Below are 72,089 nucleotides of genomic sequence, written 5' to 3' on the forward strand. Positions count from 1 at the left end.
TTAGGTGAAATTCTTCATATTTCTACTATCCTATGTATTGAAAAAAAAATCCAGAAAGCATGAAATATTTACAAGCCCTCCCATTTAAAAATTCCTCAGGTCTACAAAGTGCACCAACCTGGAACAACAGCATTTTGGGAAGGATTTTTCCATGTGGATAAAAGATAAATGATGCAAGAATCCTCTCCTGACACTTCCCCTACTGTATCCATAAGACAGGGAGTATCTGGTAGCTCTCACCAGGCTGGGAGCCAGTGGAACTGAATACGGGGTAGGAAGAGGAGAGTCTGAAAGAGCCTACCAAGAGAGAGGGGCAAAAATCTCAGCATCATCCTGGAATTGTCCCTCAGTTTAAGCTCTGACTATGGTGTACAAAGCAGAGTGCAGATTGCAAGCATCCTTGTCACGACTTCGAAGGACTGCATGGAGTCCTTCATCCCAACTTTCACATTTTTGTGCTCCATTTGTTTGCTTTGTTTTCCTTAACAGCACATTCTAACAAGATTATTTTAATTAGAGTCGTATCTATATACAACTTTGACTGCATCTTAATGAAGGGCTTTTTTTTTTTTAGTCTGGTATTTTTAATTTATAGCTAAAATATCTAATTACCAAAGAAAATATAATGAAATCCGCTAAATGTGAAACAACAAACAGCAATTCCAATTAGCAGGGGGACTGATAAAAGAATTTACATTTCCAAAGCTAGAGCCAGATACTTTTTCTTATTATGTTACCTGCTATTCATTTCATGCTATCAAAGCTCCTTTGCACAACAGAGAAGCAGTTACAAATTCCACCCGTGATTCTTCCCCCAGATAACAGCACAGAGGGGGAAGAAGCAGTGGGCACCAAAGAAAGAAGAAACCAGGGAAGTTTCAGTGAGAGCTTGTGGAGAAAAAACTTGGAGATTTTTTGCCCATTCCTACATGCAGCTTTTATCCACAGGAGCACACATAAATCCATTAGGCGCTTTTGTAAATGTTGTCTGTAGAGCATTGTGACGCTAGCTTCAGCTCCTAAGACTCCCGTAAAACACTTTGCCTGCACATAGGCAAAATTATGCCAAGAGACACCTGACTACTGCTGCTTTCATTGATTTTTCTCCCAGGAAGACTCATCATCTACCGCAATGTCACTCTGTATCACTCTGTTGAGGAACTGCACCCCAGCATTTGTGTACAAGCTTTTAATTGCCGAGCGTGGCTCCCACGAGCGCGGGGACTGATTCACACAATAAGCAGCACTGTCACCTTCCCCGTATTCAGCCAGAAGCTGGAAATGATTAGCCCGATGTGATTTCTTACAAGATTGAATTGCAGGCTAGACATTGAAGAAAAACACCTCTTTTCAGCATAAAAATGGGAATTTAGCAGATTTTAGATGGGAAACTGCAGTTGTAATGACATTATTCTGATGCTTATCACATAAAACTCCAGTTTCAAAACTCGGTTCTACGGCATGTTTTAGCTTTGTCAGTCAAAATTTTCAGCTGACATAAAATCAGCCAGAGTGAGGCAGGATTTTTTTCATGTTTCATCTTTCCATCCTGAGGACCCCGAGGACAAATAACTACCCATTTCTAGCCTTGTATGAGAAACCCAAACCATTCTGTTTAAAGGAAAAAAATAAAGTTGTGGAGGGCTGTTCGTTTTAGTTGTTCTGCTTTGATGGGAAACTCTCCTCTTTGTGTTCACTGCCTTTCCTTGCTCCATCTGGCTCGGGAGGCATCAGTGACAGCCAGGAGAGCACACCTACAGGGTGAAGGTGGCACAGGAGCCAAACTCACCCCCCTTGCAGGCCTGCTGAGAGCATTCCTTGAAAGCATTGCATCTGGCCAGGGTGTAGCCTTGTGCCCAGTGCCTTCCTAACTCCAGCACACAGCAGGAATGGCTGCAGGGAGAACTGGTTTCTGATCCAAAAACCCAGAGTAGCGATGTTTCTTGCCCACATACCCTTGTTCCAGTCCTGGGAACTCTCCTGACAAATATTGTGAATGTCATCTATGGCTATAAATAACAATATGCACCACCAGCTCTGATGACACTGCCAAATAAAAGCATGGAGCTGATATTACCCTTCTCCTCAGTCCTCTTTGAATCTGAATTTTGATCTGTTTCATCTTTTCTTATCTTGTTCCCTTTGTATTTTCTGCTTCCTGTCCCAAAATGTTGGGTAATACTGCTGTACACTGGTAGAAAAACACTCTGCTCCCCAGAGTTGCTGGTAATTCAGTGGTGTGGGAACTGATTCATGTAGCCATATGTAATTTGTATAGCACTTTGGGACCCTTTTGGAAGAAAGACACTATAGAACAGCAAGATCATTTGCATTACAAAGGTTCTGGTGGCTGTTTCTTGGATTAGACACTTTAGATTTGTATTATGTTTCTATGTCAGAAGAAATGGGAGCTGAAATGAAGTAAAAAAGTCTTTTCCCCGAAGTCAGATATGCATTCTATATATTAAGTACTCATTAGGTGTCCGATTTTTCCTTTCCACTTCCAAAAAACACTTCTTTTCCATATTCTGTTTCACTGTTTAAAAGCAAACCCTTAGAACATTCAGATTAAGGTGTTGCATTTTGAGTTTAACATCAACATTGCTCTTTCACAGCAGAAACCCAGCCTTAGAGGCAATTCCAAGAATTCAGCTTTCTAGATCATTAGATGAAATAACAGTTGTGCTCTCTGATGGGAGTGTCCCTGTCTTGCAGGGGAAAGCATTCATCAGTGCCTTCTACCATCCAGTGTCCAGGAAGGGACAGTAAGGTTGTTCTCAGGCAAGATGCCAGATTGCCTCTTCCTGGGGAAAAGTACCTGGAGAAAAAGGGGGCAGGGATACATGTGAAGATTTCTGGGTTTTAAATGAAGAAAACAACACATTTTCTAGTGTATATATATATATATATATATATATGCATATATATACATATAATGTAAAGAAAGGGTTAATATGAAGAGAAGCATAAGGAAAATTGTTCCTGAATTCTCTGGCCCAGATGTATAACTGATATAAATAAGATTAGCTTCACTGACTTCAAACCACAATTTATGCCAGATAAAGACCTGGCTGACTTATTTTTCCCCCCTCAACTCATTAAAACAATTAAATGACACTGTCTATAGCCCTGCCTTCAGCAACAGGTAAGCAGACAGTATTCTCTAACAATGACAAGAATCCATCCTTTTCTAGATAGCTTTTAGTTTAAAAATGCCCCATTGAGTGTTCCCTTACACACACCATAGGAAAAACTTCTTCCTTTTACAACAGGGATATTCCAGACTGCTGGAATTACTCCAAATATATTCAACCGCAAATGACAGTGCAATCATTCAGTATCCCTCTGACCAAACTTATATATACATACCATACGCTCCTCTGCCAGCACAACGCTAACTGTCACATTTTCATGTCATTCCATATAAACAGACCCTTTTGCTATTTTAACTGATTTTTTTATAGTGAAGAAGTTGTTTAAAGTGATACTTTTGAGTGGGGGACATAGTCAGAGATTACATTTTACGTATACAAAGAGAGCATCCTATTTTAAGATATTTCAAAGAAGTCCTGTGGTTTATCTACTCACAACATGATGACTGACTCAGTCTGCCTCCTTACTGCATGACGGTCTAATTGTTCTGCACTTTCTCCCACTTGGAGAGGGACCAAAAGTCCACTGACTATACCACAGCACCAGCTTTGGGTCAGGACCCTATTTCATAAGAAATGGTCTGTCTGCTGTAGGATTTACTGCTGGTGCAAACTGCTATTCAGTGTGGCTATGGATGTCACAATCAGGTCTTGAGTATTTTTAAATGCATTCTTCCATAACTTATCATGCGTGTTCAAAAAAGTTTCAGTAAAACCTTCAAAAAAACGATGCTACAGCAAGCTACTGCAAAGAATACCACAGTAGAGAGTGTGTCAGTGTTATCAAATAAAAAAGATATACATCTGTTATTTAAATTATTACAAAGCATTTGGTGTCATACTCAATAAATAATACTCCAGGAAGTTTAAATGTTACCCTGATGGACAGTTAGCAAAGAATAATTTTAAAATTAATAGCATATGTGGAGAGTATCTGATGGTTTTCCACTCTGAAAACTGAAAGGGAGCTATTTGTGCCAGAAATTGACACTCTTCCAGTCATCACCGTGCTAGGGTAGATGTGCTCCAATACAGTATACAGTGTGCATAAAATATTCTCACAGTTAAATGTGGGCCAGAAGTGTAGGAGAGAAAGAAGGAAAAAAAAAAAAAAAAAAAAAAGCAATGTAGTTAGGAATTCCAGGCTGCTGGTTATTGGTTATTAAAGTGCCCTTCGTTCACCTGCTACATCCAAATCACAGCGCGGTGATTGGCGTTTGCTCTTGTAAGCGGGCATTGTGTAAGCAGTGGGCAGCTGGAACCCTCCGAGAATCTTCACTTGTCAGAGATGAATCAATCATCTCAAAAGATGTCAGCATCTGCCCAAACCATTTTATATTAGAATAAATGGCAGATGGTGGTGTTTTTATATTTAATCAGTTCCACCAAATGCAGTTTCATCTCTTATAAAACTAAACCATCTGCAGTGTGTAGGTGTACAAATCTAGCTAAATGCCCACTGCAGAGCCTTTTCTCTTAAAGGTAAACTGTACATGTTTAACATTCGTGGATGCTAAGTTCATAAATTTCAAAAGCTTTAACAAACTGCTCTGTTTTTATAAATACTTTTTTTATATTTTTATATTTTAAATATTTAGTATCAGCGGTCTGTGCCTACCTCTCACTTCTGAATCTTATTATGTAAACTGCTCATACTTGACAGTATTAAAATACTTTCTATGAAAGATCATGCCTCCTTTCTTTCTATATAAGTGCAAACCTCAGGTCCAGCCTTGTAAAGCACTGCACAGGAAGAAACTCAGTGACTTTTCCAGGACAAAAGACCCCAACAGTGGTATAACTCAAAAAAGAAAAGGTCACCCTTGTAGGATCAGATCTGAAAGTCTTGATCTTAGTAAGGTTTTATCTTAATTTTAGAAAGGCTTTCAACACTGTCTTCTAGAGTAGCCTCATAAACAAATGAAGTACAACTAGACAAATGGACAGCAAGGTGGACTGAAAACTGGCTGAGCTTTTGGGCTCAAAGGATTGTAATAAGCAGCACCAAGTCCAGATGGAGACCAGTCACCAGTATCACAGGGATCAATACTGGGGCCAGTGCTGCTTAACTTCTTCATTAAGGACCTGGATGACAAGACAGAGCACACCCTTAACAAGTCTGCAGGTGATACACCATTGGGAGGAGTGGTTGGTAGTGGTAGGAGTAGTGGTAGGAGTGGGCCCTTCCAACCTATTTAATTCATTCTGTGATCCTGTGGAAATTAGTGTTCTTTGACTTTCCCTTGATTTTTCTTTCCTAGTTTCTCCCTGTGTGGCAGGCTGTTGCTGTCAGCTCCATGATACCAATATAAATTTCCCCAGCACCACCTGGGTGAAGCCTGACCAACAGCAGGCTAGACAGATGATTTCTTACAGTCAGATGGGATTTGATGGGAGTGAGACGAGTAGCAATAAAGCAGCCACAGATCTTAGCACTGACTTCAGTCTTTGCACTTTTTCCATTTCATTCAGTCAGCACCAATGCTGGTGCACAAAAATTAGCACAAATCAGAACTACTGACATATACTGGACTCTGTTCAGATTTAAACTAACAGTGAAATCACTTGGAAGATCTCAAAGTTCCCAAAGTTTCATAAAGAAAAATAGCTATGTTCTCTATGAGAAAAAATTAACAATCCAACAATGGAAAATATTAAGCATCTATCTAGTTATCTAATATTTCAGCAGTTTTGGAAAGTGATCTAAAAATAAAAACTTGCCACAAGTTTAGAAAAAAAAAAAAATCCTTTGCTCCGTCATAAATCTACAGCACTAAAAGTAACATTTTCCTTAGCACAGTGTCAATAAATAGAGAGTCAGGCTTTTGTGTATCGTTAAATAACCCATACTTTTCAACCCAGCAGAACCTATACTTTGAGGAATGGCTACAGACTACAAAAAACTAGGGAAGACGGAGGAGGGGAACATTCTATATTTTTTCTACTTTTCTATACTAAAAAATGAAGATAATTAAATGAGACTGAAATGCCCTTGTAAAGCTGCCACCCAGACAGTCCCTGGAAAGGCAGGCACAGAATATGTGAGCAAGGGCTGAGGCCCAAGGTTTGCAGGGAAACAAGCTGCCCGCAGAGGCTGGACACCCCAACAGCATTGGCAGGACAAGAACAAGACTATGCCAAGAGCAGCTGGCAGGGAGAAGGGCTCAGCTCAGAGGGATTTACACCTCCCACCTTACACCCCACGCAGGAGAGGAGCAAAGTAGGGCTTGTAGTTGAACAACCATTCCTTCCTGGTATTGTATCTAGGACAGTGGGCTTTGCTCAAGGTCACCTCCTAGGGCTTTGTTCTGGTCCCCAGGGAGCAAGCAGAAGGAGGCATCTCAGCTGGGAAGTAGGGCACCCATCTAGGTTATCACAGTGGTTTCCGTTTGCAGCGATTCATGGAAAGCTTGTCTTCAGTTTCAGCCCAAGCGCATTCACAAACACTCCACTCGGGTTTCAGTCTGAGCTTGCCTGTCAAATACGGCTCATTTGAAACTGAGTTACTCCTGAAACTCCTGCTTGCTACATGAAAGTGAAAATTGTTCCTATGCTGCATTGTTTAAAAAGTTGTCTTTTTTTTTTTTTTTTTTTTTTTTTTTAATCTGGAGAGCTCAACACTTATTTTTGAGTTACTAATTAAGTTTTGGACCTTGCATTCCCCCTAGGTCAGTCTTTTTCCATAAATAAATAAATAAATTAGGAGTTATCCAACATGCCTATACACCTTACCAAATCCTATTTCCGGGTGGGGATCATTTGTACTTTCACATCAGGCTGTCTTCACCATAACTTGGTTCAATACAGTTTGTGTTAATAAGCAGGAAAAGTAGGCCAAAAATCCATCTTTGAGAATGTCTCTTCTGAGGGTTGATGTCTGGGCACCACAGCAGGGCAAAGAGAAGGCTAAAAGCTAGGAAAAGTCAGACTGTCTGCACTGAGTGCTAGAGCTGGAGCCTGGGAATTTTCCTAGAGGCAGAAGAATGAAACAGACCATTGATACAACCCTACAGAAGCACATACTTTGCCTCGATAAAATCACACATATTAAGAAGCTGGGGAGGGCAACTTAAGCAACAAAGAAATCAAGACAAAGAGATGGAGAAGGCAGTGGGCCAGGGAAGGAAGTAGGAACCAAATGAAACCAAGCCTGTGAATCAGAGAAGCTGTACACCACATGAGGACTGTGGGCTGCTGAGGAGGTTCTGATATAGAACCCCTGGGAGTGGGGAGACAAAAGGCAGAGAGTGTACATATGATTTCTTCTTTTGAGACAGAGAAAGATGCATATACACGCATACATATTTTTGTACATAAGCACACATTTAGTGTTCATAAATTTGCATGCATACATATATATGCATACATGCAAGTGCATGGATGTGTTACTTCTTGCGCTATTTCAGTAGCAAACTGACTGGTGTGCAAAGAGCATTTGCCTGTTTGCTATCAGCTGCCACATCCCCAAAGAACAAATTGTAAACTCACTTTTCCAGTAGGACTGACGTTCTCAGAAAAGATGAGATGACGTTAGTCAGGAGCTTGGTGGGGAGGCCAAAGGGGCTAATACAGCTGTGAAAGCATAACAGGCAGACAGGCTGTTTATTGGAAAACCACCAGAGAAGCCAAGGAAAGAGACCATGCCACAAACCACTCATTCAAAATGGAGCTTGGGAGTGCACCACAAGCGTGAAAGCACAGCTTAGCTCAGCCAGAGGTGCCCTACCAATGTTGTGGCACATTTGAAATAATAGCTTGACATTTGTATAAAATACTCACTTGGTTCATTCTAACTGGCAGGCAAATCATTGGTCCAAAGGGAAAGTCTCTGCATTATTAATTTAATAATCAAAAACATTATTCAGAATTTCCAAACAGATTTTTTTTCCTCCCAGAACTGCACAAGTGTATAAACACTTCGTCTACAAAATCTACATGTTTAGCTGCAAGGGACTGCTATAATTATTTTAGCTGTGGATAACATCATGAAGTACTGTATCCAGCCACTGTCCTCAGATCATCAAAATTAAGATATATTCAGAGATTTTATTATGGTCTACAGAGATTCTGTATATGCAGCTTTCAAAAAATGCAGCACCACAAGAATAGTACTGATCTTAGCCCACCCAACATACATAAATATACAGCATCTACGGCAAAACAAAACAAGCTATTCCATGACTTAAAGGCCTAATGTTGCTAAATGCAGAAGGCAAGACAAAAATGGTAGGCACGCAAAAAAAATATTGATATACTGATATATATAGGTTTGTTTTCCAGGGAAAAACCATGCCAGAAATAGGAAGTACATGACAGAAAACACAAAGCCCCACAGGCAGGGGATGGACATCAAAGTGATAAATTGGTACAGGAAGGTGCCACGGCAATGAAGGCAACTTCTGTAAGGCCCTGAAGTTGAGCTTGGGAAGCTTGTGTTTGATGTAGCTGAATGGGAAGCCAGTGAGTGGCATAAAGGGAAAGCAATGCTACTACTGTATTATTTCATCTACTGTCATGTCAAGTCTCTGTTCAATTCACAGCTTACAGATTTACCAGCTAGCACATTCCTGACTGCAGATTTCTAACTGAGCCAACTGTGCAGAAAGTTTTCAGTTTGGCTCTACCAAGAATGCTGTTATGTTCACAGAGCAGAGAAATGCAGGAGAGAGCTCTCGTTTTCTTTCACTGCCTTTGCATGACATTCAGCACGCTGAGGGTGGCATCCTTACCAAAATGCACCATGCTTTGTGCAGCCCTGTGAGGGACCCAGATGCAGAAACAAACCCAGGGTCCTGTTCTCCAGATAGCAGAGACCAGATTCATTGTGGTCATGACCAATTTTGCCATTGGGGACAGGAAAGAGGATGGAGCCAATTAATTTGCACCAACACTGTTGCTTCCCAGCCTATTTACAGTGTGACACTAACAGCCCTGGAGGACACAGTGTTTGACTGTCCAACTTGGAGAACATAGCTGGAAGGGAAGGAGGGAAAGGAACAACAGAGGTAATGGAAATCATAACAACACGTAGGTTACAGAGCCATGAGAAATCTCTTTTGTTACTCATGAAAATGCAGCAAATAGGAGTAGAGAAGGTGGCCATAGGGGTTTGGGGCATAATCTGCAGTTAGTCACACCCAATTAAGACAAATGAACTCCTCTGAGAGAAGCAGAGCTGTTCTGCATTTACACCAATATAAATGAGAGCAGAGTCTTACCAAACATGATAACTACTGCTGATGATTTCTTTTGGCTTGTTTCTTTCTCACCCCACAAAACGCTGCAAAATGGACAAATGAACATGGAGCTCTCTTACAATAAATTGGATGAGTGAACAGGGGAAATTCAATTTCTTTATGATGGCTCCTACTATGAACAAAACCAGAATGCCTAACGAGTGCTATAATGATAGATGGAGTTTGAGGGCAGAGTCTATTATTACATTATGTTAAACTAAAACAGCTTTGCTGACTTCAATACATTTATTCCAAATTTTGCACAGATAGAGATTGTGACTGGAATATATACAGTATACAAAGTTTTGGAGCAAGTTCTGGAAAGTAGGGGCTTCCTGCTTCCCTGACACTTAGAACTAAACTGGACCAATCAGCAGTTGCTCAACACACCATGAAAATCATCTAACATTACTATCAATGGATATGCCAGATGAATTAACAGAAAAAAAAAACTCTAATTTTTGAGGTTTAAAAAATAAATTCTTACCAGGGTTAGAACTATGGAGAAACTTTGCACGGACATTAAAAATAGTAAGTCATTTAAAAATAGTAAAACTTGCTCTTTTCCATTAAGTGCAATTGACCAGCAGAAGACATGTCTATAAGATGTTCTCTAGCTCACGGATTAATTGGAAATTAAAATGAATGCCATATGCAATAATTACAATGTGTTCTCAAATCTTTTTAATATATGCTCCTTTGAAGCAATAGTTTGCTTACCCTGCTTCATACCTTTTATATGTATTAAACAAAAAAAAAAAAAAAAAAGAGGTATACATGATTACAAACATATCCAGACTCCTGCTCCAAAGTCATGCTTCCAGGGATTTAGAAGGTTTCAGGTGGGCTGTCCAATAGGATCACAGAATCATCTAGGTTGAAAAAGACCTTTGAGGTCACCAGGTCCAACCATCAAGCTGACCTACTGAGTCCCATCACAAAACTATGCCCCATAGTGCCACAGGATCCTCCTCATTGCAACTGGACAGCCCACCTCAAACCTTATAAGTTATATAAGACTATGATAACAACGTATCAGAGATATATTAAAGGCAGCAAATATCACCTGTATTATGGCCTATAAAAGGCCTTCAAATAATCTTTCCCGTTGCCAGGCTATTACAGTATTCCCCCCTGGCAAATCTGAAGATAGGTACCAGACCAGAAAGCGTTCTTATCTGGAATACTAATTTCTACAATGCTGTGTAAGAGTGTAATGAACTTCTTTTGTAAAAGAATATGTTTCATACCAATGCTAAAAAAAAAAAAAAAAAAAAAAAAAAAAAGTTTACATTTCAGGAGCCATCCTCGTTGACATTACTATGGAGCATTGAGTCACATCAGGAAGTTACCATTTGTGGGACATTCCTCACAGTGCACATTTTGGAGAGTAGATAAGGATGATTGGGTTCTTCAGTTTGCAGTGGCTAGGAGATAGTGATGTTTCTGGTCTGCAGATGGCAGGGGAGGAAGAGAGATATCGCTGTTGTCAATGGCATGTTGAAGTGAAATGTGTCCCATGTTCAGACTGCAAACATCTTTGTGGAACAGACCTTGCACAATTCCAGTAACAGCTCAGCCAAAGATGGTATTTCTTATACGTAGTAGGGTTGACTAACAGGAAACCTCCACAGCCCTGATTTCTTACATCTTTTATCTTTTCCTGACAAGGAATCAAGGAATATTTTTTTTTTTTATCCCTGATCCCTTTATTCTGACTCCTTATGTCTTTATTGTATCCTACAGTACAATACCAGAGGAATAGTGGAGCACAGCACAAAATCTCAGTGTATTTATTTGTTCATTTTTTTACATATAAAAAAAAAAAAAATCTTTTTAAAAAATGACATAGACATTCCCTTTCTATCTGCAGGCATATAGGCATAAAACAGACCCTGAGGGCTACAAAGGACTGCAAACTTTTTCTGAATTGCAAATATTTCAATATTTTTCAATATTTTCAATGAAACATTTTCTATGTTTCAAAATTTCAATATTTTAACAGTGAAATATTAGTCTTTCAAAAAAAAGTCTTTTTATATATCCAAATGTTAAAAACTAATACTTTTGCTTAATTTATACCTACTTGTATCCCTAGTTATTTAAAAAAGGGTTCTAAAATCTCCTGCTAACAATTCACAAGGTTTCCAATGACACCTTTTGTGCCAGTCCCCTCCTCAGTAAAAATAGAGAAATTTTGCACTATGAACCAAGTGATCACGACTGATTTCCCCAAAGCTGAAACCTAGTTTTGATAAGCACATAAACCAACTTTTAATTTTAATCTCTATTCCTGGAGCATGTATTCAAAGTTAAAAGTTTTGCTGAATAGAGACTGCCTTAAGCACATTTCAGTGCTTTGCTGAATCAAGTCACAAATGCTGATTAAGATGGAAAGCTAATTCTTATCACAAGGAAGTTGAATACAATCTTAGAAGACATCTACTTTTTAAGGTCAGATTCTAAGCCCTGATATTCACTCTCTATCTGTAACATCTCAGAAAATGTATGAATACATCTGACAAACCAGGATGCACGTCTGTTGGCCACTCCCGGTTACTAGACAGGCTAACAGATTTGTATCAGACACGCATGTGCATTTCCTGGCTCCCCTCAGTAAGTGACCTACTTGAGCTGCCTGTGTGGAAGGTTATGGTTTAAGAAGCTAAGTTTGCGAATTCCCCTCCTCATGCAGTCTGCACACAGACAGCAGTGCCCATCAAGCTCCTATGGGTCATTTCAGCAGACGTCTTGAAAGGGTTTATGCATGCCAATATCTACCTGAAAGTAAAACCACACCATTAGAATAAATTTAGGACATTCCTTAGAATAAATTCAGGACATTCCCTGTCAGCTACAGAATACAAAAAGTTCTCCTGTAATTTTACCTCAGTGCAATTCCCATTGGCTTAATGAAATTATAGACAGCAAATCATGGCAAGGCTGAGTTCAAGATTTGCAGGGAGGCAGTCAAGATACCATCCCTGCAGTAGGAAACAAATATGCATCAGCTTTGCAGGAGACCTTTGTATGTAGTACAATGCCTCCTAGATCATTGAACAGCCTGTCCTATCACCTACCCCCAGTATTATAAAATACATGCTGCCTCCTGTCCTCTGAGCACAATTTGAGGAGCAAAATCACCTCTCTTTCTGTCAACTCCAACTAAGCAATGAAACTTGTTATTACCTCCCTCCTCACTCAGCCTCCGTGGAGAGCAGTGTTCAGATTTCTTTTCTCCATGGTACTACATCAGTCACTATTACCAGCCTTCAGCCTTTGCTGGATCTATTACACATCATTCTGTAAAAATGTTCACAAAGATTGCTTTCCATCCCAGGTCAGGATTCGATGCATATCAAGAAGGCCTATAAAAGGAATAGAGCCGTCAGACATCACGTCATGCTGAAACAACCCCAAAAAACAAGTCTGCTTTTTAGAGGAGACAATGGGCTTTGAACTTGGTAATTACCAGTTACTCCTGATGACTGTACATAGGGAAACCCACAACCTCTTCTGTTCATGGAGGCTGCAGATGTAAACCCTTCATTATTGTTGCTGCTATACAAATGTTCTTTTGCTTTTCCGTGTATTTAACCTTTATAATGGCAAAGAAATTCAATCTTTAAATCTGCTTTAATTATATTTCTTCTTGACTGTTGTAATAAGGTCTCTTGAGTGACATCTTTATTTGTGTAAAAGGCAAAAGAGTTTGCAAAAATGGGTTTTAAAACACTACCCTGGCCCACAAGAGTATTTCTCTCACAGGACACAATAGACAAAGAAACAATACAGTGTTTGCCTAGGAAAAAAAAAAAAAAAAAAAAAAAAAAAAAAAAAGCCTAAAAGGGAAAGAGTTTTCAGGGATCCAGTTAAAATTCAAAGTGTTATGAAAATTACAGATGGCACTGCAACCTGAGAGGGCTTCACAACATGGCAGACCCTTTTCAAGGCTGTCTAAATTGCCTCTAGTATCCAGGACAATATAAGATTCATAAGGCACAAAGGCATCTTTGCTCATCTCCTGTTAGATGTGGTTTTTTTGTGGTGCCATTTATAAAACCATAAGATTCCAATTGTAAAATGACCATATATTTAAAGATATTTAAGCACCCCAATATTCAGAAAATAGAAACTCAAATGCTTTTAAAAGTTTGGCCCATTATCAACTGGAAACATGGTCAGATTCAAGGAATAGGTAAATGCAATTTAATTCACTTTTTTTTTTTCTCTCTTTTCGTCATCAGTATCTTTTTCATATATTGCTTTAGACTGCAAGCTCTACTGAGCAGGAAAATGCTTTTACATTTATAGAATGCCCCATAAATTAATGGCACTATGTGAGTTTTTATAATAATAAGTAAGAAAAAAAAAAATAAATGATTCAGTGAAATGATATTTTCCTCACACTAGCAACTGATATTAATGCCTCCAGCAATAGCTGATGCTGGCTATCAATATCAGAGCCTCAGAAAGATCCTTGATACTGTGCTCGTGTGTTTCTACAGTGTTTGCATTTTGGGACACTTGGAAAGTAATTGAATTGTGATAAAGCATTGCAATACAAGATGTCTCTTGGCTCCTTGCTGACATGAAGGCACTGCTCATCAGTGAATTAAAGGCAACTTTTTACATTCACATGGATAAATCATTGCTGATATATTACCATTGCATAAAATGGTTAGGATATGTGCAACACGCTCAGCTTTTGTTTCATTATAAAATTCTGTGAACAGTGATAAAACTGCTGTACTTCCCTTTATACAGGCCTTTTGTCCTCTCCCAGCTTTTCTAAGTGCTCCTCTGGCCCACATTGCAGGACACACAGTGTGGTTTCAGGCATATAGTTTGCTCCAGTGGTATGTATGCAAAATGAATGCAAAACATGCAGCCAAGAGAAGCCCTGGCAGATCTGGAAAGCAGAGCAAAAGAGATCATTTTGCTGTTAGATCATTACCTTTAAAATCTCTTCTGTTTGGTAATTATACCACTAACAGAGGGAGAAAAAACTTTTTCTTTTTCTTTTTCTTTTTTTTTCCTAGAGATATTATCCTGTAACCATATAGAACTTTCCAGGATGACTGGTGCCTGTTTGAATGCTCAGGAATTAATTGTTTTATCCACCTATTTACACCGGACAAGGCTGCTAAATAATGAGACCCATAAACCTTCATAATTAAAGAAAAATACAGCTAGCATAGAAACAGGCACAGCCTTTGGTGGCATAAAAGGACACCTCTAGCTAGTTAACAATAGTCAATGCATTCCTGATCATAAGTGCAATGATTTTAACAGCTGGTCTCATAAAATAGATCTCCAAATTAATACATTTAAGGCAAACTTGAGTTGCTAGATTAGGGCACTCTGCTCAAGCAGTGAGAGCATTCGTTAAATTGTGCATCAGATACCTATTGTCTGAATGTGGTACTGATAGTCACATTGTAAATCTGATTCTCTAATATTCTTGGGATGCAATACAATGCATTTTTTTCATCATTTCCTCTACATGTAAACTGATCTCTTGCATTGAAGCAGTACTATTTAAAACAAAAGGATTTGATTTATAGCCAGTCCCCAGCCTCATAAATCACACCTGCAGTGTGGTGCTCTGAGCTCCCTGTGTTCTGCCAGCATTTACCTTTTATAAATGATTTGGGTTTACCTCCCATTGTGATGGAGTCTAATACAATTGCATTCTTTTCTCCCAGCATTCACTCTTTCTGTTGCTCATTATTCCCACTGGGAATTCAGTCCTAGTTTTTGCAAGCTTGTCAGGGGGGAGGGGATTCTTGGTGGTGCGTGTGTTCTTTTTTTTAATTAAGGAATGTTGAGTTATAAATTTATATTCACATTCTGTAGCTTTTTCTATCACTAGATATACTATGCAGTGACTTCTTTCCTCCCCATTGACTACGCTTATATTTAAGTTCCCAATTGCCAGGCTAATGATTTGGAACTTAAGCAGGACTGCAGCTTGAAATGTCCAACATACTGAGTATTTGACCTTCAGGGTAACCCAGGTACATACATCAGCCACTGCACAGACCGCATAAGGACCTTAAATTCTCACTTTAAAAAAAAAATATATATATACACATACATATATATATATATATATCCAAAATAATGTTTTGATCCCTCCCCAGGTGACTAAAATCCAAGGATTTTCTACTTAAATCTCAGAATCTATGAGTGCCCGAAGATGAAATGCCCAAAAGTTACTTATATAATATTTTGAAATTGTCTCTACTTGTCAATCATATTACAGTTCTAGTTGGTTAAGCACAGTTCAGAAACTGGAAGATACAAGACTTGCTCCTTCAAGCTGACAGTCTTAAGTCCTCATTCAGGGAATCATTTCTAAGTCATGGCATCATTTAACTGAGATTGATGGAATTTGTGCACTTGATTTCCCCTGTACCTAACCAATAAGAATTCCCCTGTACCAAAACAACAAATGATTTAATTTGTTCAATTAACGGCCATCATCACTGTCATTTTTACAGAAATACTTACAGAAGTTACAGAATACTGCTGCTACCATACCTATATCCAACAAAGAGTTAACTATAGCCTGAGACTGGTAAAAGCCACAAAATCAAAGTTATATTTCTGTCACAGATATTCTATACAGTTTTGGTTCCAGTTTGAGTCCAGTCTTACAAGCTTTTTGAATACTGTCTCTTATTTGATGAGATGGTTGCAAAATTTAGACTTAAGATTTGGAAGGCTGCAACGTGTGTGAACTGAGATCAGACTCAGACCTAAAGTAGCAGGAAAAACATTTCTGAAATGAATAGTCGTTATTCAGAAAAGCTACTCCTTTTCCAACATAACTCACAGGTGGACTGGAATAAGTGGACCTGTTCCAGTTCAATGAAGGATTAAGCTAAACACTTCTATTTTCAAAGTAGATTAAGTGAAACAAGACATTTTGATTCCCGAATTAGAAGAGTCCACACATGGACTTATGCAGGAAGAGCTTCTGCACTTGAAATGCAAGCCTTACTTTCATCCAAATTAACTTTCAAATGGAAGCAAAAAAGCCTTGAATTACTAAGTCCATTGTCTGTAAACTCATATAAAAGCATTTTTATGAAAAGTAGTCTTCTCAAGTTCATAGTGTGGGCATAAAGATAATCAGTTGTAATACTTCTTGCTAGGTAATGACTAGCCTAATTTTTAGAACCTATTTTGGACTTAGAGTATCTGATGTATTAAAACAAGTGATTCCAATAATTGCTTCCAAAAAAGAATTCAGCAAATTCAAATGTTCTGAACAACTGTTTTCATTTTCCAGTAGTTCAAAACCAGATTTTCTTCCAAGCAAAAAAAGGCATCTATAAATTGACTCATAGTTACTGAGAAGCAAATACCAATTTTTAATGCCAACATTTGTTACCTCAAGTTTCAGTTTTTTGGATTTGTAATCCAAATTTGAGAAAGCCACAAGAATAAACGGTAACTCTGCAAATACTGTCCATCTTATATTTCATCTTGTTCCAGGACAAAGTAGTAAAATCACTGCATGAACCTCCTCGCTCTTTGAAATTATTCTTTGATTCACAAGTTAGTTTTACTTTGGGATTTAACTGCAGCAAAGTGCAATTATGCAAATCCTTGTACACATGCATAAGGCTAAATTAAGTCTTGCTGTCTAGTCTTGTGCTGCCCCAAAAGCAACCCTGCAAAGTATGTAACTCCATGGACTGTTGCAAGTCCTCCATTCTGATTTGTTTTTTGTAAGTACCTTCATATATTTAGCCTCCCATAAAAAGAGGTCCAGGATTATGGGCTTCATTCTGAAGTAGCTTCACATGCACTACGTCCACTGAAGTATTAGCTTTAATGTGGGTTCAGTCCAGCTTCAAGTGCTTTTCATACAACTGCATGTTAGGCAGCATAGTCATGACATACAACGTATGTTTATACACTGGTTTCAAACAGCCCTAAAATTCCAATGTTTCTTCTTGAAGGCAGTGTCTTTATATAAGGTCTTCTCAAAAATAAACCTGCAACAAAAAAAGATGTTGTATGTTATGTAAAAAAAAATAAATAAAAAGAGAGATTTTTGGTTGAATACATGAAGTCTATGTTGTATGTCATGTAACAAAGAAAAAAGATTTTTAGTTCAATATGTAAAGTCTACTTGTCCATCAAAGGAGTCATTTGGGTTAACTTTGAAGCTTGATTTAAATATTAGCAAATGTGCAACATTCTTTTTTGTCTTTACACAAAGCAAAGACATTAAATGTGCCTCAGTGTCTACCATGAATGAAAATTATTTCAGTAAATGTAGATATGTTTTACTTAATGGTTTTGTTTATAGTGTGATGCAGCAACTATATGCTATATCTGAAACACTGATAAATTCATCCGATCACTTCTTGGATACTGGCACAACCAATTTAAAGAGGACTTCTAAATTTATGCACACTGAATTTACATTTGCTCACACAACTGTAACAGCTGGAAATGTGCAGTTTGATTTGCATACAAAGCTCCTTCATGGACTGCACTGAAGACTAGTATCTACAACTCTACTGGAAAGTTGGCCCCCTGTGATTCTTTACATGCTAGTATTTTGGACGTGGTCCAGCCAGCTGGTTTCTGAGTTCACATATCACAAAAAGTCTTGCAATCCATTATATTATTGGAATCCAAATGCCAGCACCAAATGCTTCTGTAATAGATCTGATACTCTGAAAATACATTGAAATATCCAGACCTAGCAAAAGAGGAGTGGCAATTTCCACTTCTCCTGCAGCCTGTTCACTCTTGGGAGAAATCTATTTAAAAAAAAAAAAAAAAAAAAATCAACCAAGAATCTTGCAAAATAAATACCTGATAGAGCCATTAATATGCAATAATAATCAATATGGATGGCTTTTCTGGCAGTAAACTACTAGCTGGAGGAACCATTAACTTCAAGAAATTTTAAAACATAGGATGCAATGTGATCCTGAAAACACTTATTCACATTATCAGTCCTTATTCTAACAATGTAATCCTGATTTGTGAGAGCCAGATTTACCTGTTAAATTAACATCCTGTGCAAGTACCATAACATACTTATTGTTTCTTAGGTACACTAATAAAGTACAATTTTGAGATCATTTGTTAAAGAGTTCTGCAAATACTATTTAGAAAACTATTTTTAAAACGGGAAAAAAAAAAAAAATCATTTTTCTTTCTTAAGAGGTTCAAATTTTAAAGCTGAGCTATACATTCACAGTAATGGTCTTGCTTCAGTACAGTAAGCAGGAGGGAAACAGGACTTACTCTCAACATAGGCTTAGTACCTTCGTTAACTAAGTGTTCCTCCACAGGTGCTCAGTTGGATACTTTTTTTTTTTTCATTCTGAGAAAAAAATAATTCTCGTTTGTGGCCCTACAATTGATCTCAGCACTTTGCAAAAATATGTACACAAGTTTACTATTTCTCCCCAGCCACCTTTACTATTTCTCTAGCCACCTTTCTCTGGATGGGTTGAGTGGCTGCAAACTACTTATCCTAGATCATTTATGCAACATTTATGCATCATCACTGACCTCCCTCTAGAAATGTGATTTTTTTGGTTTATACACAAAATCCAGTTTTCTAGAAGAATCCTTAGAATGATGGAAGTGATTGCCAATGCAAATAACAAACAAATGTTTCTGCTGCCAAATAAATTACTTATTCTCAGATGTAACATCAATCTCATCTTATCTAATTGCACATGGGGAATAATTCTCTCGATGCCACAGGTTATTCTGCTTTCTTGACCCTTGATAAAAATGATTGGTATGCTCCTCAGAACAGGTCTTGAGACATTTTTAAGGAAAGCACTTGACAAAGAGAGAGCAATCTTTGAAGAAAAAGAACTTATAGAGAAAAAGAATTTTCCTTAAATGCAAAGGAGGTAGAGAAGGGTAATATATTTCTCAAATGCTCAGTAATGGAATGCACAGCTTTTCACTGCTAGGTCGCTAGTTCAGATATAGCTGAGGTTGTCAGTCATCAGAAGTGGTAAGTCTAGGCTTAGATATTGGTAGGCTGCAAATATCCAAGAGGCAGAGTGATTATTTACAGCAGCACAGGAGACTGAATGGAAGGAAAATAAGGAGAAATTAATGTTAGCTTTCAAAATTACATGAAGACACATCTCTAGATAGAATACAGCTAAGAGAAATCCTTTCTTCAGGGTGAGGTGGACTAGTGACCTAACAGCTGTTTTCTACAAGATGCTTTCAGATCTAATAGGACTATTGATGTGCTCAGGTCAAATGAAAATTTTCCCTAGACTAACTTAGAAGACTGCTGCTGTCCTTCTTTCAAATATTCATCAAAGCTCCTCTGTCACCCAGTCCATAAAAAAATAATCATCTATGGTTGCTAGGTTCAGAATGGCTGGCAAGGTTCATTGCTAAGTCTTTTTTAATTAAAATATGACTATTAAATTCAATACTTAAAATATCATTACTATGTTCATTGTTTTGAAGTTATTCCAAGTGTCACTGAATCTCAATGATTATAGAGCTAAACTGTGTATTCTATATCACCATCAACACCATTACTTTCCCTTTTTATTGTCTTCTTTCAAGTTTCGTGTAGCCTCTTCAGGCCTGGGGTTATGTCATCCTATCAACTAAGTAGTACATTGGATTCTGATACTGCCTGGGCTTTCAGGACACTGCTGCAGAACAAATCACCATTGTGATCAATATCTGGAGAGCTACAATAATGCTAGATGAGAGCTTGGCTCAGTGACTCCATTAGCACCATCAATACACATCCAATGGCCATGTGAGCAGCTCTGTGATGTAGTAGAAGTCACTTCAGAAAAATAATTGACTGACTTAGGGCACAGATACAGAACTGACAATTAAATGAACTAACAGCTTCAATTTACTTTCTGTGATCAATTCAAGCTGCTATGTAGTCATGTGGGGTAAGGGTAGGAGCAGCATGACCATGCCTGAACCCCAGCTTCCATTTTGTGACACAGTCCCCCAATAGAGAATTTTTCTGTCAAGGGCAAATAAGACATCTTAAAAATTATTTTTCAAAGTTAATCTTAAAGTTGCTCTTTCAGACACAATAAAAAATATTTTGGCCAAAAAAAAAAAAAAAAAAAAAAGCGGAACAGTTACATGAAGCAGCTGTTGAGTGTGCAGCAGATCTTTTTTACAATGAGCAAGAAAACCTCCAGCATCTTGAACAGTCTACTGAGTATTTGCAGATAACCCATACCTGGGTCTGATTCATTGCTGTTTCACTTATTGGCTATTTAAGTCTGTGCAAAGACTGTGACACTTGGTCACTCTGTGCAGACTTTTACAGCTACTTTGCACCCCACCGAGCAGGTCCACAGTGCCAACGCAGCAGCTCTTGTGCCATTACTTGCAGTAAAACGTACAATTACAGTATGTTTTTCCACGTTCCTCCTCATCCACTGTTCTTCTTCATCCTGGATACAGGAATGGTTTATTTACTTTTCATATCCTATCCTGTCTGAAAAGGGTACAACACTCTTTAAAACTGATAAAACAATAAGTTGCACTGAAGTGTCTTTCTGAAACTCATCCAAGTTCTTCAGTACAATTGATGCTGTTTCCTTTTAACATAGATGTGGCAGAGTTGAATAGATTCCCTGGAGACTCCACAGATATTTTCGGTAGTGACAGGAGCCCATCCCAAACATAACTTTCAATCTGTTCATCCCTCCTTAAATACTAAGTAGAGCCTTTTCCTCTTACAATGTACTGAAACTGTGTCTGTATGACAAAAACACCTCCAGCACTTCAATACCACCTGAATTGCTTTCTAAGATATGCATATTAATGCCACAATTATTCCCATTGTTAGACGTAGATCAGTCTAAAAATACTGTGTACTGCCTTTTATCTGACCAGCATAGGAAGTTCCACTAGGAGGTGCACATTTATGTCAGGGGCAGCATAGAGCATCTTGATATTTAAAAGAAGCTCTAATGAAGAAAGGATTCACCCACAGGACAGCAGAGATTTTATGCAAGCCAGAAAGTGTTGGAGTCGTAAAAAAAATAATTATTAGGTTCTAAAATAAAGTGCCAACTTCATAGTAGATCTATATAACAGCATCAGTCAAAAGTAACTTCAGAGAACATTTACACTTTTTTCATCAGTGATTGATTGCCAACTATGTAAAAGAATTCCCTATCGTTGGGCTTGTAACTCATTTGTATAGACATAGGATCTCCGAGAATGCAGTGCAAATTCAGTCTTGGCAAAGCCATGGTTATTATGGAAGCAGGATCTTTGATTTTTCCAACAATTGTCTGCATATAATCTCATCTAGAATCTTACACTACAACAATAAAGTTTGGAGACTGTTTTCATGGAGTTTATATTATTTTTTCTTGGGCTGCAAGATAATTCTAAAGAAAAGAAAACAATTAAGATGCATTGTTTGAGCATGATCACTCATTCAAATAAATACATCATTTACAGAACACATTTCTCTCACATTTCACATGCTCCAAGTTTATGTGTGTGCCCCCTCTTTCCAACAATTTGCATGCAAAGTCTGAAAATTCCTCTCCTACTAGAAAAATAAAACCCTACCTACAGACATGCTAGACCCCCTTCTAATGTCTTTTCAAAGGGAGATGGGTCTCGGGATAAAATGCAAGACATGAAAGACCGGAAGATTGCACACAATTCTCTTGTGAAACAAGAGACATCTTGCTCTGACAGCGCAGCCAGCCTTTCAGCATTGCTATATGTCTGCAATCCAGCCTGTCTTCAGTCGTGGAGCACAGCTGCAGTCCCAGGGGGTTCCTTCCCTCAGGCCCCTAACACCAGGCTGGTTCCTGGCTCTGACATCCTCGGCGTCAGCCCTTCCACAGTTCCCCGAGTCTCAGCACCCCTTCCTTGCACACACATCCCTGTGCCCGGGGCTGATCACCCACAGCACCCAGCGTGGAGGCACTGTGACAACACCGTGTAGCAAGGATGCAAAAGGGGTCTGAAGAACAACTTACTCTGACAGATAACAGAGCCAATTAAAAGAGCCAATTAAAAGCAGTGACATGATGCATGTGCAGTTCTACAGAATTCTATAATGAAACAGAAGAGCAGTGTTATCCTGCATCTCAGCTCAGAAGAGAATTTCTACTGACTTCTTGGGGCATTGTATCAGTCAAAGAGTAGCAAAGGCACAGTATTTTGTGGTCTTATGAGATTTTGCAGTTGTGTAGCATATGCATTCAAAAGATAACGTCAGGTTCCTATTGCTATGAATGCATTCAGCTATGTTTAATAGCAAGCACAGCATCATAAATATTTCTGAAACCATTTTGTTTATCTTCTAGTATTTAATTTGATATGACTAGAAACACTTCAAAATTTGTTAAAATAGTTTATAAGCCAAGTATTGTAACCATGGAAGCTCATGCAAATGCTCATGCACATGTACTTGAAAAACATGCATGTCACATTATATTTGGCATGATTATCGAGTGGCATTTAAACAGTGTAAAACTGGTTACAAGAATATTTTAGAGTTGTACTGAACGGCTGTATTACTAAATATCATCATATTGTTTAAGACAGAAAGTACAGCACCTACTTCTATTTTTTTAATTATTGTTATTATTTATATGGACTTAGCTATCCTCTGTCAAATAATCTCATACAGCCCTTGACCCAAAAAGTAACTGATCATCTAAACAACATAGAATGGCGCACTACACAACACTATCCTTTTTGCAGTTTGTGGACCTACGATCAAGTGCTGTAGAACACTACCAGTGAAAATTCAGAAAACGCATCTCCAAAGGAAATTAATTGGAATGACGGGCTGTCTAATTTGAGGATTGAAACCTAAGCCAAATTGTGCCAGGAAACCAATCCTGATTTCTTCCTATTCTTGTTTACTGGGGGTGAACAGGAGGTGCAGGTGGATGGACACTTCACTTTGCAAACATTTTTTATTTAATTCACAGTTCCCAGTTTCCCGTAAGTTTGACTTCAATGGGAGTAGTGACCAAAAAATGAGAGTTCAAATGCACAAATGAGAGTTCATCCTCTGAGTACTAAGCTTTACACTAGGTATTAAAACCAACTTTTGCAAAACCTGACAGCATAGGCTTTGTTGCAAATTGTTGAAAAGTCTCAACCTAGCCAGTTAGCAGCGTTCACCCAGCCTCTTATGGTCTTCACACATCCTGCTTGGAGATGGGTTCTCAGTGCAATTGTTTCTCCTGCACATTCAAAAGCTATACCACCAGGAGTCAAAACAGCTCTCCCTCTGAAGCTGCACTGAAGGAACTCATAATTATTTTTTTTAAGTGTGCCATGCTTTTTGACACCAAACGCAACATTTTCAAGAACAAGACAGGGTAACACATTTTGTGCCATGCCTTTAAGCCACAAGATGCCTGATCAAGGAGTCACAGAGCCACAAGATCACAGAGTGGCTGAGGTTGGCAGGACCTCTGGAGGCATCTGGCCCAACATCCTTGCTCCAGTGGGGACATCTAGAGCCCATTGCCCAGGACCATGTCCAGATGTTTCCTGAATATCTCCATGGAGGGAAACTCCAAAACTTCTCTGGGCAACTTGTGCCAGTGCTCAGTCCACTCACACAGCAAAAAAGTGCTTCCTGATGTTCCTCCTGGGTTTTTGTGCCCATTTGAGTCCATAGCCAGACAGAAAGATGACAGGGAACAACCAGCTTGCATACTGGGTCAGGTGGCAAGACAAGCAGGCATTGCTATATGAGAAGACAGAAACTACCCCACACCTTTCTCTGCATAATCATAGGGTCCATACGCCTAGGGAACAGTTTTTCACTCCTTTAATGATCCTGTCATGAGGTTTGCGATAGAGACAGTTTTTGTGACAAGCTCAACTTGCTCCCTTCACACTCTCCTAGCCATATCAGGAGATCAGCCTCAATGTCTTTCGTGATGGGCACACTATAAATAAAATACTGTGAAACTTCTGCAAACTGTCATCTCAAAAGGGCCAAAAAGCCTAATTTTTTCATTATGGAAGCTTGGGGGCAGAAGTTTGAATCTTTGTTCTGTTATTCTTTTTTTCCTCTGGTAAAATGTCAGTTTAATGTTTTTGGAAAGATTTTGCCTTTTTTTTTTTTCTTTTTGTGGGCATATCATCAAAGCCTATTAGTGTAATACTTGCTATCGTTCATTTACTGGAGAAAACTCGTTAAACACATGTCACTTCAAAACTGCGTGACATAACATGAAATTAAAATGACCTTTATTTTGGCACACTTCTGCACTGAGTTAGGGTATTACTAAGTCCCAAGTGCTGCCTGTTTATGAATGCCAGTCAGGCTACTACTATGGCTCTAATGCGCTCAGAGATTGTGCAGCCTATGCACAACTGTAGCTAACTGCAAATACGGAAGTAACTGTGGGGTAAGATTCACTACTTTGAGAAAATGGATTAATTTATGTTGAAAATCTGACCAAATAGAAGTGGAAGCATTGATCAATTACTCACTTTTGTCAGATGCTGTTTCGGTGTTTGGCCTCCTGTCTTGTAATCCTTCAACTTGCATCTTGGGTCTAGGTTACTTCTTCCCATCCATATGGTTCTCACACTATGTCTGTAATAGTGGCAGCTGAATGAGTCACGGTCATGCTTAACTTTAAGCACAAAGGTGTCCAATTCTTGGTCTTAAAAATGCACATGACTGCGTCATAAAAAAACACAGGCTACAACACAGAGCTTCAAAGCACTGCCACAGAGTGCACAGATGTGTACACCAACCCTCTTGCACCCACCATCCCACTTTCAGGACCCAAGATAGCCAAACAAGAATCAAATTTCCACTCATTTCCTGAGGTTGCTTGACAACTTTGGACAGCATCAGATGAATGCTGTGGATCACTAAGTTTCTGTCCCCTGGACCTTTTAACACACATTCAGCCGTCTCCCTCTCACATCAGGGGACTCCTCCAGAAGAGGTGCCGAGCTCCAAGACAAAGACATGACTGATTCTTATATCTGTTCCAACAAGGGGCTCCATGGCTATTGCAAATGCAGGATTTCACTGTGTCCAACTGAGGTCCTTCTCCTGAGGCCTAACAACACAAAAGACATTTTGTAAAAGCTCCCTTTGAAATCAAATTAGTAATGTTTCAAGGCATGACCCGTAAAGGGTTGCTGTCCAGAATCTACATGTGTTTGACAGATACATCTTCCACCTAACGGGCCTCTTCAAGAGTACAGATGGAATCAAGATGTGTGAACATAGCTCCAAAAAGAGAGCCATGGGATATCAGGATACACAGCAAAGCACTCTATCTCAACAGATGAAAAGGAAACAATATCAGATACAGTGTGAAATAGCTCACTCCAGCTGGTAGGCCAGATTCTGACACCATTATATAGGTGAGATTATTGCAGACGAAGATGCTATTCCATATGTGCAAAAGCTAGCAAAATATAGCCCAAAGTAAACTACAAAACCTTTTGCCAACTCCTTATAAAGGTCACACAAAGTCACAATCTCCTTTTCACATATGCTCATACACTGCAAAATGCAAAAAGTTGCTGTGGGCTGTAGTTCTCTATGCCCAGGTACATTTACAGGCTGGAGATAAGAGTCTTCAGACAGCAGCTTATCTTTACCTAGCTAGACAGTTTGTTAGCTGAAGGACTAAGCATGGTAACTTATGTATGTATGGTGTGTGTTTGGTTTGAAAAGGCTAATAAATAACAGGAGAGGACATTTGGGAGATATATATGCTAGTATATCTCATGGCACAGAAACTGTGGGTCTTGAGGGTAAAACAAAATGAACAGAAAGGATAGAAAAGAAGATGAGTTTTCAAGTTTGCCATGATATATTTGCTTATTTGCCAGAAAACTTACCACCCTATTGTCCTGAAGGGTGAACCTCTCTGGAGCAGGGGTATGAAGATGAGAACTCCTTCCCACAGTGTATGATAATAGGGAACTGTTTGATAGCTGGCCTTCCCAAACACCCACAGGCCCCATTTGACTGTAGAGAAAATTAATTTAAAGCAAATTAATTTAAAACAACTTCCTAATGCAGGCCAGGCCTCAGCTTCATAATTCATTTTCACTTGAATTCACAGACAAGAAAAAAAATCATGGTAGTGTATAAAAAAAACCCTACAGCAGCCAAATAAAATGAAAAACCTGCTGGCAGGAACTCCACCAGCTACTTCTTGCTGCCAGTGTCTCCTGCCTGAGAAGGGGACACAGCTAGGGATGAGCTACGTGTATTTTACAAGAGGAAACAGATTTCAAGGCAAGTCCTAAAATAGATAGGCTGTGCAAACTACACTATGTGTCAGGACCAGCCATTTCTGAAAAGAAACTAGGTACTTTAGGCTAAGACTAGGAAAAGCCTGGGAATGACAACAGCAGAGTTCTCTGATGGTGTACTCAACTTACTTTAGACTCCCAATGGCTCATTTCTTCAATGACCTTCAAGTTCCGCCTGCACTAACAGGAACAGCAAGCGTTTCAGGAAACAGAACAAATTTCTGCTTAATTACGAAAAGGACAGAGGAGCATGCAGTGCTCTTAGGCAGTTCTGAGATAAGGTTATACCCACAACTTGGCCTAAGTTCTTATATATCAGCATTTTCAGCTGCATTTGATTACATTAAAAAGCCATAAATCACTGATTAACGCACATGATTTTCACACTGTTTTTCCAGGAAGTTACTTTAGTGAGCAGGTAACTGTCACACTGATTACAGAACTAAATGAGAGTGCCATCCTGATAAACCTGGAGAATGACATCCCTATGAGATATGTGCAATATGAGACTCATATCCTGATATGAATGAACAACCCAAAAGAGGTTGAAATTCAGTTAACTCTCCATGTTCATACAAATCTTCCTGCTTGGGCTACCAAAGCAGTCAGTTGTCACCTTGGCTTTGGTCATTAACAGCAGTCCCTCGGGACAAGAGCAAGAAAACCAAATCATTACCACCAGAATTTGATGGTAAATAACTTTGCACAGGAATGCTACTGTGGCAGCAGCTCTCTCTCTTGGTTTATAAACCTAGTTAAACCTTTGACTAAGAAGTTAATAAATGAATGGTAACCTAATCATTCTTATCAGTGTTTCTATAACAGCAGCAGAGTAACAGCTTCCCATTGTGTCTGAAGCAGTAACTGGCATTCTTCATGTGATTGTGATTTGTAAATAAGCTTGGCCATGGAAACTGTGCTGTTGGAGTAATGGAAAAGAGGAAGCTTTAAAAAAAATAAGAATAATACATTAATTACAAGTAGAACAGAAGCCCAAAGGCAATGATCAGCCTGTCTCACAGACTGTCACTCAGGTTAGGGAGTGTTAGCCAATGCTTATGCACTGAATTCTCCCCTAGAGTGGTACCTCTTTCTTTTCAGTCTATCATGATATATTTACAGCTTTGTCTCTCAGCAGTCTCTACTGAGACTCCAGGGATCCACACTAGCCCATCATGAATGTTATTTTTCTTGTGCTACTACTGTGTAGAGCCAATAGAAGATATTCAGCAAGGAATTAAGAGTCTGTGTTAATGCGATTTCTGTCATCCCCCTATATCCTGGATTAGGTTAAACATTCTTGTTCCCCTTGCCTGCTTCAGCTGTTTCCAAATATATGGTGTAGAAGTAAGTTTGCATTATCTACATCTGTACTAGAAAATTGAACAAGCCTAGGACTGTGTTGGGGGATTACAGCTACTGGTTACAGACAATCCCTGTCCATTTTATTTAACCCTTTTAGCTTCCAAAACAAGATGGTCATGTACCTATGCCGGATGGGGTCCTGGTTGGAGCTTATCCCTGAATGGCACCAATAAATTATTTGGGAGAATCTTAGCTGGACCTGACCAAAACCCAGCCATGGACTCTTCTAACACTTTAAGTGTAGACAATACAGTGCTTGGGAATGTTTCCTGATATTATTCTTAAAGGAATATATTTGCTATAGAGAACAGAAAAGACCCAAATTCATGAAGAATCCAAAGTCTAGTGCTTTAGTTTTACATTTGTGCTGTCTTTTGTTTTCATTTAAACCCCCTTTTTTCCTCATACAGCCTGGGAAGCATACAAGGTACAGGAAAAGCATGTGAGCACATTGAACAGAACCTGTCAAATCCCATAATAAATGCTTCTTTGCAATCATATCTAGTCTCTTCTTTCCTGACATACTCTTGTAGAATCACATTCACATATCTTGCGCACTAAAATAAGAAATACCAACACATACAAGCAAAGAACCAGATCCCTCCTCACCAATATTCCTACCAGCCAGTTCTTTGGTCAAAATCACCTTACAACCTTCCAAAATCATATCCTATTGATTTACAAAATTATTCTACACTCCTATGAAAAACCCAATTAGCTGTAAATGTATTGTCAAAGCTAACTCATTATATTAGACACAGGAAACACTACAGGTATGTAAATTATACAATCACTTCCATAAATGATACAACTCACTCAAACCAGAAGGGGTCTAACTGCCTTTAAGTCCTTAATGGAGGAAAAGAGGCTGAGCCTCTCCTATGGTGGTAGCCTAAACTGTACCATTTAGCAGATCTAAACCAGAAACTGAGTCATATTAGAGAGCATGTGAGCATTTACAGGACAGAGTGCCACAGTCCTTGTCTGAGTGTGACAGGTCCTGCTCTAAGGTCACTGGTTACTGGGTTATTCAAGCATTCACTGTTGATGCACAGTTAATCTGTTCCTGCTCAGTTGTGCAGCTAGGCCACATCATTCCTCAGTTTCACTGTCCTTTCTCAAACAGATACACAGGCAAAAACACAATGGTTTCAAGTCTTTACAAAGGGGAAAAGTTCTGCTCAGAGACAAAAGTCCCTCCCTAATATTACCTAGTAGCAGTAACTCCAAGATTCTGAGACCACATTTAGCTTTATGGAATAAAACATAACCAGCTGTCAAAATGTGCATAAATAAATTAGAGCCATTATTCCAGCTCAGAGTTCTGGGAACATAAACAATCCTCTTGAAGTTCGCTGTGACATATTTTGCAGTGGGAGCCAGTCATTAGCATTACCTCCTGTATGCAGAGAGCTGTATATGCATTCTGTCTTAGGGGCTGGCACTGCAGCGCAGAAATCAACAGGCCTGCCTTGGAATAGAAAAGAAAACAGTCTAGGGCCAATTCCCTGCCCCTGAGCACAAGTTGGATGGCACAGCTCGTGTCCATATGGCTAAACTCTCTCCTTCTGCTCACTCCCCAAAGAGTTGTCTTCATCCATATCTGCCTGCTTGGAATAGTCCCTGGCTCATGCTGCTGCCCTAAGCCATATTCGTGTGCCATCAGGGAGAGCACTGGCTGGCACTAACATCATGCCATGTAGAATACTAACAGTTAAACACCACAGACCACTAATGTTACTGCTCCTGACCCTGTCCAGTTTACTAATACATGTACAGTCTGGGACTTCTGCTAGAATATTACTCTAAAACATGTTTACTTTCTCATAAGTGACTTTCAGTTGCATAATAGGAAATGCACTGAGGTCCAAAAAAAGACTTGAGGAATTAAGACATACATACAACTTGCGTGCACAGGAACATAAAGGAGCTGTACCAGGTGAGGCCACAGCACTAGCCAATGACATAAACTTAGGAAAAGTATGAGATCAGGGTAAGCATGCCACGTTTCCTCAGTACCCTGCCTTGCCACAGCCTGTGATTCATGGACTTCCTGAACCAAAAGTGGGATTTGGGTATTCAACAGCCCTCGGGATTCTTATGAAAGAAAATGAACTCTGGACTTAAATGCTGCATAATTAACAAGTCAGTGACAATAGGCTTTAGCACTATGACTTATAAACAAGGGGAAAACCTATTCATGCAGAAAATGTATTTTACAACAAAAGAACATCAAAACAAGGATGAACAAGAGTATCGTCATTACAAGACTGCATCAAGGTGAAAGCTACAATCTCTAAGAGCAAAATGGCACTGACATCTTCACAGAAGGCCTTTGCTTGGGCTCAGTGCACATGAAACAAAAACAAAACAAGTTTCATAGTGTACTCTAGACAGAACCTGCTGTGATAGAAATCCAAATGAATGGTCAGTAACTCAGCGGCAGAGTGTAGGATCCTTTCTATTTAGAAACTGTTAATTTCTATTGCATAGTTTTCTCCTGACATTTTTTTGTTTGTCCCTTCAAGGGTTTGCAAAGCCTTCATGACAGCTGTGTCTTTGGGTCCTTATGGGTATTTCTGAGCTACTTTCTAAATCCATATTAGGAGCTGAGGCAGCCACAGCAGTAAGAACTTTTCCATTCCTGAGTGGGAAATTCCATGAGATAAAACATTCTTGCATTTTGTCCAGCAGAAATACTGTATTTCCACTGAAAATGCCATACTAATACACTCACTATATTTTTTTTAGAAATAAATAGGACAAAAAACTTCTGACACTCTCTCTGTCTCCCTTTTTTCCCCCCCTCTTCTGCTCTGCTCTTCATCAAAGTGTGAGGAAGTTGGTCAAAACAAAAATCTAAATGCATTTTTTTCCTCCTAATAATAAAGTTATGGATATCCCCTTACTTTTGCCTGGATGTATCAAAAACATACTGAAGGAAAACCATCCTGCTTTCCAAAACTTGATGTTGACCACTGATCAGTGTATTCCTACAAGTAAGAAGTTAAGAAAAGGGGGCAGGAGACCTGCATGAATGAGGAAGAAGCTCCTGGCAAAACTCAATCAGAAGAAAGTATACAGAATGTGGGGTAAAGGACAGGCATCTTGGGAGGAATATAGGAATTTTGTCAGAGTATGCAGAGATGCAATGATGAAGGCTAAAGTACATTTGGAATTAAATCTGGCAAGGAACATCAAGGACAACAAGAACGGCTTCTCCAAATACATTCATAACAAAAAAAAAAAAAAAAAAAAAATGACTGGGGAAAATGCAAACCCACTGCTGAGTAGGGTGAGTGCACTCATGACAAAGGATACAGAAAAGACAGTTACTGAATGTCTTATTTTCTTCAGTCTTTACTGCTAATACTAGCCCTCAGAAAACTTTCCCTCAGTCAAGGATCAGGTTAGAGATCATTTCGGCAAACTCGACACCCACTAATCCATGGGCCCCAATGGGATGCATGTGGATGTCGTCTACCTTGACTTCAGAAAGGTTTTCAATACTGTCTCCCATAACCTCCTCTTAGGTAAGCTCAGGAAGCGTAGGTTAAATGAGTGGACAGTGAGTGGTGCAGTCTAGTTTGAGACCTGTAGCTAGTGGTGTTTCCCAGTGGTCATTACTGGGTCCAGTCCCGTTCAACATATTTGTCATTGACTTGGAGATGGAACAGAGTGCACCCTCAGCAAGTCTGCTGATTATACAAATCTAGGAGGATTGTCTGATACAGAAGGCTGTGCTACCATTCAGGGAGACCTGGGCAGGCTAGACAGTTGGGCGGAGAGGAACCTCATGAAGTTTAACAAAGGCAAGAGCAGGGTCCTGCACCTAGGGAGGAATAACTCTATGCACCAGTACATGGGTTTATGAAAGGCAGGTCCTCCTTAACTATCCTGATCTCATTCTATGACAATATGACATGCTTAGTAGATGAGGGAAAGGCTGTGGATATTGTTAACCAGACTTTAGTAAAGCTCTGGTGAGGCCGCACCTTGAGTACTGTGTTCAGGTTTGGGCCCCTCACTACAAGAAGGACATTGGGGCCCTGGAGCGTGTCCAGAGAAGGTGAAGCTGGTGAAAGGTCTAGAGAACAAGTCTTATACAGAGTGGCTGGGAGAACTGGAGTTGTTTAGCCTAGAGAAAAAAAGGATCAGGAGAGACCTTATCGCTCTCTACAGCTACCTCAAAGAAGGATGTAGAGATGTGGGGGCCGGTCTCTTCTCCTCAGCAAGGGATAGGACAAGAAGAAATGGTCTCATGTTGTACCAGGGGAAGTTCAGGCTGGATATTAGAAAAATTTTCTTTAGTGAAGGGGTTGTGAGACATTGGAAGGGGCCACCCAAGGAAGTAGATGAGGGTATATCTAGGGTTATTTAAAAAGACATGTAGATGTAGTGCTTAGGGATATGGTTTAGTGGTAGACCTGTCAGTGCTAGGTTAACAGTTGGACTTGATGGTATTGGAGGTCTTTTCCAAACTAAATGATTCTATGATTCTAAATACATTTAGGGAGGGTGTTGAGAGGATGTGGCCAGGCTCTTTTCATTGGTGTCAAGTAACAAGATAAGAAGTAATGGGCACAAACTGAAAACTAGCAAGTTCCATCTGAATACGAGGAAAAACTTTTTTACTCTGAAGACGGCAGAGTGCTGGAACAGACTGCCCAGAGAGGTGGTAGAGTCTCGTCCTCTGTAGATATGCAAAACCTGCCTGGATGGGATCCTGTGCAACCTGCTCTAGGTAACACTGCTTGAGCAGGGACGTTGGACTAGATAATCTACAGAAGTCCCTTCCAACCTCAACCAGTCTGATTCTGTGACACTGTGAGAGGAAACATTCCCTAGAAACTTACCTAATACTAAAAGGTTCTTGCCTTGCCCTGTACTTACTCACAGCTCAGTCACAGCCACACAGGTGCAAGTTTTAACATCTGTGATCTGACTCCCTCTGAGACTTCCCCTTTACCTCTATGTACTTTGTAAACATGACACGAGAGTTATTGCAATATTTTTATTTGGGAAATTAGGGAATTAGCAATTAAGCTGGAGCTGGAGAGAGAGCCATTTTGAATAGGATACAAATCAAGCTGAATGCAGCCTTCAGCCAAATTTGGAAAGGAGCTTTAAGGTTCTACAAGACAACATTCCCATACTCTACATATCACTATGTGATATGTAGTAGAGGAAGGCTAGTTATGTCATTTGATTTTGTTCTGCCAAAGATGTCCTGAACTATAAAATGGTGACAGTAGTACTGCCAACCTCACAGGGCTCCTGTGAGGACAATGAACTGATTTGCAGTGCTCCTACACCAGACAAATATTAAATGAAGGGTAAGGCAGCCCATCACCACCCTATGGCCTCCTCATATGTCAGAGAAGCATACAGGGCTCCTGGCTTGCAAATCATTCTAATTTCTAAATACTGTTGTTACTAATTACCAGCTATTCAAAGGAGCAAACAACAAGCCGACAATTTTGCCAGCAAAGGCCATGTAAGAAATTCTGGGATCACTAGATACTGGCAAGGGCAATACAAAAAACACAGTATCCCAAGACACACAGGAAGGATTAGGATGGGATCAATTTTATCAGCCAACAAACTTCATACAATTGCCACTACCCATAAACATGTTGATTATAATATTATTTATACCTAGTAAATTAGATTTTCTTTCACCAAGAGGAACAATCTTTGCTCTGGTGCTCTACTCTAGATTGCAAGGAAAGTGGGGAACCAGACAAGCCAATAAGGAAAAATCTGTGATTATTTTTTTAACCCAAGTCAGAATTGATCTGGCTTCCTCAGACCACTTATCACCTTCAGATCAGAACACAGCCACTCTATTTATGCAAGACATAAAAATACCATGCTTACAGTTATATGTGCAAGTCTAAATTAAATATGGGAAGGGAAAGAAGGGAGTACAGGGCAAATTAATCTAATAAAATCAGATCAGAACACATTTGGATTACAAAGGATTTCAGAAAAAAATCCAGGATAAAAAAAGTGTAGAATGATTCCTCAAACTAACCAATAACTCTAGTATGCCAGCCATAGAGCAAGGACTCAATGCTCTATTCTAGCTTTATAGCAAGGGGAAGTATTTTTATGATGTGGAAAGTATTAGGAGGGTAGAAGGTACCACAAACTCCTAAGAAACAGACATTTTCAAACAGTTTCAAACATCCTCTCAGAAGGAACAGTTTTATAGGACAGTGCCCCCAAGCCTCTCACTCTCCTCTACTGATGATAATGTCTTGGAATATACATGGAAAAAAATAAGAACATCTTTACAAGGTATCCTCACAGTTTCTTGAAAAGGACAAACACACAGAAGGGGCTTTACGGAAATACCCCATGAAGTTCCCTATTTCTTCCTCCCTCCCTGTGTCATGGCAGGGGGAAGGGTATTTATAATAAATACAGGATTCCCCCAAAAAAAACTAAGACAGGCTTTTCTGAAAGCACCCTGTACACAAGATTGTTTCCCATTTTTTCCTCTCTGGTGGTTAGAGTCCAAATTACATAGGCACGCCTTATCACTGAAAACAGACAATTAAATATGGGATCGGCTGTCAAGCAAATGGTCTGTGTTCTTGTGAAACCATTTCACCATTCTTCCACAAAGAAGAAAATATTTAGCAAGAGGTGTGCAAACTGGGTACAGATGCAAGAGTGTGATTGAAAGGTGGATGTCATCTGCTGACAGCAGATCTAGACATACAAATTCAGCATGAAAAATATTCCTTTTTTCCTCCAGACTGAGGATTTTCTTCCATTAACCTAAAATGACTGTTACATTTATTCTGAAATTTCAAATGTTTTCTATTCACACTTCCAATAACAAACTATCATCTGCAGTCCCATATTTACAGTATTTCTCTGAAAAACTCCTGACCACAGCAAAAATATTCCCCTGCTTGCTCACATAGACCAAAGCATTTGAGCCTTTGGAAAATACAGCAGAGAACAAAACATTCATCTGTTAAAGCCCACTCATCCAGCTAGCTTCCCTGTCCTTCTCTCTAACAGCCTTGCACAACTTCAGTTCAGTGACATGAGAAACTCCCAAATCTGAGAAGTGGTCAGTCTGCAGAGAAAGTACTTTCCAACTGCTTTGATGTGTTCTGGTGCAACTCTACATTACTCCAAAAGCCCTGGAGACACACACTGCAGTAATATAAGGGATGAAATTTGTCCTGATATTTTTCACCACTAAAATCCTGCATAATCCTCATTTTGAAGACTTAAGTGAGACTTAAGCAGTACATAGCTTCGTACCAGGTCCTCTTTGTGTTGGCACAAATTTCACCCAGGCAAGACAATATTTGCTCAGGTGCAGTACCTTGGGTGAGAGTTAATCCCTTTCATTTCTGACACAATAGTTATTATGTACAATAACTAATAAAAGCCGCTCTCAAGATCGACAACCTACACATTTTCAATTTCCTCTCATGTACTCCTTAGCCTTTCATAAGCTCCTTTGATCCTGTATAGGTGTCAATCTTTGCATGCTTATAGGTCACAAGAAAGTTCATCCCATGTTAATAGCCCAGTCACCTTAGGATGCATTGATTTTAATCCATTTCCAAATTTAAGTTTACCATCCTGTTTCTGACACTTCATTATTCTCAAAGATGCCAAGTTGCAGGGACTGTGATCTTGCTTGGACTCTGTATTAAAGAGGAAAAAGTCAAGTCAAATGTCAAAACTTCCTTCTTTCCTGGCCTGCTGGGGACAGACATATGTATGTACACTGCACCCTTCTTTATCAGTGTAAAGCTCAGCTATTTCAGGCAGGATTTATTTGGGCTACTAAACCAGGAGCCCAAATTCATGAAACAGTGGTCTGACATGAATCATCCAAAATTCACAACTGCTCAAAATACAACTCCTTCACCTCCATTACATTCACATGCTCAGGACACACTGGGAAATCTGCAGTAAGGGCACCACATCTGGGGAAAGGCAGAAGGGCTGCCAGAAGGAGGGACCCTAGGAGAGCTCAGGGTGCTGCTGATGGCTTCTCCTCACTTCTTCTCCTTTTTCTGTTTCTCCCCATTTCTTCTACTGGAGGAAGAAGATGTCCTGCATAGTTTTCCCCCTTTTTTCCCCCCACAAACCACCAGTAAAAGACCAATGCTCCCAAAATTCTGCATTCTTTGCTTTTTCATACAGGACCAGATGCTGCCAGAGACAGTGAGCAGTGAGCAAAGCTAGAGGGACTGGACTTAATCTTTTCTGGGAAGGCAAAACTTATAGGATTGTTTGTTTTCATTCTGCTGTAAGACATTCCAGCTAGTGGGAAGTTTCAAGAACTTGTTCCAATGGCTTGTTTCTCCTACTCTCTCCCATGACAAATTGAAATCAATATTTTTGGATTCTTCTCATTCTCTTAAAGACTCTCCCTTGCCTTCTCCTCCCCCCTCCCCTCTCCGAGGTCACACAAACTTTGCTTTGGACTCCAAACTATTAATTTTTCACATTACTCATTTTAGGTGTCTGAAAAGCTTCTTACTCATCAGCCCATAGAAGGAAGTGTTCCTCCCCCCCCCCCCTTTTTTTTAAAAAAAAAACAAAGAGATACACATCTCAGCAGCAGAAATGAAATTTCCTTCATGCCATCACAACATGTCTCCAAGCCCCATTTGCTGTCCCCTGCTTGGCATGCAATTGTTGGCTTTGTTTTGAGCCTCATTTTCACTCAGAGTCCCATTTTTCTAGGGAAAGAAGGAAAAAAAATAATAATAATAAAAAAAAAAAAAACTGTGCCAGTCAAGGAAATCTATGGTGGCTTTTCCTGCAGGTGAAGTAACTGTGGGAAAAGGGAAATGGTTGTGTAGCTGATTTCTCACCAAACACTGTGTCACTCATCACTGACTTCTGGTAGCCACCAGCTTAAACTATGCTCCTAACTAGAGATTAAAAGCTCCGTAGCCCAGTGTTGGTCTCCAAAGCTCAGCAAGGATTCCTGTCAGCAATGGCTGGAGCAGAGATGAGCCTGTAACACAGGAAGTGGTTTGTGAAGCAAGAAGCAGCCTTCCTCATTCACCAACAGTTCCCTTTTCTGCTCGGCTCCTCTCCCGGACCCGTTTGGACTAGCCAAGAAATATAACAGTGCAACCCTACCTGTCAGCAGGGAAGCGTGTTTGTGCATCTCATTCCTCTATCTCTACCAAAGCTTGGCTCTTGGATCTCCTCAGGCTCCTGATAACCTCCTGATGTTACCACAGCTGTTTTTTTAACATAAACCCATAAAATTCCTGAGGTTGCCACATCTCCCTTTTCTCCTGTCCACACCCAGAACCTCCTCATCTTCTTACATCCAATAAACAACTCCCTGCAGGATCCACATTTACTGTGATAACTAACAAGTCCATTAAAACTTCAGCTCTGACACACATTTTATACAGCAGTCTTCAGTGCCCTGCTGCCAGGTAAGACTTTGAGGCATTCAGACTTTACCAATAAAATAATGTTAGTATTCCCATAACCACCTACTGAAATCTCCAAAAATTCCATAGTGAGAGCTATGAAATACTTTTAAGGACATATATATTATATATATATATATATATATATATATAATATATATATATATATATATATATATATAACCCCATAGAAGCTTCAGCAAGTTTAACTTTATATGGACAGGGTGGAAAGCTTTTCACAAAGAGGAGAAAAAAAAAAAAAAAAAGAAAAAAAAAAAAAAAAGATTGCTACAAAGCCAGTTTTGTCCAGCTCACCTATTCCTTTGGTTCAGAATGGATCAGATGCAAGTAGCACCATAATCAAGTTTTTCTGGTTTGGACCCTGGGTGGACAGAATATAGCTAAAATCCAGATGAGCCACATTTTTTACATCAGGTAAGCCAAGATCACATACACGGCAAAACAAAGTAATTTGCAAATGTTCCTATCTAGGCTGCAGGCCTGAAAAATATGCTGAGCTGCTTGTGCTTGTTTGGAAACACTCTTAAGTCAGCAAGAAGGTCTCTACTTGCTGCATTGCTTCATCCCTACCTGGGACAAGGTCCTGTGCAATTGTTTGTACAGCTGGATAGAGCACTGAGGATGTCTGTTTGAGATGCAAGCCCTAATTCCTCTCCTCTTGGTCACTTGAGAATATATTTTCTGACAGACTGTATTATACAGTTTCTTCATTCAGTTTTCTCTGAAGCTGCAATTTTAATAAACGCGTAAGTCTACGATTACACTATGTGACAGTAAAAGGGAATGAAAATACTAGTCGGTCTGTATTAAGAGTTTTTCTTTTAATAAAACAAATATCAGAAAGTGTTTATGTGTACGTACCTTTATGCAAGTCCTCAGCCTGTTTTCCAATCAAAGATAGTGTTGCTCATGCAGCAGCAATAAAGCTGTCATACTGCCTTCAGCTGTAACTTGCAATCTGTCCGTATCCGATATATCCGATACTCCACTGAAAAGAAAAGGTGCAGGCCCTCAATCTGGATGAATTGACTGGCAAGGGGCTGTGCTACCTAGAGTTCAGCTTACTTTTTTTCCTTGGCAAACACATTTAAATCCTCCAATGCTGACTTACATCATTTTGTCAGGGTGCCTTACTCATAGAGGCTTCAGAAATTAATCCCGCTTTCTCTGCGATCATGGAAACATCACTGACTTAGCACAAAATTACTTTCAAATTTTTCCCTCATTTTTTCCACCTTTTCCCACTCCCCACAAATACCTGTCCTGGCTGAAAATACCACATATCGCATTTTACTCTTACAAAGGATTTTATCTGTGACAGTTAACAAGATTCTGCAAATGATTTTTAAGACTGTTACATCTTTGACATTTCTTAAATTGTTTTACAGACTTTGTTGCTGTTTGGTTACACTCACAGACACCTGTAATCTTCAGAGACAGTCTCCTGTCCCACACTTTTGCAAACTTCTGGATTTGTGATTCATTTTAGAAAAAAAATGGCCAACAACAACAACAAAGTACCCTTTTTTTTTTTTTTGGTTATGTTTCATAGGAAAAATGCAAAACACTGATGAACAAGAACTGCAAAAGAAAATGTTGGAACAGGGAGCTGTGTTTATAAAAATCTTCTTGTCAGTTTAATGTATGCAAAATGAAAGATACTCTATAAAGCCTGTTAATAAAAAATATTCCCAAGCTAAAGCAGAGTCAACGGCAGTATTTTTACTCAACTTTAAACGTTATTAGTTTCATAACTAATTATCTCACAATTGCTAATATTTTGCCTTGATGAACTCTGTGCTGTCTCTTCATTATGAAAGTGCTGCAAGGTAATACAGCAGTTACATGACAATGCAAATAGGACCCATTCAATTTGCACAAAAAAAAAGGTTGCAAGGAGCAATTAGCACTTCATTAATATGATATAAAATGCTAATTTGCCATATATCCCAAGTGACTCAAAACTCCTTTCCATCCATATGTGCAAATAATAGTTAATATGATGCAGTGTGTGTGAATCGGGTTCATGGTGCATTAGCTGGAATCCCTGTGTCAGTTTTCTGTATAATAGCTATTAGTTAATATGAACAGTAGCTCGTATTTAACCTATGACAGCAGTGTTAAATGATAAAAGGATCTGCTGGCAGCAATATCTCATAATTCCACCCCTGTAAAGTTCTCCTTTCCTTGCTATCCAGGATGAAGTATTGGGAACTGACTTCTAATCTCGTTTATAAAGCAGATTGAAATGAAGTGCTGGTAGCACTCAGCTCGGCTGCTCAGCATTTTGAGAGGCAAAATCATTCCCAGTGACTTGCACAGCTCAGGCATTTGAGCACTCACTGGCAGCTTCTAATGATCAAAGTATTTGACTTAAATAATTGATTTATTTATACCAGTAAAGAAGCTCCAGGGGGTTGTGAATATTATGAGATATAATCACACCACTAGGGAATTAGAGACACTCAGATGTGCCTTGTGCCTGCTAATGCCCTGCGGGTGTGATTAGGATATCACACATCAAAGGAATTTGCTCTAAAATTTTTCATATAATAAATTAATAAAAGTAATTTATTTAAATAATTCCACTGATTTAACGGGACAGATCTGATGTGAGATGCTATGTGCAATGAACTAGTGATGTGGGTCAGTGCAGGACAGAAGAGAAGTTCTGACCATCTTCAGTAACTAGCACAACACTAGCAGAGTCCTCTGGCTAGAAGCCCCAGATGAGGTGTTAGCATCACCTTAAAGCTTACTGCCTGTGATGAGCATTCCCAGAGATTTTAGCCAGCCTGCACTGTCTGAGATGGAGTAAATGGTGCTCCTTCAGCAAATCCTTTCCAGAAGAGAAATGTTGATTACCAGTGACACAGAAGGCAGTACAGCATGCTGGCACAGGCAAGCTCAGAGAGAGATGAAATACCTACCTCATGGTTAACCCAGTCTCCTCCAACCAGGTTATTTGTTCAGGTTTTGAAGAAGAAAAACTGCCTTACCTGTTTATATGGCTTGGCCATCGTAGACTGCAAGTGTTTTACAGTCCTTAATGCACTTTCACCCCAGCATACAAAAAATAATAATAATTAAAAAAGAAAAAAAAAAAAAAAAAACAATAGGGAAATGTCCTTATTTCAATTGTATTAATAAGAAATTGAGTCACACAAGAGACCAACTAACTTGCTCAAGGGCACACAAAGTCTGTGGCAGACCAGGGAATTAAATTTGTACTGAGTTTCTATACTTTGCTTCTATTCCAGAAGTACATGGGCTTTTCCACAAGGACATTACAGAGCATATTACAGCAACAGGTAATTAACATCGTGTTATCTTTAAACTTATCTCCTGCAAGGGAAGTACACAGACGTTTCAATTCCAGAGGTACAATTCTTTCCTATATCCAGGACTGACAGGGAAGCAATAAGGGCAACGATAGGAAACACAAAGGCAGCCTTTCAGCAAAGCGATGTGCTTAACCCCTGTGGTTCCTCGTTAGTATGAAGACAGAAAGCGTACGTGGGGACAAGTTGTGCCTTGGACAAATTAGTACTCAAGGTGAAAAACATGATGGTTGTTCTTGGGTTGCAGAAAGAATAAGTAAATAAGACTTGTTGAAACCACGTCTCTACTCCCCTGGGGTCAGGCATAGTCTGTCTTTAATGACCTCCAAAGATGTTGCAAAAGAACTCCCAATCAGCAATGCTGTTTAAACAAGTCATGCAAGTTGTAAGTAAAGAAATCAACAACAGTTATAAATTTATCCAAAAGCACAGTCTCTGTGGCTAAAATTAGAAGGGGAAGGGCTTCAATTGATTTGTTCTTGCCTGTGGGCAAAAGCCTGATGCTGCGTTCGACTATTCCACACTTAAGTGCCATTCCCATCCTTGTGTATCTGTTCTGATTTTGGCACAAGAAGCATTGTGCATGCCTGCTGGGCCCATTATCAGCCCATGTCACAGGAAGAGGTACCCAGAGACATATCACAAATCAGATATCCATCATATCATACGTGTTTTTATTGCAAGGGTCTGAAGCCAGCTACCCCAAATGCATCCAAAATTCAGTCTCTCTGTCTCTCTGAGTTCAAAAGAAACTCTCCTGTCTTGGAATTTCAGGATTTAAATTGAGTCTGGAGTCATGCAGTCCGCTGCCAATTAGCCCGACAGTGTTACACATAGCATGCTGTGTTGAAAACAAATGTACGTATTTCTCTTCCTCTCATTTTCTATACATCATTCTTCCTACATGCACATAATAAATACAGTCAATCCTACTAATACGGTTTTACTAGGGGCTTTTTTCTCTCCCCACCTTGGGCATTCACTCGATGGGATATGACATAGGTTCTGTGAGGATGCAGCCCCCACATTTAATAGGGCTGGTTCTGCCCATATTGTCTTGTAACTTGACATCTATTACCTTGTATTAATTACGTCACTGTGATTTCTGGGTTAACCCATCCTGATTTAGCTTTTTAGAATCAAAATGAATGCAATTACCGTAAAGAACCAGAGGAAGTCAGAAATAGTATCCATATATGGGCCCAACTTTAAAAAGAAGGATAAAAAGTCAGCAAATCACTGATCATTAGAGACAGTCATGTCACCAACTCTGATCCCAATTTCAAATTCTTCTTGTTTTCTCTGACTGCCAGTTTGAGCTTCAACAGCCACCTGATCTGAGAGAGTCTGATGCTGACTGGGTAATCTCAGACGTGATGCCAAGATGGATTATAACATGGTTCAGTAATTCTGATCCTAATGCTTCCTCAATATGCATCCCACAGCATGGATACCTGTTGGTTAAAACTGCAAATACAAGGAGTCTACCCTTGAAGCACACAGTCAAGTTTGCAAGCATCCAGTGAAGATCAAGGACTATTAACAACATCAGGTCTTAGAACATAGGGGTTGGTTTGATTTTTTTTTTTTTTTTTTAAACAGCATCTGCTTTGTTATCTCTATCAGCTGTGGCCTGTGTGTGACTCTCAAGCAATAACAGCTACAACACCTTGAGCAAACCAACTTCATAGGAACCCAGAGAAGTGAATCACTGAGAGAGACCAGGAAGCGCAGACCTTCAATATCTCAGCAATGAAAATACTTATTCTTGATGGAGACAAAACTTGAATGTCAAAGAACATAACAGTATTAAAAGATTATGCCTATAAATATGCTAGAATGTTCTATTATTATTTATAAGTATTATTTATTTATATACATGAAGGTCTATAAGGGACTATGAAAATCTCTTTAATTGTATACAACAGGGCCCTTGGCTTTAGCTAAAGTAAAGGGTAGCTAGAATTTCTCAAAACTCAACTCCAACAGAGCAATGAGGAGCACGGAGAGACCTTGTATCTACCATTAGTGTAATAACAGCATGACGACTGGCAAACCACAGCCAGGCTCAGAGGAAGGAACATAACTGCATGCCAATGCAGGAATGTGAGTCACAGGACAAAGGTGACTAAAGAGCAGCTTTCATGAGCACGATCTGGCCTTGCAGGCTTGGCCATAGCAAACCAGGGATGGTAGTGACTAACACATCGCTCTGATGAGCCAGGCCACAGAGAACAGCCCAGGAACCAAGAGGAAGGTCAAGGCTTCTGGTGATAATGGCTCATTTTCCCAAGGATACAGAAGCATGATATTTGCATAAACTGAATCTCTGACTTGCCTCCATCTTCATCCTCCTTTGCAGTAATTCAGTCTGAAGGTAAAAGATGAATGAATCACCATGTCAACTCATACCCAAGTGAAAGATGCCAAGTAAAATCTAGGATCAGAAAGGAGGCTTTTCAGGGCATATTACGCCAACAGTAAGCCCAGCAAGACCAGGGGTCTTTGGAGAGGAGAGTCAGGGGGGTAGGTCTCCTCTGATGAGTGGCTTCACCTTCTCCAGAAAGCCACCCACCTTGCAGCCTCTCACACCACCAGAATTCAGTTAGAAGCTGCTCTCCTTCATCCCAGTGCAGGTATCCCCGGCATTGTGAAATCTTAGTGCTGGCAGTGTTTGCAGCTGTAGGAAATAAGATATAAACCCTAGTGTCATCAGTACACTGCTGGCAACGGAGCCTGGTAACCCTATCACCAGTTAGGGCCTGAAGGAATATAAGAGAAAAAAAAAAGTTAAATAAAGCACAGACTTGGTGATCAGCAACAGACCTGCCTGCTCATTCTGCCTGGAAAGGAAATTCCCTCTTTTTGAGCTGGCTGTTAATGTGCCACTCTCCTCCAAAAAAATGTGACATAACATGGCATTGTCCTCCTGAACCAGCCAGGCTCCTCAGCAAAAGTTTCAAATTTGGGACTTCAGTTAGATGATTAAATCCACACTTACTTGCCTGAAAAAGAGTGCTTGGGGGCTTTGAAACTTGAGCAGTGTGAAAGAGAAAGTGCCAAGACACGGCACAGCAGTTTGAAAGTGTCACTCCAGGCACTGATCTCCTGGTCTGGCCACCCCATAGTCATGGAGGGAGATACCCTACTTTGCATGGCTGCTTACTCTATAACATTCATACTCCACACTTTGTGGGCCACATGGACCTTCTTTTTGAGAAGAGTTTCTGTGAATCAAATGAAAAAAATGGTAACTGCAGGGCCAAATTCAGTCCATGGCGTACGCTTGTAGAGGTAGAGCCAATACCATCCTGGGAGGAACTCAGTGACACATTTCCACATTTCTACATGAGGTAGAAAGAATAACACTTATCTTTTTAAAACTTTATATTGCTCCTGATAAAATCAGTAGGAAATTTGTCTTTGGTTTCAAAGGGAGTAGAAGCTGTGCTATAAATTTTAAATAGAGTTTGCAAGGTATTTTTTTTAATCATCTTCTTCCAGAAAGTTGCAAAATGAGAACAGCTTCTTTGCAACTGATGAAAACAAATGTAGAACTCATTACTTCTTAGCACCCATTGCACATGACAGAAATGCTGTGTAGTTTTTTTGTTTTGTTTTGTTTTTTAAGTGCACTCCCTGTTTGATGAAGAGCTGCAATGATTTTAAGTAAAATGTTTAAATCTAACTCCTCATTACTTGAAGTGCCCCACCCCCCCGCTAGCCTGACAGGCTTGGAGGCTGTGAAAGGAGGAATGTAATGAGTATACATTAATGTTATATACTTTCCACAGTTCTTGTTCTGGTGTGACCAGATTTATGTACAGAGTAGCTTGAATGTAATCCATCAAGATTATACATAGCATTGGTTTCAACATTTCTGCAGGTAGCACAGCCTCCCAACTCTCTTAGCTGCAGTTGTATGAAAGGAACTGAGATGTGGTGACACAATGTTCATTTGTTTTGGTGGCAAGACTCAATTAAAACAACATAACAGGGTTTAAAAAAATACTAATCTGTGAAAAAATGTGAAAGTGAGTTAAGTAAAACCTTCAAATATTCCCTTGTTCAGGACAAGCTGTGTGGGCTGACAGCTGCTCCCAGGGGAGCGAGAGGTCTTAGAAAAAGCCCTGCTGCGAAAGGACTGGCTGTTAAGGCAAAACCCCACCAGTTGGAACCCTGAGGAGGGTGAAGCCCAGCTATTGATGCCCAAACACAGAGAAGACATTGTAAAGGAAACATGGGGGATGAGAATGGCAGTGGAGGAAACAAAATAAGGACTGCGTCCCACATGGGGGGACAACAAGCTTGTGAAAGAAAGAAACCACTTTTTCGCTCAACAGTTTTCAGGAAGAAAGGCATGTCCCGTGGTCTTCAAAACACCACCTGGGCAATTAGGGTCACCCCATGCTACCTCTGCTTGAGGCATGGAGGAGGACAAGAACGTGGATTCTTAAAAATAAAACATAAGTACAAGGAGGCTTCTTTTCAGTTGCTGCCATCATTGATGAACACACACAAAAAGTTACCTGAATATTTCTAACTTCACATTTTTATCACAGGTTTTGCGATAGCCGCGGTTGTTCCCAGAACCCCAGGATCCTAGGCCCTTTTCAGCAGAGCTCCCGATTTCCAAAAAGGATTGAAGTCCAACCAAGTTGTGTTTTAAAGTCTTCTCTTTTCACACACAAGCTATAATCACAGATGTGCTGCAAACTGTTAAAAATAAGTTTTAGACAGTCTCGGTCAGGGGTGGGCAAGGGAAAGGAAGAAGGGACACATAAGGAACCTTGACTCTGTAGAGCTCAGGGTAGCTTCACAGAGCTAGGATTGCTGCAGAGAAGAAAAGCTCTCATTGTTATTATACATTGTCCAGAGCCATAAAAGGATTGAAATTGAAGGCACTAATCACAATAATTTATATTACAGAGTGCCTTTCTTTGAAGAACTTATAGGTAATTTTACACACCTGCAACTCCCATATGCCTTTACACCTCTCTGTGTTGTTACGCCTATAGCTGTTTCATGGCACAGCATACAGAAGCCCTGAAAGTTAAAATGCCACAACCAAGGACACAAAGTCACAGCAGCTACCAGGACCACAAAAGTCCTCCTCCCAGACCTCTCACCAAAGAGATCTGTATAGTCAATGCTGCTAAGTGATATGAATACAACTACAAATGAAAAACAAAAACACTGAAGGAAAATTAAACACTAAAGGAAGACAAGGAGTTTCCTTATTTAGCACTGCAATGCACTAATTCTCTTGTATACTGTTCCTAAGTTCTTCTAATACATGAGTCGCAGAAGAGCAGAACAAATTGCTGGAGTCCTCCACATGAAAGAATATTTCCCATGTGTGAAGTCTGATTTATTTCCCCAGAATTTTATTCCCCCAGAACCTCTTTCCATGAAATAAATACACTCAGGGAGAGAAATCTTTTTGCAACCTCCATCCTTCACAGTGAATTGCCTATGATAAAGGTTGTTCCTACAAAGTAGGCAGGGTATTCAGCTGTGGAAGTATAATTAAAAGACATCTGTACAGTTCTTGGAGTCCTCAAAGAGGAAGATGTGGCTAGCAAGACCTGGGACAGCCCATTAGCAGCCTGGTTTTCTCATGACAAACATTCATGTATACCCCATGGCAGTTTCCATTAAGAGCAGTGTTGCATTTGTTTAAATTTGCATTAAGAACAGCAATGCTTTATTTCTTAGAAAACAAAATCATCCCAGCAATTATTTTACAAGACAAGCATCTCTGCTTTCATTTAAAAATAAATAAATAAAAGGAGCTGTGTAGCTCTGGTGTGCGCAGAGAGCTGCAGGAACCACTGGGAGCTGGCCACACTGAACCTACCCCAGGAGGGCTAAGGCAACTCACAGCCCTCCAAGATGCACACATTACAGACCTCTAGCTTGAGACACCAAGATAAAGCTGGGAGAGGGGTGTAGCCCCTGCTGCTTTAACATACTCAAAGTTTCTCTTAGACTCCTGTCTCCTGTGTTGGCACATCCACGCTCATGAACTCACAACAACAAACAGTGAACAGTCCAGCTGAGCTGACATTAGGTGAGCCATTGGTTAGACTTGATGATCTTACAGGCCTTTTCCAACCTAAATGATTCTATTGCAGAATGAAAATTACAAATTAGCGATGTGGCACTGCTGTGTAGGAACTCCAACCATAAGCCCCAAAGCACCAAAGACACTCTGAACTGCAATAACTGGGGCAGAACAGATCTGTTTCTGGACTTAAGACAGATCATATCTTGTACAGGCGGCATGTGTTTGTGTTTCAAATGGTTGTGCTTCTATTGTACAAATCACAAGGGGAGATACAGCAGTTTTCTATTTACAGAAGCCTCACACAACAAACTAACACCATTTCCAAATAACTACCCTAGCAGACCACACAGCAGCAAGCACCTCTGTTGTTTCAAATTGAAAGAGCAGTGCTCTAATACAGAAATAATTTGCAAATCACGAATTCTCTTTTCCCAGGTCCCAGATTTTACTTTATTATCACCACCATCTTTAAATCCCAGAGAAGGAGCTAGGGATTTAAAACAGATTATCAACATTATAGCAACATTTATGGAACTTGGATCTAAGCAGAAAAGTTGTAATAAGGAAGACTTTGGAGGAATTACTGGAAAGTTGGTCTGTGCGCACTGCTGGAATGCTTAATGCTTCTCCAGCTAAGTTTTGGGTTGGTTTTACAAGCATGGCATCCTTTGCACATTAGCACATGGTATGTGAAACTTCACCCTGCTTTCCCAAAATAGCAGCTGTAAATGAGTTTCATGGTAGATGTCCTGCTGATCAAACATGGGTTTATGAGCAATACAAAGAATCAATAGGATGCTTGCACTCCATGCATCAACCCAAGTACAAGCACACTGCAGAATGTCTGCCTCATGCCCACACAAGCATTATTTGCTGGCTAATGAGCAAAGGAGACACAAATACAGTCATACTACAGCTCATGAGTAAGTTGAGCTGAAGTAGTAGCACTCAATGGTGGAGGAACTAGAGGGGAAGTGGAAGGGAAGATACAGTAGCATGTCTTCTGCACTCTCCCTTCTTCCACTAAACACATGCAAGGTCCTCCACAAGCCAGCAGTAAGCTTAGGATCCACCTGAGGGCATCATCTTGACACAGCAACACACATCAAGTTCACATGCAGCATTTAAACCCTTCAAAAGGAATATTAATACTTATCCTTTATACTTTATACTTTAAGACTCCTGCTAACAGGGCATAGGAGTTAGCCAAAGCAACACAGCTCATGAGATGATAATCTCCGATATAACTAGAACTTGAAGAGTACTAAGGATAAATTTCTCCATCAAGACAGATCACATTACATCTTACAGAAGTATGGAAAGGCAGCCAACATACTGTGAACCCCATTCTTACTATATGATCAAACACATCCTACTCTTTTATTCAAAATATCTCTATTTTGTTGCGTTACAAGAAACACACACAACCAGAAAGGGAACTGCAATGACAAAAAAGTCAGCTCAGCCCATGACTGGGTTGGAGATGTGTGTCCATCACACAACTGAGAGTGATCCTAATCTGTGACTAGAGCAGAAGAGTCCCAATCACGTGGCTCCAAGTTCATGAGCCCTCACATCACAGAGTCCAGCATTCTGCAATCATACTAGAGAAGCCATCACATGTGACAACTGGACAAGGAGTATCCCACCAAAAAAAATAAATAAATAAACAGGCAGCCTGCAAATCACTCCCTGCCTACAGCTCCAGGGACTTTGAGGCAGCAGGACTTGAGCTGAATGAATTATTGCCAGGTCTGGATATAACTTGTAAGACCTTAAATTGTGCAAACCTACTACAGAGGCAATAAGGAGGGGAAGTATTGCATATATTGCATAGTTTCTAAGTTCTTCCCCACCCAAAGAAGCTCAGTAAGGTGAACGTCTGCATTGCCAGCAATTTTCTCCTACAACATCTATTTCCCAGGAGGCAGGGACCAGGCCTAGTTAAAATAATCAGGTCCCAGATCATAACATCTTGCCCTCCTTTCTGCACCAGGAGTACCATTATGCTGGTATGCATTGCTCAGCCTCTCACTATCACACATACAATTAAGTTCAGCTTCTAAAAGCCCTACCTGTAATTGGAGCCAGCTGCAACCTTTCTGACACATACTAATTGCCAGTAATGATTTAAGTGCAGTAAATTCACATGCTGCAATTGTTTTAAATAAGGGAATCTCTCATAGCTTTTCCCTGAGAAAAATCTGTTAATCTTTGCTGCTGACTTATCAAATCCTCGAGTCACCTGTTTGCCATCATTTTCATGAGCTGATAACGTGTTTATTAGAGCCATAATATGCAGGTGGAAGCGTAAAGGTCTCATTTGGTGGAGTATGAATTCTGTCTAATATATCTGCATGGAAAAACTTGGTTTTACTATTCAGCTATCTCTGCAAAGAATAAAATCCAAAATAGTATCTTTTATTCTTTTCAAAGAGAGAATTAGCTTTTCTAAGCTCAGTACATATCTCAAAATACCTTTTGGATGAGCATGACAGATTGTTTTTTGTTAAGCCCAAGATATCATTTCCTATGGTGAATGCATGCAGCCCTAGATAATTTCAGCTTAATTGTATTCCCCTTTTAATTACATATATATATATATATATATATATATATATATAAAAAACATGTTCTACAAAGAAATATATGCCATGTTGATTCTACAAGGCTGGCTTAAGAGTTCTTCCCACAAACTATTTTAACTTCCTACAGAAGATACCTGAGATATTGCAGACAATACATTTTTGGCAAAATTAACCTAGGATCTCCCTGAAATATTCAGTCTCATTTCTGAATAGTGGAAGATTTGTTGTTGTTGTGAGTTTTTTGTTTTTTTTGGGGGGGGGGGGGGGGGGGGGGGGAGGGAGCAGTATTTCTTTAATTTTTAAGGCATGCTAGTGAAATTACAGCAGTTTGAAAATGAACACGCAAGGTTTGTTGGTCTACTTTTTCCACCAGTAAGCTACTTAGAGTGGACAATCACATAGCAAATGGGTTCTGCTGCAGCTGAGTTCACTGGCTCTTCAGCTGGTTTATCTGTGTGACTACATGACCTCAGCTCCTAGGGGAGTGCATATGAAAAACTAGCCTTAAATGAATGTTGTCATGTCTAAGACCAGGAGAATAAATACACTGTTCCAAAATAAAAAGCATGCCGGTTGCATTACAGTAAGGGACGATTCCATTGCTTACAAGTACAGCGAAGGAAACAACTGTCTAATTTTTATTTCCAATTTATTTTTTTAATCAGAATATTGAAATTATCTCCCCATTTCAGGACATAAGATTTAGTATTGATAGGATGGCCACTGCCATCACAGACTCCATGGTTTCCTTTTTTGTTTTATAAATATCCTTAATTCTTGTCTGTGTCAATAGGTGAGGGCATGGACAGAAAAAACCTACAGCAAACCATGAATATGGCTATATGCAGTTTGGGGCCTACCCCAGGTATCTTCCATCTCCATAAACAAGTTCAAAACCTTTGCCTGTGAGACTTCAGGAGCCTCCTGTTTCTATCACAGGGCATTAACAGCAAGGAAAATGTATGGGCCAGAACATGAAGCAAGGATACTCAGCCAAGTATCTTCAGTTATATGAAAGAGAAATAAGTACTAAAAGAGAAGTACTGACCAGCCACTCAAAGAATCAAGGCAGCTTTTCCTTGTGAAATAACAAGCTTGGATCTGAAGAGAAAGAATATACGAGAAAGAATTAAAAAAAAAAAAAAAAAAAAAAGCCAAGTGAAAGCCTAGACTATGACTGGGGCAGCCAAGCTTTCCAATTGCAAGAAGAATTTCATCTGAGTTAGGACTCCTCGATTTGGCTCCTGAGAATGTAAAGTAGAGGCCTAATTCTAGGACAGTATGTGGTTTACTATAAAACAAATCTAGCATATAATAATTTCCTTCCACAATTCCCATGACTTGTGGCATGGACCCAAAACCTCTTCCATGATTCACATCCAAACCTCCCAGGAGAGCTCTGATGGCCAAATGGTTAGTTTTAGTGCATGAGTAGTTTGGGTGAAATGACAAATGCTAACACTCAGTAACATTGTGGAGAAGAGATGACCACAGTTATGGGCAGACAGCAGAACTCCACTGGTGGTTTATTATTAGTATCTTGAATATGCATAACCCCCCCCCCCCCCCCTTTTTTTTTTAAAGGTAAATAACATTTTCCTACCTAACTGGCCACTCCTCAGGGACAGTTTGTTAGTCATTCCACAGCACAGGCCAATTCATCTTTTCCAGAGAGGAGAACAGAACGTCTCAGCAGATCAAATAATCAAATGCACTGACATTCTGAAGTGCCTTAAAATTCTTCAAGTTCGCTTCTATGCCCAATAATCTCCTGAATCTGCATTTTATACAAACTCTGAGCCAGTGCTGACCATGCCCAGACTAACACCTCCTGGAATAGCTTTCCCTACCACTGAAAACCTTGCCAGAGTAAATAATGTACCAGTTTGCTGATGCAGTCTATTCCAGAACTCCTCCTAGCTTTAACCTTTCCAAATAGTCTCTGAATCTGAAAATACAGCTAATCTGTGGCTTCAACTAGTCAATTTATTCATTCCAAATTTAATGTTTGTTGTTAATTATCCCCTTTCTCTTCCTGTTTACAGATTAATCATGGATCAATCCATCAGATCATGCACAGAAACAAGTCCCAGCCTCATGGTCTCTGTTCACTACTCAGCGATCTGTTATACCACATTTTTTAGCTCTTGTCCCAGTCTAGATGGCCAGAACTCTTGAACTGAATACTGACAAATATTAAATAATACGTGTACATTTGGCACAACTTTGCAGGAAAAAAAAAAAAAAAAAAAAAAAGGAAAAAAGGCATTTGTGAGCATTTTTTTTAAGCACAAAATTTGTAAGTATTCTGGATTCACCAATTTTCTAAAAATACCTCCTTAGATATCCCACTATTAGTGAGCAAAATATTAGAAAGAAAAAAAAAATCGTGGAAAAAACTTTGCAATATTTGACTATTAAAACAACCACTGCAAAGACAGCATTGTGCAGTTAGCTCTATCTAACCACTTCACCTAAAAACTTGTGGCAGTTAAAGATAAGTTGACAGTGGCAAGCAGAAAGGCAGAGGTAAGTCTCAGAGGACCAGAGACATCCTTTTTTTTATTATTATTATTTTTATTTCAGAGCAGTTCCTGCTTCACATGTGGTGTCCCACACACCCAGTGGACCACAAGCTCTGAGTGGGAGCAGCAAGACAGCTATTCCTGTTTTTGAAGCAGAAGTGAGGGCAGAGGAGAAGGAGAGGACCATGGTGACCACTGAAGAAGTAGAATTTGAAGAGCAAGATTTCCTGATTGAGGTTCGAAGAAAACATATCCAAAGAAAGTAGTAGTCTCCTAACTTATTTTCTGACACCTCCCAAAGATATCTAAGCAGCACTGGACTTATCAGATAGAGATACTGAGAAATGGAAGTGAGCCAGGGGCCCATCATGTGAGGACAAGTGACAGAGCAACGTAAAATATATGGTGCCTATTTCCCATGCAGCCCCTTAAGCATGGGAAGAGTAGGGTAATACTGTGGGAGACAAAGACGGGCCTGAAACCCTGTGTGTTAAACAGTCAAGGGCATGATGGAAAGGAGTTGCTTACAGTCATTGCAAATCCAGTAATGCTGGTAGGAATAAGAGTTCAGGCCAGGCCAAGGCACTCCGACTTGCCAAACTTGGAAGTGGCTTCATTCATACCTAAGCATCCTCTCACCCTCCTATCTGATGGGCTCTTAATGCAGTTCCCCCATCTCCCATGTGTGAATAGGCAGTTGTAAAATTATGTTCTTACTTGCTGTAGAATACCAGAGCTGTAATAACAGTGCAAAGGCTGGAGAAAATTCAGGACAAGAATCAAGTATTTAAGAAAAATGCCTGGTTAACGATCATTAATAAAAACCTCTTCACAGAGTAGCAAGTTTCTGTATGTTATTTATCCTCCGAACTTCCCTTGAAAACAACCACTAGCCCCCCGAGGACTTTTCCAACAGTCACAGAAGATGTCTAATGAGGCAACGTTTAAGAGACCTAATTATGAGAAAAAATAAACCTTGATAACCATCTTATCCCACATACAGCTCAAATATGACTCAAAGTTTATTTTAATAATCCTTATAGGTGAGCACAGCAGAGTCCAAGCTGTGCTGAACTGATGCAGCTACTGAGAGGTTGTGAAGAGGAGCTGGAAACTCACCCACAGCAGGACACCAGACCAAGTGGAGGTTAAAGAACAGAGACACGCTACAGAGGACTGAAAACAGCAGCCTTGAGAAAGCAGGGTTTTGCCTTGCAAACTAATATCATTATATCAATTTTGGCCACTTTGCTCTGATCACCTGTGTCAACAAGGCATTTCCTCTGTTCTGTACCTTGAGCCACGTTGCTGCACCTGCCCTTGAGGGAGGAGTTATTGGATTAACCCAGCTTCCTCTTATCTGTGTTTACTCACCAAAACTACTCTGCAGAGAAAACTCCCTGAATCAGTCCCAGAGCTGCAGTTTCACTCATATGCAAAAACCCAGATGTAGCATTAAACATGCAGAGCTAAAAAAAAAAAAAAAAAAAAAAAAAAAAAAAAAAATGACCTCATTGTGAGTAACCACCACAAGCCAAGCTGGGTGAAGTCACTGGGGATTTTTCTTTCCAGCACGCCCACACCACTGGGACTCTTTCTGAGGGACAGACACCTGCAGTGCTGCTGGGCACAGCCAAACTATTCTTCCTCACTTTCCCTGAACTGGGGGAGAAGAAAGTGGGCAGCCAAGAGAACAGATGAGGAAACAGGTTCAGACATGCTGCTTTCGCTACCTGCACTGGGCCAAAAGCAAATAAAGAAAGAAAGAAAAAAAAAAAAAAAAAAAAAAAAAAAAAAAAAAAAGATGATGATGGGAGTCATAAGGAATTTTGCTTAACACCACTGCTGGCTCTTCTCCAAACTCATGACCCTTACAGCATGTCACTGAAGGATTGCTAGGCAAGCTGCTGGAGTCACTGAAGCAAGAGAGAGAAGTCCCCAGATTTCTTACTGTGTGTAATTTTTTATAGCGTGAGCTAACCATAAAAACCCTGAGATACCTCTTGGTTTTAATCTTAAAATGGGCCTAACAAAGACACAGAGGACAAGGAAGGGAGAAGAAAAAATAAAGGGGTGGGGGCGGGGAATCACACAGCCTTTAGCTTTAAAGCTAAAGTTCTGATATCAAAGATAACAGGCTTCAGCAATATTTTGTTACATGAAGCAGTCATTCAATCCAGACCTGGGAATAAAATCTCAGGGCTGACTGCCTAATTGCTGAGACGGAGTAAGACACAGTTCGTAATGAGTCTTCCCACAGAACAATCGGCTTCTTCAAGGTGAACAGAGATCCTAACCAAAGGACAAACAGGAAACTGTTAATGACAATCTTAAAAGGTTAGATAAGAAAACAGGTGCCAAAGTGCCTTATATTTATCTACTTGGCTTTCACCTGCAGATACTTGTCACCACTTAGTGCCTCCTGTGCAGACCTCCACTGACCCACCATATTACTTGCAGAAGCTTTCACTTAAGTCATTTGTGTTCAGGAACTGTAAACTCAAATCTGCTTGTAAAAAATGTGAAAGTGTTCTTAAAGGCAAATGAGCTTGCATTTCTCTCATCTGTGAATGGTGTTTTGCCTTTGTAGAGGCCATTCTCTACTAATATAAGCCTGTATTTGTGTCAAAAACAGTGATTTGGATCTTAAACCCAGGAATCCAAAAGGTTTCTTTCAATACATCTATTGAACGTTTAGCATACTGATTTCTTGGGGCAGAGTTCCCTTCACAGCAACCTGAAACTCAGGAAGCTTTCATCATGACAGAAGGACCAGTTCAAAATTCAACAAAGCGTTCAGATTTAACTCTCACAAATTTAAAGCTGTAACATCTAGCTTTCCAGGCCCTCAGGCCCTTGTGCCATTTCTATGGGCAGAAGAGTAATCCCTGGCCAGAACAAGCCTATACTGCCATTATGACAACCTGCAATTAAAAAAAAAAAAAAAAAAAAAAAAAAAGCCACCATTTTCTAAAAGTGGGCAGGAGAGAAGGATAGCAGCACACTGAAAAATTTTCTTGCCCTCTATTTCTAAGCACTTTATACCATTGCTTCTGAAGTCCCCTTCTTCTATCAAGTGGAAAATTTCTGAGATTCCAGAGGCACACACGTGACTTGGCTAGAAAAATGCAAGGCCCAACCTTTTAGCACACAGGCCACCCACATGAAGAGATCACTCACCGGACCTGGGATAAGAAGTCTGAACTCACAAACAAATCAAGAGTTTGATCTTGGGCAGGTTTAGCAGGGCTCAGAGTCATATAGAATGAGTCAAACAGAAGGCTCTGGCTCTTTGCTACCAAAGCTTTATGACAGGAGAAAACACAGATCAATATTGGAGAATAACAAAATACTGTGAGCATAGATTGGTTGCAGAGGTACAAAGGAATACTAGACATTTTGAGTTGTAGGTAAAGAGGAGGTGGGAGAACACAATTTCTCACCAAGGGAAGGAAAATTAGGATGGAGGTGAAAAAGAGTAGTTGACAAGCAAACAGGACACTCAGATAATACCTCTTAAATAGAGACTTTCTCAATACCTAGAAGACAGAATGTATTTAAGGTGTAATGATGCCTTAGCACCACATCATTTTCTGGTACTCTGAAAGTTTACATAGCTGCAAGGCAACAGTTTTTCCTGATAAAATCGTTCAGCAAGAAGCTTTCTAGTGATTCACTCAACTTCTAAAATAAACACTATCACAGCTGATTATAAGCACTTACCCATGCTGTAACTGCTGTCATGTTCAGATACACAGAAGTATAACACTACCTTCAATAACAACACCAGGAAAATGACATTAGTTTTCTGAGTCAAGCAAGGTCTTTCTTTCAGCTCAAGGGCATTCATCTGTTTGCCTGTAACACGGGAACTTTTGAATGTCATATTCAGGCAAGCCCAATGTTCAGAAGTTCTACAAATCAAAGCACAGGCCATGTGATTTTGATGACAATCCGTTCACCCAAAGAGAAAAGTGCAGAATGCATGCAATCCCTCGCCTCTCCCTAGCCAAACCAATAACTTTATTTCCCCCTACAATTGCTTATACATGGAAAAGAAAAATAACAGTTGCTATTAACCATCTGCTTCTCACCCCATTATAGTTAAAATGTGGGCAACTGAATAATTTACTTCTTTTTGCTCTGCCTGGGAGATAAGACTGCTGCGAATGAAAAGTATGTTCCCAAATTCTAGCACAGGAACAAATAAGGGACCTTCAGCAAATGAGAGAAGGGGAGTAGGAATGGGGGTTGGGGAGGGGGAAACACCCTGTTTCTTGGTAGATATTGAAATGGGGATAGTCTAAACATAAGAGCACAAAATGGTGGCCAACAGGAATGCCTGAAGAAGCAGTAGATGGGAGGGTAGTGTGGAAAGAAACCATGGGAAGAAAAGCGTGATGAAATGAGCCCTGGGTGCCTACAGCACATTAATGGTTACAGAAAACACACAATGTGATGATTCCCAATATTACATCCTTCCAGAAGTAGTAACAACAGCCCCTCTGACAACCTTTTGAACTTTTTATGAGCCAGGTTTGTTGAAAGAAGTGGGTTGAAATGAAGTCATGAGGGATGCTGGACTTACTCTGTGTACTGAAGGGTGCTAGAGAGGCAAAAAGACAGGGTAGGCCATGGTACAGGCTAAATGTCACACCTGGGGACAGTCAAGGAGCATGGTGTTGATCTGCACGTACACATCTAAGGGCAGGTGCTTGCTGATAAAGAGGCAACATTTTTACCTCAGGGTATCTAACGCGCACGTCAGCTGCCTTAAGGTAAAAAAAAAAAAAAAATAGTGAAGATGAGGCACTACAAGTTTTACCATAAGGTGACTTGCCAAGATGAGTGTTGTGCCCCTGCCCAGGGCTGACCTCAGGGAGTTTACCCCATGGTAAAACTAATAGTGTGTTACCTTCACTGAGCTTTCCCATTCAGGCAGTTGACATGTACCTCTGTTACCCCGAGCCAAAAAAACACTCAGGTTTTTCTAACAGAGGAATTTTGGTGATTCACATCTAAGTGCCCTGTTCAAGAAACTGAAATCACTTTTCACTGGCTCTAGATGTCATTAGTATTTTTTCTTTGCTTACTTTCATTTAAAAGCAGATAATTTGACTAATACACAGATGCATACGTACAACATACAAGCCTCTGCAAATTCTGCAAAGAATCTTTCCACGTACTGCAAATATACTTTATAATGATCTGCAGGTACTGACTGAGTAGTACTGTTTGATTTCTCCAAACAAACTGAACATTTCATCATGGCACTGTCTTGCAAACAGTTAAGAGGAAATTTAATAGAACACATTAAATTCGTTACCGTCATCACTCTGGAGGAACAACCCATCTTCTTAAGTTGGAATAAACCTTGTCGTTCAGCATTGAAAAATGTGTCAAAAGTCAACATGCAAGTGAAAACCCTTTCATGCACACCCATCCCCTTATTATTCTGTTTATGTGCCAATATCACAATGTAGTCAATGAAGACACATTAAACCTTTCACAAGGATTAATTATCCAGAATAAAGCTAAATTTTTGCTTAAAGTTCATATTATTAAAAAATTATCAGAAGCTTCCACACTACGCTAATTGAGAGCCACTTTCATGTTCCCTGACTCACAAGATAAATATGCTGGGTAAACACTGTAGGCCCTTCAGGGCAAGGACTGGCCATTCTTTTTTTAAGAAATGGCCAGTATATATTTTTAATCATAGTTCACTATGAACAATGATCAGTGATAATTAGTAGCAATCTCAATGATCTGTAAATGCTCATTTACTAAGGATTTTAGAGAGAGGTCTTGTAGCAAAGGGTCTTTTAATTAAAGCAATCTTGGCCTTTCTGCAGAAACAGGCAAAGGAATTGGATTGATTTTTGTGTCTCATTCAACCAGGCAAGATACAACAAGGTAGTCAAGCTTCCTGCAACCTCCTCCACATTTCTCTGTTCCAGTAAAATGACCTTTCCCATTCTGCAGCACCATGAGCAGCTGGCTGATGGACATAACTGGCAGCTTCCCTCAGTACTCAAAAAGGTTGTGTATCTACGCAGCAGTCAGAAATGCATGGTGTGCCTGCTGGAAGCATTTTATATGCATTGGCAGACAAACTCTCAACTGGTGTCTCTGGCATTTCCCACTGGGATAACACAACATAATCAAAATTACCTCCTAGCAAAGACCCAATACCTCATGACTGCTCTGCCTTGAGTGAGTGACCATTTCAGACATCTTCCCCCTTTGCATGACTACATTAGGAGATCAAGAATTTGGGAGATCTATGCAGCAACCTAAGTCTCATACATAAGTCTCATAAGCCTCAACACAAGGAAGCTCAGTCATATAGCACACAGGAGTTAAGCAGGCATACATACACAGGCATACACAGTTAGCTTTGGGCCTAGATTCCTCCCTTCCACCATTCCAATAGTGTAAAGTTTTCCAGACTTCCAGGTACACAAACACAGAAAGTTAGGGTAGAAATAGTTTTACAGTCACAACTAGTGTAGCCACAAAGAATATGCAGGCATAAAAAATGACATTTTACCTACCTCCTGGAGTACTTCAAAGGTCAGGAGACTTATCATACTTTATTTATTCATTTTGATTACAGGACAAGGTATGGATTATATAGTTGCTCTGAGTTGGGACATGCAAAGATGGTATTAACAGCCACTGCAACATACAATGCAATAAAATATGGCCTGGATTTTCTTTTATTTCAGAGGTTTTGGTCATGTTTACAAACCTTACTGTATTGATAGAAGGGCTAAAGAAATGTATTCTGGTGGGAGCTGAGATTCTCAATGCCACCACCTTCATCCAGAAGATAGAAAAATGTCAAATATTGTGAGAATCACAATACAAATCACAAGGGAGTGTAGGCAACAATCTAAAGGAACCTAGAATCTGCCATGCCAAATCAGGCCAACTGCTCAAGTCCAGTATCCCAGTTGTAGCAAAGGCATTTAATCACTGCCTCTGATTTAAAGACAATAACCCCATAATGCACCTGGCCAATTATGAAGTGCTGTATATGGATAAGGGAAAATCCTTCCTGATCCCTACAGAGACTAGCCCATGTCCTGAAATATGAGATTTAATTAAGCCTGTCTTATTACTTCAAATGTTACAACTATTCATAACATTTTCTAGGCCCTTTTCAATCCGGCATGGCATTCACATTTACAACCTCCCGTGGCACAGGAGTCTACCAGCTCAGCTTCATGCTGTGAGGCACCTTCTGCAAATGAATGAAATTTATGGCCCATTTTGCCTCGTTTTCTTAACACAAAGCCATACCAGCCAGAAACGTATGTTTTTTCAGGTGACATCACCTACCTCAGCTAGTCACCCACAAGCCCACACGGCTGTTGGCCTGGTGATAGAATGGGATAGGGCCTTCGTGCAGAAACAAGGTGACAGAAAAAACAATGACATGAACCTTCTCTTGGTACTTTTTTTCCCTTACTCATATTTTTATTATCCTCTCACCTGTTAATGAAACTTATAATGAAAGCCTTCTTAACGAAGGGAAAAGGGTGTTGTGGGCTGAATCCCTGGCTAATTTGCATGGTCATCATAGCAAGAGTCTGTAAGTAACCAATGTCAAAACAATCTGTGAAAAAATGTCAACCAAATAGTATTTTCACTCCTATCAATAGCTCACAGAGGCCCTAGGACAAGGCTCCAGGTGGAGCAGCTGTTCCTCTTTGCTAGAGAAACCTCCATCACACATTTTCCCTTGTCTCACATACATGATACCCTGTTTTACAAAGTAAAATGTTGAAGTTGGACTAATATTGCTACACATGAAAGGTATTTCCACCCTTAAAGCAAGACACTATAGGTTTGCCTGAAGGGGAAAGATGAGGATCGTTATCTACAGTGGAACAATTGTTAATTAAAAAAAAAAAAAAAAAAGTAATTATATTACTGTTACTTTAACATCCATTCTGGAACACGCACTGCTTTCTACCTCTGCAAATGCACAAAAATTCACTATTAACATTTTGAAAACAGCAGATAAGATAGAAATGCAAAACCTTAGGTACACATATAAAGAGAAAAGGAAGGAAGGAAGGAAGAGGGAAGGCTACAAGTTAATAATTGTTCAAAATCTGAAGTCTACAGTAAAGAGGGAAATAGTTTCGTTCTGTTAAACAAACATCTTAGTAATCACAGGGTCTCCTGCATATTTGTCACAATCCTCTGTAGAAATTACAATAAAAGGATTTGTAGATTTGTTGTTTCAGACTTTGCCTTATACATAGTCACTTCAGAAGAGAATTACATTGGAATAGGGAAAAAGAGGAACTGAAGAAGTCCATTCGGAGAAGAAAATGTTGTAGTTTTGGAAATTCTCCTCCCTAAAATTGCACAGTACCTCATTTTGGAAACTCCTGAGTAATGTTGCAGCAGCCCTGGAACTGAACGAGATTCTTGGCAATGCCAGCTGACAATCTGCCCCAACTGTGGCTGCAATGCTGCACAGCCAGCGAGGCCAGAACCCTGGCAGCCCATTGCCTGATTGTGTGGACCAGTATTGAATTGGAAACAGTTTTCTCCAGGGAAAACTGATATTTCCCATGTTTTTTGTTGTTGTTGTTGTTGTTGTTGTTGTTTTTAATGTTTCTTGCTGGTAATCCGTATGACAGAGAAAAAGGATATCAAGAAACGGGGTGAATTCAGCAGAAGACCCCCCAGATTTTTGGAGGCCCTGTGAGGAGGGGCTAATGGATGTAGACTTGTTCAGCCTGAAGAAAAGATGCCTTGGGTTCAGAATAGATGAGGAAAAAGTTTTTTTCACCATGAAACCAGTAGAAATCACACCATGGAATAGGTTGCCCAAAGAGGCTATGCAATCTCTGTTTTGGGGACTTTCAAGACCTGGCTGGAAGCAGAGCCGAACAAGTTGGTCTTCTAGAGTCCTTCTGAGGTCATTTCTAACCTAAGTGATCCCAATCATCTCCACCAAATGCAGGTCTAAGAACTAAACCACTGGGAGTGGATGGACTCATTCAAGTGCAAAACACACCACCCCCTTCCATCTCCTGCAAACAGTTTTAGAAGTCATTCAGCTTCTCCTCAGTGCCTCTTGATCTGCATGACCAAAGAGCTTATCAAGTACTCCTTGTGTTATCTGGCACTTGTTTATATACATTTCTACAGCATTTACTTCTGCGGTGCACAAACAGTGCATGACTGATAATGAATCAAGGTTCCTCAAACATCTAGAGCACAGCCTACAGCCACCAATTCCCTGCAAAGTTTGGAAAGGCTTCAACCCTTCTTTTAGTTGTCTTGTCCTAGGACTAATATCATCTGTGGTACTGAAGGCTCTGTTTGACCTTCTGTGATAGATGATAGTGGTAGGCTTTGCCTTCCCATTGCTTGCCATCTACCTGGCTATTGTTAGCCAACTAAAAAGTTTTTAGGAGCCAGTGGAGCAAATGAAGCAATCCCTAAATGCTTTCTTTCCTGTTAACATCATACTTGAAAAAAATATGGATATCAAACAAGTGCATAATATCTAATGAAATGTAGACTTTGAAAAGCTCTCATCAGTCTTCAGATGAGCCTCTGAAATGTGACAATGTTCAGCACACAACAATATATTGGTCCATACAGATCCTGAGGTCCTTAAAATCCAACACAAAGTATATGAAGTCTCTGCAAAGATTCTAATAAAACTTTACAGGCTTTGGAGCACACAAACAGAGCACGAACAACAGATTGCTATGATTTTAGAGAACTTTGTGGTTTTCCCTGTTTGCCAAAGCAAAATGTCAAGGGTAGGAATCCAGGGAAAAACAAATGTACATGGAAAAACAAATGTACACTTTCACTGTCCTATAAAACCATGTTAATTAAAAACATGGTTCCTTTCAGTATACTGATCTCCACACCTCTGCAAGGTAAACACAACACCCTGTTTTACAGATGCTGAAGTGAGGTGCTGGAAAACTAGGTGATTATCTTGAAAATCATACAATGAACAGAGAACCAAATCCAGGTTTCTCAAATCCTGATATGGTGTCTATACACTGTTAATGTATCTTTTCATACAAAAATTAAGATCCTTCTGTCCTCAGAAAAGGTTTGTAAAAGTCTTCAAAAGGTTTGTTTTCTCTCAATTTACCAAAAGATTAATTTGTGAAAATTTAGACAAAAATTTGACTGAAAATATTAACCAAATAAATGCTCAGACTAGATCTCTTTTGAACACTGTGAAATGGAATTACCTTGGAATTTTTGAACTGTATGTGCTTTTTCTACCTTTTGCTTTTTTCCATTTTGTTGAGCAAGAACAAGCCTTTACCAGCTGAATAAATGCAGAGACAGGGGTGGTGGTGTCTAGAAACTACAAGATTAGACAAGTAAAATCTACCACAACACCTGCTGCTCTTCTAGATGCCCCACATGCAGCATTTTTAGCAAGAATTACTGAGTCAAGAGATATCTAATTAACATTTAGTCCTTGTGCTTTCCGAGTCTGACCCAGGTGCAGCAGTGAATATGCTAGCTGAAGTTTCAGTTTTCTAGCTTTCAGTTTTTAATGAAAAAAAAAAAAAAAAAAAAAAAAAAAAAACTATTTTCTATCAAACAACAGTTTTAATGGAAGGTTTTTTGAGCAGTCCCATTGCCAAGTGCTCTCAAGCCCCATTAATTCACTGTGTAAAGGCATTTAGTATCTCTAAGTGCTCAATACTTTTGTACTTGACCCTCTGGGATCAACATAACATGATACTTAGAGCCAGAAAAGTAGTTCCAAGTAGCACAAAACCTGAAAGTGTCGATTCACATTCACTGGCAGCTTTACTTGGATGGACCAAGCATTTACCGTTGCCAGATGTCACCTCTGTCCTTCTGTTGGATGTTACTATCCCAGGGACAGTGTAACAGAACAAGCATCCCCTCCTGAATCAGCACGGTTTACAGCCTGAAATCGGCAGCAGCTCATATGAGTACAGCAGGATAAAAGCTCCTTTGGCTTGGGTGCAGGCACACATCACATTCAGCCAGCCCCATGGCAAGGCAGCATCCCCAGCAGAGGGGTGGGGAAGATATCTGGGAGCCGTTTCTCCTTCAGCTATCTCTGATTGAACTCTGTCACCAAGCATGAGTCAACACCCAAAGCCAGTTAGCTGGCTGCTAATGTACAGTGCTGCTAGTTTATAAAAAGGAATGACCCTATAAAAATAGTTAGGGCTCAAACTTTCAGTGTGCACATCTGTTCTTGGAGGCAGACTCTAAGGTCACTTTGAATTGTGGAATGAGGTATACAGCTAGTGAAATCCAAGAAAAATGACTGCCTTTCCCCTTGTGTCTGAACTTTTATCTGCTCATCTGAACATTTTGCAAAAACCAACAGAAAACCTATTACAAAGATTGCTGGTGCATGAAATGATTGAGAAATATTTGCAGTTTGAAAGCAGTTTCACTTCCTGCCTTATACCACAAAGAAGCTTTTTAATAAAGTTAACATCACTGTTATTTGTTTTACAACTATGTTCTTATTTTGTCTATTTTTGATTTCTTGAATACATATGTTAACACAAAGAAAAATTTGCTCTTGGAGCCAGAAGTTCATGGTTTTTCATTGTAAGCCACGCTGATGATAATGTAACGATGTTTCTAATAATAATACTTTGCACTTACACTGTTAAGCAGCTTTCATCCAAGTATTTCAATGCACACTACCAATTTTAGTTAAGCTACCTAAATACATGCATACAATTTTACAGCTGGACAGACTGGGTGATTTTGTGACCTTCTTTCCACAAGCATAAAGCCTGAAAAACTAGATTGTGGAGTCCTGAGTTAAAATACCCCAGGAACCATTAAACTATACTGCCTAAGTAACACCTATTCACAGTAGTTAAGCTCCAGAGCTGGTAGAATACTAATTAAATTAATTTTGCGAATGCTTCTGTGCTGCTATTTGTGAGGTTGTGTTCCAATATGCAGACAAGCTGTTAGATAGTCATAAAATATATTTGTGAGTCCTGCAAGTAATGAATTTCAGCATGAATAACTATCTAAAGACAGTCCTACGAAATAAAAATCATAACAAAAAGCTATCGTATGTTCCCTACTATTATTTTTGGTGACTTAAAATGTTTCAGCTACCCACTCAGAAAGCCACGTGACCAGTATCATAATCTTGCAGGCTATGTCTCTTTCTAGAAACTACTTTACACTGTGACCAGAATGAAAAGGCTAAATTTGTTCATTACGGTTTTGACTAATTCAGTTAAACACAAAAGCAAATACCTTTCTGACCCACAAGGGAATTTCTACAGGGATGGCTGACCAGTAGTTCTTGCTTTCTGTTCAAAAGGAGGGTTGCCAGTTTCTATGACAGCCTCTTAAAAGTTGTGTCATTGGCAGTGGTGGCATGTCAATTACCCGACGAATATCACACAGTAGGTCTTTGTTAACAGGGTGATACTTCAGCCCTTTTCCTGTGCTGCATGGAAGGTCATGTTTCTTGCATCTTCTTCTGAAGCCATCTGGGGGCACCTGCTGGCTGTTGGACTTGCTGGACCCTGGCTCAGCTTTCACAGGATTCTGGCCATTCCTACACAACTAAGGTGGCATGTATATGTTGAAAGTCCCTCCCACATCACCACCACCACCACCACCACCACCACCTTTTTTTCCCCCCTAAAGGAAAAGTTAAACATGCGTATTTAAACTTAGAGCTTTTTATTCCTATAGGGCTAAGGGAGTTGCAAGCCCCACACCAAAACGCACTCCCAGTTGGTAACAAATGTGGGAAAAATGCATTAAAATGGAGTATGAACAGCAGCAAGCAAAGATGGTATCTGGTCATTAATGTGTAACTCTTTCTTCCATGCCAAAATAAAATTTAAAAAAATAATAATTAATTGCTCAGAAATAATCCTACAGTGAGTTGAAGGGTGGGAAACTATAACAATGTCTATATTCCTCCTGTGTAGGTAGACCTGAGTAATTTAGATCCATTTGTGTAACACACTGGAAGGTTTAAGCATTAGCACCTGAAACAACTGGAAATGGCAGAAAATGTAGAGAAAAACTCTTTCTGAAGTGCAGAGACTCACAGCAGGCTGAGGCCTCACAGCAGGCTGAGGCTTTTGCTGCTCTCTGTCTGAGCCCTCTTGCTGCCTGCTGGCCACTACACATCGTACGGCAGGGAAGGCTGCATCGCCACCAGGCATGCAGAATTTGCACTGCACGTTTCCAGGAGGGAAGTGCCACTCTGGAGACACATGGAGCCCTCTATGATTCAGAATTCTGCTTTTTAGCCTTATCCATCAGTAAAATCTTTCCTTGCAGGTGGCAACATCAGCTGATGGTCCTTTGCTGTACCCACGCTACATTCTGTAGCCAAACATCTCATTAGTTTTGAGCACCATGTATAAAATACCATGAGACTTTTCATGGTAAAGACATTAAGCTGTTCACTGTGGCAGCCTTAGCCTGATTTCTTTCTTTCAGTTTACAATTTATTTATTTTTTTTCCTTAATCCTGACCATGCACTCAAACACACAAAGATCATCAGGTCACTGCAGGCAGGGCTGGGCTGGTGGTGACCTTTTGTGCCTGCCCATCGCGTACACACATACCTGGAAGGATGACCATGTTTCAACCTGGAAAGTAGGACACCAACAATGGACAAGTAACATTCAACAACTCAAGTAGAATATATAAAAGGAACCTTGGAAATCAGCGGACAACCTTTCCTTGTTTCACCAGAGAAAAAGAGGTCAATTTATAACAGGGAACAAGGTGTCTTAATAACAGTATTTTTCTCTGTATGATACTTTTTTTTTTCCTGCCAGCTCCCCACATTTTGCGTCTATGCTGTGACATCTTTTATACCCATGCCCCGCATCCCTGCACTGCAACCCACTAACCTTATTGTTACCCTGGTTCCTTCACTCCAGCTTCTTATAACTCTAAAAACTCCACACACACACACACACATACATGGAACATGTATAACTGTGTTCCTTTTCACCCACAGGAAGAACCTCTAGTCCACTGTCCACTGCTCTGAACCTGCTTTGCTCTCCAAATTCTCTTTGCTGAATCGCACAAGATTTAGGACCAAACCTAGTAACTCCTTCTAGAAATATATGTAGGCACAAAATGTGATATTAAGAGTGCTGTGTATTATGAGTACCTCTTCATATCTGCTTTCCACTAGCCCTGAGCACTCATCATTCAGGGTATTAACTTGCCTTCTCAGTCTCTGGAGCTAAGCAGGGGCAAGTCAGGCTGCGTTTGTTCACGCAGTTGGGCTAACATATACAAAATACATTTGTACTCACCATATGAAGAAGGGATGTTAACATGTCGATGGGCACTATAATAAATAGCAGGTTACACAATACAATGGAAAAATCTTCCATGCTATAGGAATAACAATTGGTAAATATGCTGGCTTCATTTTTATAGAGCATTTCAGATTTTGTCTGGGTTTTAGTGCACTGCAAGCAACATTTGCTTTGTGTTAGGTTACTCTTCCCTTTTATTCTCTTTTAAAGCAATGGAGATTTGTTCTACAGTTACTGATTTTTTATTCTTATCATATATACCACTGTGGTATCCATATAAATGCAGCAACATTAACCATTGGAGTGTGACTAAAGCAATCTTGGAAATAACAGGGATAAAGTGATATATTCCCCAACCCCCACTTCAGCAAACAAACAAAAAGTTGCTGAACAGTACATGCCAGCCAACATAGAAATCTTCAGTATTGTTCCCTTCTTGATCTTGATTTAACAGGCAGAAAAAAATGGAAAATGTAGGAGGGGAAAAAAAGAAGGCACGGACAAGTACAGTTATGAGGACAAAGAGAAATTCTCGTGTGCTGCATTAAATCCAGTTTTCAAAGCCTTTCCCAGTGTAAACCAAACACCTCCTTACTGATTCAACTAACAGAGGAAATCAGTCTATTGATCCAGTTGTTGCAAGTTGTATGCAAGTACGCAGACACTTATTAAACACATTTTGGAAACAAAAAGTTGTTTCTAGTACATCATCCCTCTCAACATGGCTGTAGCAATGCTGCCAATTGTGCTGCAGTTTAATATAGATTTCCTATGGAAATTAATTCCACATGCTGATGGCTTACTAGTTAATGCCTACGAGTTACTCATTTATCTGTTTTGCATTTATCAACTGTCAATTTCATAGAATACCCCCCACCTTCTCATATTATGAGACAGCGAATAGTAGCTCCTCATGTTTCCTCCACTCAGTAGTTTCCAATAACTGTCTTATGCTTCTCAAGGAAATTTTACAGTGTTCTAAATCTCTTTTTATACAGGCCTCTTAACTAGGATCATTACACTCCTACTTGGTCTATTTTATTTCATACGGAGTTTGTGAGGCAATCAAATACTTTCAGTATAATTGATAAGACCCTTATTTATAGAGGTCATTGTTAATGTTTTCCTTATTAATCTGTTGCTTTACAGATAAAAGGCAGTTGTTAGGTGCAGACAAGCATACATCCCTATTGAGATTGCAGAGGACAGGTTGTGTACTCACTTTCTCTAAGTGATCTCATGTATTTCTGTAGGGTTGACTGACTGTGTTAAGGCTATAAATTGGTTTGGGATCTAGTTTGCAAGGAAAGCATTGTTAACCAAAGCTGGATCCTCTTACTCTATTCATATAATTTTTATTCTACTTTATTCTCCTTCAGCAAGTCTTCACATGGGAGATTTGCAGCTCAGAAACAGCCTGAAGTCATTGTCTCACAATAAGGAAGCATATCTAGGGAGACCAATTTCCCTTCTGTATTATCAGGACTCTTCATGTACGTGATAATTATAGGTCAGGGCCTGATTCTCAGCTTACCACCACAATAATGAAACTCTATTAATGTCCACTAAGTTGCTCCCACTATAATAGAGATTTCCAAACCCTACAATCAGTTAAGATAAATATTGCTGTTTTGTGAATGACCTTGTGTGGATCTTTGTGACCATATGTTTGAGTTCTAACATGCATCCTGGACATAAACATCAGCACACTTTTTTTTTTTTGAAACAATTTGTGAAAGTGGATTTGTTAAAAGCAACATTTGGTAAAAAGTCCTTTAGTGGATGAATTTCTGCACTTAACAGAAAGCAAGAAAACAATTGTTTCCTGTAATTGGACAGTTTGATTAGAGGCAGGTGGTGCAGAGCTAAGAAAACTGGAGCCACGAAGCCAATTTTAGCGTCAAGCACATTTCCTTTTGCTTTAGGATCCAGAAGCATAACATGTAAATTACTTCCAAAAAAAAAAAAGAGAGGAAAAAAAAGAATGTAAATTTAGTTCCTATTTATTATCCCTACTGGTACTCTCTCCATAGTAGAAGCTTGCAGCACAGAAAGGAGGTGCATACTTGATGTTCATAACACACTATGCACACAGAATCATGTGTATAAAAAAACATAGAATTAGGATTTTAAAAAGCTCTTAAAGGTTTCCTTGAAAAGCTATGCAAGAGATGGGGTGAGTACATGTTCTTGTAAAACCCAATTCAAACAACACACCTGCACCTATTATCAATTGTAGCTGTATTACTCATTATTTATATCACTAGTGAACTAAGGAGTACCAGTGATGGACCATAAAGCAGCAGCACCTCTGAGTGCAACGGAATTAAATTTCATTCAGCTCTTGCTGAGATTTCAGTGGGTATCAATCCTAATTACTGCACAAGTAAATACAATAACCAGGTCTGCTCATCCACCTCAGCGCACATTAAGCCACACACCATATCTAGTCAAGAAGAAACTGTAGATATATGAGCAATCTGAAGAGTGCACTGTCAGTCTGAATCTTGCTCCTCACCGCGGTGTACCCGGGTATCTGACAGAGCAGACTGACTGATATCAACTGCTTTAAATTGCCCTAAAGTTGTGCCAGCCATGGAGGAAGAAAGAGGCTGACCATTTTATATACAGATGGTCTAAAGTATGCAGAGTACCTTACACTGAACTGGGATAGAATTAATTTTCTTCTTCATGGTCCACTTCACATTGAGCATTCATAGGAGTACAGTTTGAACAACCGGAAGATAAAAAGCTCGGGGACAAATTTGCTGCTCCTGTAGAGCAGCATGTAACTTTGGTCAGTATTCAGTGTAAGAAATGGATCTAAATGAAGAGAACCAACTCCTCAGAGGACGACAACACACCAAGAGCTGCAGTGCCACCAAACACCTCTGGGAATGGACTCCTCACCTACCGAGCAAGCTGGGTGTGCAGGAGACACCCATCACCCCCATCCTGATGTGGCAGAGAGTATGACGTGACCCCATTCCACCCGCTCCGACCGACAGCCTGCCGCACGTCTCAGCAGCGAGTGAGAACAGAAAAGCGATCCCAGCGGTGCGAGGCTCACAGCGCGGCTCAGCTGGGCCCCGTGCGTGGGTGGAGGAAGTCGTCTTGGTTAGCTGTCACCCAGCACCACCACCAGCGGCTGCACACTCCCACTCCTGCCACCTGCATCCTACCCAAGTGAGCTGCACCTCTTGGTCCGGATTTAGCTGGTGTGTGAGCACAGCCTCCCTCCTGCGTTGCTGGGAAGGGGACGGGGAAGGCCCCTGCGGACAGCGGCGCTAACCCACTAAGCGCTGCAAGCATGGGGGAGGCAGGAAGGAGCTGAGCTCGACGAGTGCAGGGCAAAACTTGCAAGGGTGACTCCTCATGTCACACACAGCTCACAGCTGGGCCCAGCATCCCGACCCAGTCTTGAGCATGGGAGTGCCTTTGGGCAAAGCTTCATCCAGAAGCACTGCTTGGTACGGTACTCGAAGGAAATTCAGACAGATCAAGTTGGAAGTGCCAGCAGCATGATCGCAGGGACAGCTGACACTCATGAAAAATACATGAGGATGATTTTCAACACCACTTACATATGTGAAGAGGCAGAATGAACTTCCCCAGTTGGTGCTTGTATCAACACATATAGAAACATTGGTACTATTGCAATAGCAATATTTTCACAAGGAAGATAAGTATTGAACAATATCTTTACTGTATTGGGCATAAACATATCTTCAATCAACATCAGCCATGCGTGGCCTCTTTTCAATCTATACTTTCTGTCAAAGAGACATTCATCATGGGCAACACCAGACATACATGCTGGGCAAGTGACTTTTTGCATTAGTACTTGCACCTTGTAGATGAGGTAACATGCTGTATACAATACCCTTGATATTAATAAATTAGACTTAGTAATAACACAGGAATAATGAATAATAGACCTTCTAAATGGTTTCTTAACGTCAGAAAAAAAAAAATGCTCTTAAAGAAAACTACAAATTCTGAGAGATGAAAGCGTGGCTATATGAAATCTAGGAATGACCATGCATCTCTGACAAATTTCATAGTCAGAGCTAATAACTTGTTAGTTCGATCTCAAAATATCCTCCAGCTTTTTCTTACTCATCTAAAAATTGTTCTTACTCTGGACATTAATTCTTTGACAGGAGCCCAGCCAGGACACAGCAGGATGATTCTTTCAAACCCATCATCTGTTCAGTTGTGACAGGACAGAAGGATTTGACATAAGAGAACTAGCCATTTCTGACAAAATTGGAAGTGCAGCACTTTCTGATCATCTTCAAGAGCTCATGACTCCTTCAGCAAGTTTCTGTGACATTCACTAAGAAGAGAGAAAAAGGATCAGTTCTGATCATAACTCCCAGAACATTGGTCTGGAAGAGGCTTCCTAAAACTAAGAATGTACTCCTCAACACTAAATAAGATTGATCACTGTCTGTTAATGTATATAATATCTGATTGCTCCAGAAGGTCCATAAGTTAAATTCTAGTCACAATATCAGTCCACTGAAATTCTTCACATTTCCTCAGAATAGTAAAAAAAAAAAAAATAAAAAAAAAAAAAAAAAAAGATTCTCTTTGTTCGACATAGTATTTCTCATGCTGCCATGCTGCCTGTGAATAATAAGATCACAGTATTTAAGCTGTCTCACCATATTTTGCTTTAGCTTTTCCAGCATTTGCCCCATGGCTATTGTCTCTTTTCATACTACGGTATTTACCTAAATGATGCAAAAGCACAGGGACACTGTGTACACTTGCGCAATTGCTAGATGGACAAAATTGGAATAAAGTCAAAAGAGATTTTAAAGATGTTTAGGCATTTAACTCCTACAGCATTAGCAAAAAGGCATGTCACAAAACCTGGTTGTTAGACTGGGACTGGAACAGAACTGCATTCCTCTGTACAGCTGGAGTCCGATGGTCATGTCTGACGTGAAAAGCGTCTTTATCCCTAAAGCGGAGAGAAAGCAGGCGCAAATCAGCTGGAGATAAGATCAACAGCTATGGCAAGGGAGGAACTCCTGTCCTTGTTAAATCTCCAGCAATTTCCAGTCCAACTAAACCTCCTCCATGAGCAACTGATGCTGTGAAATGCACCATCCCCTCCCTAGCCTATAATATTCCACTTCAGACACAGGACACATTCCTTAGCCCACCCCTCTACAACAAATATTCTGCAACAAACAAGTTAATACCACTAAAAAAAAATACTGCTGAAACAAGACCCTCCAAGACACATTCATTCTCCAGGAGGAGAGGCTGAGAGAGCAAAGACCACATGTAATGTGTTACTGAAGGTGCTTGGATACTCCAGTGAAATGTGTGGTACAGAAACACACATAAAACAGAAACCACCCAGCTGATAATACTGTAATATATTCTGATTCTCATCTAGATCATGACTGATGTTATGCTCTTACCAGTCCTCCAGCCCCTCCTTGTTATCTCATTTTGTCCCATTTGCCTCAGCATTCAGGAAAGCTGGTTACCTAAGCATGGGTTATATCGACCTTGAGAAATTGAGTTTTCAGGCATTTTGATTTCATGATCACCTGTTCAGGTGATCCCGATCTTCTCTAGTAATTCACTTTTCTCCCTTGGGAAATTTCTGCCATCTGTCCTCTATTCCTTCCTGAAAATGGAGGCAAAGATAAAGCCTTCAGCAACACCCTCAATAAATGCCTTCACTTTTTCTCACAGGCCC

General features: G+C 39.9%; 1 long non-coding RNA gene across 1 annotated transcript; it reads right to left on the reverse strand.

Moving 5' to 3' along the window:
- Positions 1-11,394: 11,394 nt before the first annotated feature.
- Positions 11,395-44,011, reverse strand: LOC118163397. Its single transcript, XR_004749026.1, has 7 exons — positions 43,997-44,011; positions 38,368-38,494; positions 26,261-26,390; positions 25,307-25,467; positions 24,884-24,989; positions 12,578-12,756; positions 11,395-12,169 (listed from the first exon to the last, which is right to left on the reverse strand). It is a non-coding gene; the product is annotated as an uncharacterized LOC118163397 (long non-coding RNA).
- Positions 44,012-72,089: the final 28,078 nt, after the last annotated feature.

Source organism: Oxyura jamaicensis, chromosome 3 (assembly GCF_011077185.1).
Source record: "Oxyura jamaicensis isolate SHBP4307 breed ruddy duck chromosome 3, BPBGC_Ojam_1.0, whole genome shotgun sequence".
Taxonomy (NCBI): domain Eukaryota; kingdom Metazoa; phylum Chordata; class Aves; order Anseriformes; family Anatidae; genus Oxyura; species Oxyura jamaicensis.